This window comes from Protopterus annectens, chromosome 2.part0 (genome assembly GCF_019279795.1).
Source record: "Protopterus annectens isolate FY-2018-M chromosome 2.part0, PAN1.0, whole genome shotgun sequence".
NCBI lineage: Eukaryota > Metazoa > Chordata > Ceratodontiformes > Protopteridae > Protopterus > Protopterus annectens.
In genome coordinates, this window is record NC_056728.1 from 477650377 (window position 1) to 477722465 (window position 72089).

The window sequence follows — 72089 nt, forward strand, 5'->3', positions numbered from 1 at the left end:
TACTGGAAAAATGTTCAAAACAAATTTAAAATGCCCTCTAACAACTGTAATATATTGTACAAGGAATATAATTTAGTACAATGAGGAAGGTGTATCAAAGAGCACATGTATGTTTCATATGCAAGGGGCCTATGATATGAAAACAGCCCAAAATTAATCTTTATCTGCCACTGGCAAAATGTATTTTCTTTGAATGTGGGTTTCAATGCTGTTTCAATGAATGTGAGTTTCAAGGGCAGAGAAGTTTTAATGCTAAGTTTTCATTGTGAGACTGCATTGCTTTGTTTAGTAGATGACTTAGTGTTTGTGCTGTAAAATACAAAATAAAACTTTCAAATGAAGTCCAACTCATCATAGAAGTAAAGCAGTATGCACATTAGTGTTTATGGTAAATGGAGTGAAATAGCCAAGTAATGGTTCATTGGAATGGCTGCAGAGGCTCCATTCAACCATGATTTTGTTAGGGGGGGGAAGGGCAGCAAACTCAGACAGGCCCAGCTGAACTATACCTCCCAACTGTCCAGATTTTCAAAGAATGAATAGATTTTTGCTTCTTATTTTTGGTTTGTTCTTCATAAAATTTGTAGTTTTCTGGCAAATCATTTAGAAATTAAGTCACTAAATAATGATACACTGAGTTTCAGACTTCATAACCTTACGAAAATGCATGCTAAAGTAAGAACTGTTATTCTATCAACTGTCTCAATTTATACAAGAGCAAGTTTTAGTACTGTTTATATGTTCCTCCAATATATTTGGCCTTGTTCAGATTTACTGCATTAACAGGTTGAGAGGTACATGCAAATAAATTGCTTTATAGAATTAGGCATAGCCAACCTCTCAACTGTCCCCGATTTTGGCTCAAAATGTTGCTCTTCCCCCTAATAATCCCTCCACAAAATAGCAATTTTGGAAGAAAACATGGAGGGTTTACAATTAAGAAATAACTGTAATAATCAAAGTTATAGATTACTTGAAATGCATGTAGATTCTTTTATTTTGTCAGCTGCTCAAGTTAGCAGTACTAATATTAAAGTGTCCCTTCTTTGACAGGTTCCCAGCTGTATTGTGTTTCTATTTTATATTTTTACATCACATTTTTGGTCCATTTTTCATAAAATTGTGTTTTTTGGCAAATTAGTGACAAATCATTAAAGACAGAAGTTAGAAAATAATGACAGACATTTGAGTTTCAGATTTTATACCCTTCAGAAAAGTCATACTAATGCAAGACCTATTCTATTATCTTTCTAAGTTTATTAGAGCAATATTTAAAAATTGTCCTTATTTTTGGGCATTTGTCCCACTTCCGTGTATGGCTTTGTCCAGATTTCTTGCTCTGAGGTTGAGAGGTATGACAAATGTGTCAGGGCCATCACAGTCAGCCAGAGACATTTCAAATTGTGACATACTTGTTGCACCCCACTCCACCATGTAGTGACTCTGGATGTGTCCAAGCAAGGCAAGGAGTAGTTATGCAGTGTAAATGTGCAGTGTCCCCCATCCAAGGTAGACACAAGTACTACAGTGGCTTTTCATCTGTCCTTGATTTTGCAGAAAGGTCTGGTTTCTGTCATATTTTTGTACTGTTGATTTATGCTTATTACTCAAAGTGCCTGTTGCTCTGTGTTTAAGTAGCAATGCTTTAATGACCATAAGGTAAGCTTGTCTGAGATCATAAGATGCAAGTAAGCTTTAATAAGCATACTGTTAAAGAATTGCCAACATTGAAAGCCGTTCTGTTGTTGCCATGCAGAGAATACTTGACTAGATAATGTATAAGCCTTGGGTATTAAAGGACAGGATTCCATTATTTTAAAAAGCTCATTACAATTGTTGGAGACTTCCAGTCATCTCTACAGACTTTACCCGTAAAGTAACAGAATGCCAATCATGTGTGGTCCATAACCTGTACAGTAATCCTTTAAGCAATGTATCTTGAGCTTGTTTCTTGTTTTCTTTTCATTTTTTACTTACATGTTTTCCCCATGAAACAAGTAGATAGTTGTCAGGCAGCAGGTCTTTTTTGAATAAGAAACATTTTTACAAGTGGGAGCATCACAGAGATTTCTACTTTCAGCATGTTACTTGGTACTTTAATAAAGCTGAATATAAATTATAATTAGAACTGCAGTGCAAGCAGAAGTGGTTTGAAATGAGTGCTTCTGGTTTTTCTTGTACTTGATTTTGACTGGCATTCCAGTAATGTATTTAAAAAGTAATTTATTTTTTCATGCCTCACAACCTTTTGTTTCCATCTAGATATTAACTAAGCTGTCATGCAGTCAATGCATTGAAATATTTTTATTCTTCTACACTTATTTTTGTCCTGATTGGACTCTCATAATGATGGTTTGCCACCCAGGGCAGCGTATTTAATTAAAGTTAGTTTTTTTGGTTTTGAGCATAGCTCCTCCCCTTTCTAGCTGGCCACACCCCTTCCCCTTGACCCCACCCATTCAGCTGTCTCCTGCAGCCCCCCTTTGATTTGAAGTCACCAGCCGCCACTGAAGGTGTGACTTAAGTGAGTTTTTGAACTGTGTGGAATTCAATGCAGAAGTAACAGAGTTGGGGAGGTTATTCCAGTTTCTCACTATGGTGTTGGAGAATAATGCTTTCCCTGCAGTGTTGTTAGCCCTAGTGATAGAGAGGAGGGATTTGTGGGTAGAGTGGAGAGGACGATTTGCTATGTATTGATTCAGTAGTTGTCTAAGTGCTGGAGTTTTGTCACGATTTCTTGGAATGTATGCGATGACTAGTTGTTGGTAACTAAGTAATTGTGGAAGTTCTAGCCATTGTAGCTCTCTTAGAGCCAGACAGTGATGGGTTCTGGAGGTGGAGTTATTAGCAAACTTGGCAATTTTATTGTAGCGTGACTCAAGTTTGTCAAGGTCAAGTTTTCTGATCTGGGTTAGGATTGGTGCTGCATACAGTAGAGTGGACAATAGGTGAGTTTGGGCTAAGGTAACCTGTGCCTAATCTGATGGAAAGTTTTTGTGTCTATATAGGGTTCCCATTTTTTATGTACTTTTTTGATGGTTTGAGAAATATGGACATCAAAGTGAAGATTCTTGTCTATTTCTACACCGAGGAGTTTAGTATAGGCAGAAGGAGAAATGACAGTACCATTTCTGGAAGTGATAGAAAAGGAAAGAGGAGAGGTTTTAGGTATGTTGGGGGTGAAGAGGAGTAATTTAGTCTTATTGGGATTTATGATAAGTTGGATATCAGTAATCCATCTTTCCATGGAGCTAAAGGATTCTTGGGTGAGTTGTTCTAGAGTGGTAAGAGATGGGGCTGAGCAGATCAGGGTCGAATCTTCTACATACTGTATGTGTGGCATGCTGGGTGGAGGTGTACAAATTGTTGGTGAAGATAGAGAAAAGAACCGGGCCCAATATTGAGCCTTGTGGTATACTTATGGTAGTTGGAAGTAGAGGAGAAGGTACACCTTGCCACTGGACAGATTGCTGCCTGTCAGATAGTTTTTGAATCATGCAGTAGTCAAAGGGGCAAAGGATAGGAGGTTAGAGTATCTAATAATATGGAATGTGAGACCATGTCAAATGCTTTGGAGAGATCTAAGAATATAGCAGATACAAATTTATTGTTATTTCTGTGTTGATTAACCAGATTAGTGAAAGAGAGAAGAGCGGTGGTTGTACTGTGATGCGGTATACAAGTTAATAAGGTGTAGAGTAATTATGCTTCAAGATAAATATGGGTGAAAAAGAAAGTTTATATGGATCTTATTACATAAAATATTTAATACCAGTTATAAGACATGTTAAAGAATTGCCTAGTTATAATTAAATCATAAAGTTAGGATTATAGCAATAACCGATGATGATGGCGTGGTTTAATTATGAAGGTGAAATCCGAGTGATTAAACAAAGCCAACTGTGGGTAAATCTTCAATATACCACACTCAGGAGTCTGTTATTATTATATAATGACATTATTTAAGAAAAGAATTACTTTCCTTAAATAATGTCTTTGTATAACAATGCTGTGGTGTTCTTCTGTGCTGTTTCCTGATTTATGCAGTACATCAGTGGTTTGGAAAGCAATGGAGATAGGAATAGAACAGAAAGCTGTAACTTCCAGACAGTTTAGAGGTAAGAGAGATGGGGAAAATACAAGGAAAACTAGGTATGTTTCGTTAGTTTTGCAAAATTTACCTGATTTGTTTTGTGTTTTCTCTGCTCTCGTAAGTACCTCTCCACCTCTTATTTTTTGAGAAAGATTTTGCAGTGTAAACCTTGGCTCTAGATGATTGTCACTGTTGTAGTGACACCCTGACCCCATGTGCATAAAAGGGAAAAGGGGTTCAGGATGGATGGATTTGGATTGTTTGAACGAAAGAAAGTCTGAAACTGAAATGCATGTCATTATTTAGTGACTTCGTTCTTCAGTGATTTGTTAGAAAGCCAAAAATTTTATGAGGAGTGAAGTCACTAAATAATGATACTCATTTCAGTTTCAGACTTTCTTTCCTTCAGACTAATGCATGTCTACACATACCAAGAGATAAAAACGCCTTGCCACACAATGATATTTTAGTGGCCAGACAATTACTGCTGGTATATTCTCGATTTACAATGGGAACTCTGGTTGGGCTTACCAATTAGCATGCTTGTTTTTGAATGTTAATGGCCAGTCATTGTGTAATATAGCAATAACCGATGACATTGGTGTGGTATATTGAAATTTACCCACGGTTGGCATGGTTTAATCATGAGGGCGAAGCCTGAGTATTGCTATTATACAATGACATTATTTAAGAAAAAAAATACTTACTTTTCTTAAATAATGTCTTTGTACAATGGCGCATTACTGTTCTTCCGTGGGTGGTGGTATACTGCTTTCTTGTGTTGAGGTACTGCGCATGCATATGGGACTTGCGTTCCCATGCATACCCAGTATATCAGTGCTCAGGAAAGTAAGCAACGGAGAAAAGAAGATCTCTGTTGCTCCGCTTTTCCTTTCTTTTTTTAAAAAAAAAAAGGTTAGGGAAGTTTAGGGTAGGAGAGAGATAGAATGGAGAAAATACAAGGGAAATCAGGTACGTGTCTCTAGTTTTAAACAACGTACCTGATTTCCCTTGTGTTTTCTGCATGGTGTCTCTCTCGTATGTCTGGAGTCCGGACTACAAATTTTGTTTTTATTTTTGTTGAAAAAAAGTTAAAATTGAAGAATATACCAACGGAAAAAAGTCCGGGTGACTGGACCTATTTCCGTTGGTATATACAATGGGTATGCTGGTTGGGCTGGCCAATCACCATGCTTGTTTTAGAATGTTAATGGCCAGTCATTGCATAATTAAGCAATAACCCACGCCTATGTGTGAGTAATGCTGGCTTTACCCATGTTTGGTGTGGTTTGGTCACAAGGGCTAAGCCCGAGTGACCAAACAAAGACAACCGTGGGTAAATCCAGCATTACCCACACCCAGAAGTGGGTTATTGCTATTATACAATGACATTATTTAAGAAAAAAAAACCTTAATTTTTTAAATAATGTCCTTGTATAACGGCGCCGTGCTGTCCTTCCACCGCTGGCCAGCTTCGCTTTGCCATAGCTGATGTACTGCGTATGTGTTTGGAACTTGCGTTCCCATGCATACCCAGTACATCAGTGCTCTTGAAAGTAAGCAATGGAGAAAAAAAGAACTCCGTTGCTACGCTTTTTTTTTTTTTTACACCCTTAAAATTAAAGAATATATCAATGGAAAAGAGTCCGGGCGACCGGACCTTTTTCCGTTGTATATTCTCAATGTACACGCTAGTTCGGCTGGCCAATCAGCGTGCTCGTTTTACGATGTTACTGGCCAGTCATTGTATAATTTAAAATAATTAACAGACTGTGAATGTTTATGTGATACCTAGTGGTCAAAATTAAAATTGCAAGTTGATTTACCAGACAAAAAGAGAAATTATTTTGTAGCTGTTACATTAGTTGAAGTGATCATTCTGGTATCCTTTGCAGGCTATATTAACACATTTATAAAGTAATTGCAGAAGCAAATACCAGTTCAGTAATTTGAAAGACAATTGTTCCATAATAAATCCTATACAAATCTTCTTCTTTCGGCTGCTCCCGTCAGGGGTCGCCACAACAGATCAACTGTTTCCATTTCTTCCTGTCCTCTGCATCTTGCTCTGTCACACCAACCACCTGCATGTCCTCTCTCACCACATCCATAAACCTTATCTTAGGCCTTCCTCTTTTCCTGTTACCTGGCAGCTTCATCCTTAGCATCTTTTTCCCAATATATACTCTGCATCCCTCCTCAGCACATGTCCAAACCAACGTAATCTTGCCTCTCTGGCTTTGTCTCCAAACCTTCCAACCTGGGCTGACCCTCTAATATACTTACTCCTAATCCTGTCCATCCTCGTCACACCCAGTGCAAATCTTAACATCTTCAACTCTGCCACGTCAAGCTCTGACTCCTGCCTTTTTGTCAATGCCACTGTCTCCAACCCATATAACATAGCTGATCTCACTACCCTCTTGTAGACCTTCCCTTTCACTCTTACTGGTACTCGTCTGTCACAAATCACTCCTGACACTCTTCTCCACCCACTCCATCCTGCCTGTACTCTCTTCTTCACCTCTCTTCCACACTCACCATTACTCTTAACTGTTGATCCCAAGTATTTAAACTCATCCACCTTCGCCACCTCTACGCCCTGCATCCTCACCATTACTCTATCCTCCCTCTCATTCACACACATATATTCTGTCTTAGTCCTGCTGACCTTCATTCCTCTTCTCTCTAGAGCATATCTCCACCTCTCCAGGGTCTCCTCCACCTGTTCCCTACTCTCACTACAGATCACAATGTCATCTGCAAACATCATAGTCCACGGGGACTCCTGTCTGATCTTGTCTGTCAACCTATCTATCACCATTACAAATAAGAAAGGGCTCAGAGCTGAACCTTGATGTAATCCCACCTCCACCTTAAATGCATCCGTCACTCCCACCACAGACCTCACAGCTGTCACACTACCCTCGTACATATCCTGTACCACTCTTACATACTTCTCTGATACTCCCGACTTCCTCATACAATACCAAAACTCCTCTCTAGGCACCCTGTCATATGCTTTCTCTAAATCCACAAAGACACAATGCAACTCCTTCTGACATTCTCTGTACTTCTCCATCAACACTCTCAAAGCAAACATTGCATCTGTAGTGCTCTTTCCTGGCATGAAACCATACTGCTGATCACTAATCATCACCTCCCTTCTTAACCTAGCTTCCACTACTCTTTCCCATAACTTCATGCTGTGACTGATCAATTTAATCCCTCTGCAGTTACTACAGCTCTGCACATCACCCTTATTCTTAAAAATCAGTACCAAAACACTTTTTCTCCATTCCTCAGGCATCCTCTCACTTTCCAAGATTTCATTAAACAATCTAGTTAAAAACTCCACTGCCATTTCACCTAAACACCTCCATGCTTCCACAGGTATGTCATCTGGACCAACAGCCTTTCCGTTCTTCATCCTCTTCATAGCTATCCTTACTTCCTCCTTGCTAATCCACTGCACTTCATGATTCACTATCCGCACATCATCCAACCTTCTCTCCCTCTCATTCTCTTCATTCATCAGCCTCTCAAAGTACTCTTTCCATCTGCTCAACACACTCTCCTCGCTTGTGAGTACATTTCCCTCATTATCCTTTATCACCCTTACCTGCTGCACATCTTTACTAGCTCGGTCCCTCTGTCTAGCCAATCGGTACAGGTCCTTTTCTCCCTCCTTAGTGTCCAACCTTTTATACAACTCGTCATACGCCTTATCCTTAGCCTTCGCCACCTCTCTCTTTGCCATGCACTTCATCTCCTTATACTCTTGTCTACTTTCTTCATCTCTCTGACAATCCCACTTCTTCTTCGTCAACCTCTTTCCCTGTATACTCTCCTGTACTTCATCATTCCACCATCAGGTCTCCTTGTCCTCCTTCCTCTTTCCAGATGTCACACCAAGCACCTTTCTAGCCATCTCTCTTACGAGCTCTGCTGTAGTTACCCAGCTATTCGGTAACTCTTCACTGCCACCCAGTGCCTGTCTTAACTCTTCCCTGAACTTCACCACACAATTACCATTTTTCAATTTCCACCATTTGATCCTTGGTGCTGCCCTCACACTCATCTTCCACTTCTTGATCACCAATGTCATCCTACAAACCACCATCCTATGCTGCCTAACTACACTTTCCCCTGCCACCACTTTACAGTCTCCAATCTCCTTCAGACTGGCCCTTCTACATAAGATATAATCCATCTGTGTGCATCTTCCTCCACTCTTGTATGTCACCCTATGCTCCTCCCTCTTGTTAAAATATGTATTCAACACAGCCATGTCCATCCTTTTCGCAAAATCCACTACCATCTGACCTTCTGCATTCCTTTGCTTAACACCATACCTACCCATCACTTCCACTTCCCCTCTGTTCCCTTCACCAACATGCCCATTGAAATCTGCTCCAATCACCAGTCTCTCACCCTTGGGTACATTCATCACCACTTCATCTAACTCACTCCAAAATTTTTCTTTCTCATCCATCGCACACCCAACTTGTGGAGCATATGCACTAACAACATTCATCATTACACCATCAATTTCCAGCTTCATAAACATCACTCTATCCGACACTCTTTTCAGCTGCAAAACACTCTTAGCATACTGTTCCTTCAGGATAATGCCTACGCCATTTCTCCTCCCATCCACACCAGGATAAAACAATTTGAACCCGCCTCTGATACACCTAGCTTTGCTCCCCTTCCATCTAGTCTCTTGCACACACGATATACCAACCTTCCTTTGGTCCATCATATCAGCTAACTCTCTCCCTATACCAGTCATACTGCCAACATTCAAAGTTCCAACTCAAACTATCACAGTCGTAGCCTTTACCTGCCTTTGGCCATGCCTTCCACCTCTTCTCCTCCTTCGGCCAACTGTAGCCCAATTTCCACCAGCACCCTATTGGCCAACAGTACTGGTGGAGGTCGTTGTTAACCTGGGCCTCGACCGATCCAGTATGTATATGTGTACTTTTGTCTGCATGTATGATTTGGCAAAATTTTATGCCAGATGCCCTTCCTGATGCAACCCTCCCCATTTATCCGGGCTTGGGACCGGCACAAAGAAATGCACTGGCTTCTGCATCCCCAGTGGCTGGGTTCATAATAAATCCTATATAAATACAGTTAGTAAAATAAAGCTTGCATAGGCCTGAAACTGTAAGGTTGAGCCTGTGTCTTCATTTTATATTTTATATTTTATATTTTAAAGTAACTACAGAAACAGATCCCTATTCAGGGACCTCAGCGGAATTGTAAGATCAGGTTTCACTTAAATGTTGTTTGTCATCAGAGAAAAATGTTTGAAAAAATAATGCTTCAAGGACACTGCTGTTATCCCTGCACATCACATGCTTTTAAATCTGATCCTGTGTATCTTGTCACATCTGCTTCTCAGACAGATGTTACAATCACAGTGCTTTCCAGAGAAAGGAGAATGTTCTTTTCCTACTTATTACGTTTATTACTGAGTGACTAATTTAAACAAAAGTAATGTATGAAAATCACACTGTTTCTTGTGGTTGCTCAGCCATGAAACTCGTTCTGTAGATACCTGCTACCACCCAGAAGTGTCACATCTCCAATAACAGTCTCAAAAATCAAAACTCTACTGATTACCCAGTGTCATTTTTATCATGATTCTGTGTTTTTTTATGTTTTTTTCAGCTCAATGTTTTTTGGTGCATAACTTGCGATTAACAGTGAGCCGAAAGACAGTGCTTCATGTTCGGATGGGTAAACTTATTTAGTCTGGTTGAAGCTTTAGAGAATTTAGTCTTTGCAACAGCCAAAATCTTCTGAGTAACTAGCAATTTATGATGTACAGTGCACCTAAAGAGTCTTGAGAGTTCTGAAAGCTAATCTCCCCCCCAAAAAAAGGCAAATTTCAGCACATACTATCTTTCGTCATACATTTTGGTGGCCATTTCCCATCTCCAGCCCAAATCTACAGGTCAATGACCTCACAGAAACATTTATGAGTTATTGAAATGCAATACTGTTTTTTTTAACTTCAGGTCACATTTTCCATGACATCATCTCAATTAATTTAGATATAATGTCAAATGAGATTATCTGTTTCTATTTGCAATAAGGCATTAACAAAATATAATTTCTATCCAAGTCTTACATTCCAGACGAAAATGAATAACTTATTTCTTGCCTTTCGTCTAACAAAAATTGTTCCTCTCTGCTGTTTGTCATCTGATGTGTTAGAACTTCACTCGTCCCCACCTGTTGTGTTATAAATTCACTTGTTTTCTTGTCTTGGCTATCCTTGTTCCTGCAGTGTAAAATATTTTATAGCTAAAGAACTGAGAAAGGGCAGCTTTTAAAAATACAGAACATTTTATTTTCCCACTTGGTCATCATGGTCGACTCCATACTTTTTTATATCTTACTCCATTTACACCACTAGGTACTTGCTGCTCTGTCTCTGTTAAAATCCCTCCTTGAAAAAGAGGACAATGTATTCATAGTTAAGCCAGGTCAGGTGTTCAACATCAGTCACAGCTGTTTTACCTTAGAAGGTTACTGAAACAAATGTTATGGATACTTGCCATGACGTTTGGTCCATGAATAGGTCTTTGGCTGCAGCACATACCAGTTAGACCACCCCCTTCTATCATACAAAATTTAGCTTCCCCTTTTCTCTCCAGTTCTTGTATATCACAAACAGCACTGAAGGGTCGGAAGCAAAAGGAGGGCGATCGAGGGACAGACACCTCCTGTAGCTGGTGCTCCACTCAGATCTAATGTTATGCTATGGATTCATAAATTTGATGTATATACTGCTGTAGTAGTCATCCAGCTGCAGGACATGTACGATCAAATCTTCATCTTGGCCTTATTGGTGGTGACTCATAGGGACATACTACTGACCATCATGGCTCCAAGGGAAGACTTGCAGCTGGAAGCCATGTCACTCCTGTAATGTTCTGCAAACATACACAGGGAGGATTGTTGCTCAGCCATAAATGTATGTCACATTGAGGAAAAAGGCCATAGATGCAGGCACTGCCTTAATTGAGTAAGCTTTGGGAAGGGGCAGATAACCCCTAACCGTGATCCAGTACCACTGATACTAAGCGTTCTGGCAGTAATGAAGAGCAAGGGACCACCTGCAAGTTGTGTACAAGAATGAGGACGTGGTTATCACTTGCATCACTACAAATACCAATGTAACCCTTTTGTTCATTTTTTAATCCAATTAAAACATTAATAGATGAATGAGTATTGCATCAACATGAATTTTCTGAACAGTAATAAGTAAGAGCACTCTAATGCCTGTCATTACTGAATTACTGCAATTCTCAGTGATTTACCGGAAAATCAAATAGGATTACAGATGGGACAAAAACAGGCAGATATTAAGAGGTTTTACAACATCATACATTTTCTGAATGATAAGAAAGTGATTTATGAGAGAACTGGGAAAATATGAGATACAAATTAGGGACATTTAAGTTATAGAACAATAGGTTTTGCATCAACATGCATTTTCCTGAACAATATGTACGAAGCTCTAATGTCTGATATTATTCACAGCTGTCATTCATTAGTATCTGACAGTGCTTTTTTAACTCATTTGTTACGGTTTTAATTGATGTGATTTCCTTTATAAAATACAATTTGTAGAAAGGTTTAGAATGTTACCACAGCAGTGTGCAGCTGTCAAAATATGCTACTGCTGTAACATTGTAAGCAGTATGCAAAGATACTAACCCAGTCCAATGTTCTCCATTAGCAACGGCTTTTCATTCCTAAGAAAATTATACTTATTTATATTTTGTTGTGTGGGCTGTTCAGCCATGCCTTTTTCAGAGAATACCTGTGAAGAAAATTCCTAGCATACGAATTCCAGATACAAAGGATACACTCATGAAATTCAAAGTAAACGCTGAACATGCTCAATTCAATGACAGGGAAGCAAGGGTAAAAACAATAACAGCTTCTGATGTAAAAGGAAGTGACATATTATGCTGTAAGGTTTTTTACTTGAGTGATTCTGGTAATTCTTGTGAAATCTATAAAGGAAACTACCCCTCCACCTTTCTCTTCTTAATCATGGGAAACCTCTTAGTGGTCTATTACCTAAAGAAAAAACAGTAATAATAATTTACAATTTACTCTCATTACCCTAAAATTTTGTGCAATTTTAAAATGCTAGAGATGCTTATCATCTCATTTATACCTGGATACTGGGATGCATTTAAAAACATATTTTAGGGTAATGAGTTTAAATTGTAAATTATTACTACTGTTTTTTCTTTTAATGTTACGACATTGTTGTTATAAGAGTATGTAATTCATGTTTTTAAAGCTTTAAGCACTGACATGGTATGTGTTTCTTATGATAGTGTTCTTTTTTATTTAAATGCATGAATTGGTTTTTGGGAAATTGCTCAAATGGTTTTAATTGTTTAATTGGGGTGGGTATATAGCTGGCTGGGTGACGGTGGTGGTGGTGCTGCGGTAGCGTTGTCGCCTCACAGTTAGATGCTGCCCGTTCGATTCTCAGTTAGAGCATCTTCTGTGTGGCGACATGCGTGAACGGGCGTTCCTTTGTTGAAGGTTGTGCGTTAGGCCCAGCAAGCCAACATGTAAAACTCTACTGCCAATCATTAGCGGACTGGAGTTCCGCTGTGGCGACCCCTAACTGGGAAAAGCCGAAAGACACATACATATAGCTGGCTGGGTGTGTTTTTTGGTTTATTGTTCTGAAGAAGTCCCTTGAGTGGGGAAGAAAGCGCTAAACTTGGAATAAAGTGTGGATTTTGTGCCATTTTGTGGTGGTTTCACTGTTCCTTGCTGGTGATTGGATTACTTGTTTTTTGCAGTCACTTGTGCTTTTTATCTAAAAAGCAAGTCGGTTCCATTCTTCACCATCCATGCTCCTTGTCTTGAGGAGCAAAAAAACATAAAAAAAAATAATTTCTCGATCCGGTGCGCCTTACAGAGCCTCAGCTCTGACTTGAAAAGCAAAAAAAAAAAAGCTCTTCTGTACTTCTTAAAATGTACCAAACTGCTTTCTACATTTGTATCAAGCAGCTGCTACAGTCTGTGGCACACTGAGAGCACTAAAGCCTTTCAGTTTTGACAACAAATGCAATGCTTCCATTCATTTCTGAATGTTGGTATTGTACCTAAGACAGACTAGGATGTGCTGATTGCAACCCTAACACTTTGCACCTATGAAGCTGTCCCTTTCATCCCACCACAGCTATATCTTTGCACTGGTGCACCTGCCCAGCTGTCACCTCTTTCTTCACCCCTCCAGTTACACAGTTTGCCCCCACCCTAACCATATGGAGGTGCACTGGTCTCGCCGTCAGTATTTATGGCATGTTTTATTATCTATCTATATACATGTATGCATATAGAATTCTACATCTGTAATTATTTATCTATATCTAATCTATCTATCTATATATATATATATATATATATATATATATATATATATATATATATATATATATATATATATATATATATATATATATATATATATATATATATATATATATATATATATATATATATATATATATCATATCTATGTCTGAACAATGTCCAGCACCATAAAACTTTTCTACAAATATAATACTGACTGAAAGCGAGATTTCTTAATAGTATTTAACTGTGTTCTTGTATCTTTAGAAAACAGCATTGATAAAGCCAGGAAACAAAACTCAGTTCTGTTGGTTTATAGCAGTCTTCATCTATTAAAGTTGCATTTGGAGAAAAGCTTTATGGTACTGGACTTTGTTTCTTGTCTTATTTTAATATAATTTTGGTCCACAAACCAAGACTTAGTTATGTGTGTGTGTGTGTGTGTATGTATGTATGTATGTATGTGTATATATATATATATATATATATATGGGATCCGTCAGTATGTTCAAAGTTTCACTACTTCGAATCCCACCTCACCGAGTCGATTTGTTCGAAGTAGTGAAACTTCGAACATTGACTTTGGCAGCGCGGAATGGGAATATTCCCTTTTCCCCACTGTAGTGCAATCACGGAGTTGGTATATTTAAGTAGGGGGGTAAACATGTTTTAGTGTATTTTTTTTTTTGGGTAGCCTGGGGAACTAGATTTCAGCCTAAGTGCACTTTCGTTTAAGTGGACTTTCGCTGAAGTGTAGGGTCTACTGCTCTATTTCGAAGAAGTGTATTTTCGATGTAAAGCAGTAGAGCCATATATATATATATATATATATATATATATATATATATATATATATATATATATATATATAAAAATATATGTGTGTGTGTATGTGTGTGTGTGTGTATATATATATATATATATATATATATATATATATATATATATATATATATATATATATATATATAGTGATAACTTCATAGATAATTACTAGGCTATTGATCTGTGAGGATCTTAAGTAGCCTTGCCTTACATTTCCTATCCAAAAAGGACAGTGGTGCTAAGCTGGGAGTGAATTTCCGGTTACCCATTCTTTCATCCAAATTACATTTAAATGAAGTAAGAGAAGTAATTTGCTTTATGTGGAGTGGAAGACAGTTCCACAGAAGTGGCATTCTTCGTGACATAGGTTCACAGGTGTGTACTAGGCTAATGGCCCTGGAGCCTTTACAAGCCTTGATTTATCAGGAGAAGGGACATGAATCTGAAGGAGATGTTTGAGAGGGGAGACTGTATTGGTTTGAGTCTGAACAACAGGAAACCTGGTACATTTGGGTGTGGGTTTTGCAATCAATGCACTCTCATGACCGATCAGGAGAATATTTATTTGGCAGCAAGGGAATTTTTATTTAAGTCCTTGGGATATTTGATTACCTGTGAAGTATGTCCCTGTTTTTATATTGGGAAGATGGAGAGGTGCTTAAGGAAGCGGGCATATGACCACTCATATGATGTAGTAAGAGAAAAGGAGACTAGTGCACCGTTTGAACATGTTAAAAACTGCAGGAATGACAAATTCAGGTTCTTTGTTATAGAACAAGTTTTACACGACCCCAGGGGTGGTGCTTGGGAAGCCAGATTAGAATATAGAGACTTATTCTGTCAGATTAAACTGAATGCAGGCAAACCCCTGGGGTTGAATAATTATATTAGTATCAATAGTGTCCTTAGACTAAGGACTGCTAAATTGTGAATGACTTTTTAATACAGCATTGTTCAAGGATATATTTTAATTACTGTATTTTATACACTGTGTTAATTTTATTCTGCTTGCCCTGAGCATTAAAGGATTAACACTGTAGTGTTGGGTTGGGACGGGTTTTAGAATATGTGTTATTCAGTGACTGGCAGGTTTTGATTGCTGGTTACTTTTTAAAAAGTGCACTTTGTAATGTAGAATTGTTCTGAGGAAGCCTGGGAGTGTTCTAGGTGAAAGCACTTAACCTTTTATTCATTGTCCATACTACTGTTATTAAAACTGCTTTGTCTTTCCTTTTGGAGTCTCTCTTTTTTGGATTTTTGGTCCTGCTTCTTGGAGAGTTAATAATAGCTCCCAATTTGCAATCATCTGCAAACTTTGTCAGCCAGAGTCCCTTCGTGTTGGCCTGGACTTCAGAGAAGTAGATACCAAGCAGGAGAGGACCCAGGACTGAACCCTGTGGGACTCCACTCGTGAGAGGTCGGTAGTCTGACTTGGAGTCAGCTACTTTCACACTGTGGGTTCTATATGTGAGCCAGTTTGCAACCCACCTAGTGATATACGGGTTGATGCCTAGCATAGTGAGTTTTTCTATGATCCCTAAGTGGGGAATGGTATCAAATGCCTTGGCCAGATCAAGGTAGGCTGTATGAACCACCTTGCCTTCATCCACAGGTCTGGTGACTGACTCAAAGAAGTCAACCAGGTTGAGCAGGCATGATCTACCCTTCACAAAACCAAACTGTGTGGGATCCAGAGTTTGGAGATTCCCTATATCCTTGTTTATTAGGTCCATGATGATGTGTTTCATAGCTTTCCATATCAGACTTGTCAAGCTAATGGGGCGATAGTTCCCAGGGTCTGTAGTCGCTCCTCCTTTGTGGAGAGGAATGACTGTAGCAGTGTGCCATTTGGTAGGGACAAAGCCTGAAGTGAAGCTGTGATTGAACAGGGCACACAGGTGAGGTGCCAGTTCACTCTGTAGTTCATGTAGAACACAACCAGGGATATTGTTAGATCTCATAGAAGCTGTATTCTTGACCTTGGACAGTGCTGTTTTAACCTGTGCATCAGTAATACAGGGTGCCTGGCAACCTGCTGGTATTGTGATTGGTCCTTTGGAGGGAGAGAGAGGGGTAAAGTTGGCACTGAATCTGTCGGCCAGTATATTGGCAATATCTGTTGGCTCAGTATAGAAGGTACCATTGTGTAGTAGCTCAGAGCAAATCTGGGTATTGCCGTGGAGATTCTTTACATAAACCAAACACATAAAAGTAGAAGCCAAGAAGGATAAGGAACTTCTACTTTTATGTGTTTGGTTTTGGTAACGGAGAAGGAAGCTGACCGTGATTTTACTTTTTTGAGATTATTTACATAACTATAGAAGGACTTGTGGTTGTCTTTACTATCTGCCACAATTCTGTTTTCATAGCTAGCTTTAGAGGATTTGATGAGGGATATCAACTTTTTGTTGAGGTTGATAAGGGAAGTTTTTCCAGTCTTGGGACTACACCTTATTCCACATCAGTTTCCTCCTTCTGTTGTAGAGTTTGTTTATAGCAGGGGACCACCAGATTGGCTTCCTTTTTTTGGTGGAGAGCATCTTGGTTCTATTGGATATGGTGAGATCCATGCATTTGTGTACATGTTCATACAGTGCATTGGTGTATGATTCAGCAGTCATGCAACTATTCTCCATTTACATGGGGGCCGTCAAGTTAGCCACCTCTGTTTGTAGGAGCCCAAAGTTAGCTTTGGAGAAGTTTTTCATGGTGGTTACCTTTGCAGGGGGGTGGGGTGGGAGGGATGTGGATTTCCAAGGTGTGGTCGGCTCTAACCAGGGAGGAGTTGACTATTGGTGTAGAGCAACTGTTGCCCATGTTAGTAATGACCAGGTAAAGGATGTTGCTACCTCTAGTGTAGGTAAGAACGAGCTGGTCCAGGGCATTGGAATTAATGAATTCCAGGCAATGTTGGGCAAGTTTATTGGTACAAGTAGTTTTTGTAGTTAATGGAGGGGTAGTTGAAGTCACCCAGTATGAGAGTGTTAGGTTGGACCCTAATATCCTCCAGGGTGCTTAGGAATGTGGAGTGTTTATATATCTATTCCTCCAACATATTCTATTTAATTTGAAAATTAGATTGAGATCCTTTGACCAGGGGTTTATGATACCAATGGACTTACTAATGTATAATAGGTTTGTCAGAATAGGGTGTGCTGAAGCTCTATATGCAAGGTGGAAGTTGCTTCCCAATAGCCTGTATGATACTGAGAAGAGGGACAAGGCTTTGAGATGGTCTGTATAGTTTTTATGATTTATACCATTGAGTTTTTTTAGCAAGAAACCATTGTGATCATTCTTTTTGTGACAAGTGTCTGGGCAAATACATACCAAAAAGGGGCATTATACTCAATGATCAGCCTAATGAGCAGGGGCGGCTCGTGCTATTGGACTGCGGCCCTCCCAGCTGTGCAGACCCCAGATGTAAAACTATGAAATAAAAACGCGAGTCCCAGAACATCTCGCATGCAGCATTCAGACTGCTGGTGATCCAGTCTGGAGAATGCGCACAGAATCCAGACTGTCTTCACCAGCACTCTGGAGTATGAATACAACATTCAACTCCACATTCAGTCTATGCAGTTACAACTGCATAGACTGGAAGGGGATCGGACTGCAACATCCGCAGGCAAGAAGGACTAGGTGCTCTCGTGGGAAGGAAGGACAGGATCAGAACGGGAATTACTCGGCAGATGTAGTGCGGGCTTGCAGCTGGCTCAGAAAGGAAGAGATGTATTCAGCATGGAAAGCAGCTTTGGTGTTTGTGTGTGTGTGTGTGTGTGTGTGTGTGTGTGTGTGTGTGTGTGTAAAAGATGCCCCAGTTGCTACATGGTGGTGGGTAGAGAATAAGGCTTGAACCCTGTACCTGAATTCCCTACCTACCGCCATTTATAAAAAAATTGTAGATTTTTTGGTTCTGTTCCTCATAAAATCTGTGGTTTCTGTATTTTTGTTTCTTAGCACAGTTAGTAGTGCAGTGGTGCAGTGGTAGCATTGTTTCTTGACAGCTACAGGTTGTCTGGTTTGATTCTTGGCTGGGGTGCCTTCTGTGTGGAGTCTGCATGTCCTCCCTGTGTTTATGTGAGTTTGCTCGGGTGTCCTCCCATCTTACAAAGACATGTGTCTGGAGTGTTTCTGCTGAAAATTGGCTTTTGTTCCAAGTCAGACTTTCCTGGTTAACAAATGTTAAATAAAAATGACAAGCATTTGAATTCCAGACTTCATATTCTTCAGAAAGTACATGATAACGCAAAACCTATTATTATAGCAATTTTCTAAGTTTAGAAGATGGATATTTGAAATTTGTCCCTATTTTTGGGACTGTATTCCCACATTATTGATTTTGTCCAGGTTTTTTGTGCCAAGGTTGAGAGCTATGGTGAGAACTGAATTCACTGAATATGTTTGGGGGCTGTATTCCCCCATTATTGGCTTTGTTCAGGTGTTTTGTGCTAAGATGTTGACAGCTATGGTGAGAACTGCATTCACTAAATGGTACCCATTTAAGTTTCAGTGATCCTCGCTTTCATAAAACAGATGATTTGGTATAGTGGTATGTTGCTCTGACTCTTTTGCACAGGCTCCTGGGTTCAATATTTGGCAGTGAAATTTATGGTGGTAACACAGCATTTTATTCTAGCAACTTTCCAAACTTATATAATCAATGTTTAAAATGTGTCCCTGTTTTTTGGTCTTTTGCCCCCCCCCCCCTAAATTTTGGCTTTTTCCAAATTTCTTGTGTTGCAAAGTTCAGAGATACAGCTGAGTGTCAAGTAGATTTTACAAGAAGCTGAGAGCTGCAGGAGAAGAAACGTTTAGTGCTGCTTATGCTGAGTCTGCTTGCATTGTTAATAGCATGACAGGTAGTGTACTTGTTTTTGATGCAGAAGGCTATGGATTCTACTCCCACAGTAGGTAGATACATTGCTGATACTGTATTGTATGTAAAGGGGTGGATGCTGGGGTCCTTTTTGGTAAAGATACCTAGTAACTATATGAACATGTTATCAGTTTGCCATCCATTCCCTATTGCAATATTACTAGCTTATCATTTTTTAATGCAACAAAGGCAATTTATTCCTCAAGGGCAACCTGCACTTCATTTGTAGATGAAACAATGAAATATAAAGTTGTTTGCTAGCAGCAACCTCTTCATTAGTTACAGATTTCTTTAATGTGGAATTATTTAGATGACTTTTACTTCTTCAGAGATTGTGCATATTTACTGATACTGGTGGACTGTAAAAGTTTGAGTAGACTTTTATGATAGAAATGTTCTGAATTGGGCAGTTTTGTCATTATTGGTGCATGCATTTTGTTTCATTGTTTACTGGAAAAATGTTCAAAACAACAAATTTAAAACGCCCTCTAACAACTACTATATTGTACAAGAAATATAATTTAATACAATCAGGAAGGTGTATCAAAGAGCATGTGTATGTTTCGTGTGCAAGGGGCCTATGATTTGAAAACAGTCCAAAGTTAATCTTTATCTACCACTGGCAAAATGTATTTTCTTTGAATGTGGGTTTCAATGCTGTTTCAGTGAATGTGAGTTTCAAGGGCAGAGGAGTTTTAATCCTAATAAGTCTGTTTTCATTGTGAGATTGCATCGCTTTGTTTAGCAGATATTTTAGTGTTTGTGCTGTAAAATGCAAAATAAAACTTTCAAATGAAGTCCAAATCATTGTAGAAGTAAAGCAGTATGCACATTGTTTATGATAAATGGGGTGAAATAGCCAAGTAATGGTTCATTGGAATAGCTGCAGGGGGAAGGCTCCATTCGACCATGATTTTGTGAGGGGGAAGGGCGGCAAACTCAAAGACAGCCCCGGCTGAACTATACCTCTCAACTGTCCAGATTTTCACAGAATGAATAGATTTTTGCTTCTTATTTTTGGTTTGTTCCTCATAAAATGTATGGTTTTCTGGCAAATAATTTAGAAATTAAGTCACTAAATAATGACAGACACTGAGTTTCAGACTTCATAACCTTCCGAAAAATGCATGCTAAAGCAAGACCTGTTATTCTATCAACTGTCTCAGTTTATACAACAATTTTTAGTTCTGTTTATATGTTCCCCCAGTATATTTGGCCTTGTCCAGATTTCCTGCATTAACAGGTTGAGAGGTACATGCAAATAAATTGCTTTATAGAATTAGGCATATCCAAACCTCTCAACTGTCCCCAATTTTGACTCAAAATGTTGCTCTTCCCCTAATAATCCTGCCGCAAAATGGCAATTTTGGAAGAAAACGTGGAGGGTTTACAATTAAGAAATAACTGTAATAATCAGAGTTATAGATTACTTTTATTTCAGAAATGCATGTAGATTCTTTTATTTTGTCAGCTGCTCAAGTTAGCAGTACTAATATTAAAAAAGTGTCCCTTCTTTGTCAGGTTCCCAGCTGTGTTGTGTGGCTATTTTATATTTTTGCATCACATTTTCGGTCCATTAATCATAAAATTGTGTTTTTTTGGCAACTTAGTAGCAAATCATTAAAGACTGAAGTTAGAAAATAATGACAGACATTTGAGTTTCAGATTACATACCCTTCAGAAAAAATCATACTCATGCAAGACCTACTATTCTATTATCTTTCTACGTTTATAGGAGCAATATTTAAAAAGTGTCCTTATTTTTGGGTCTTTGTCCCACTTTTATGTATGGCTTTGTCCAGATTTCTTGCTCTGAGGTTGAGAGGTATGACAAATAAGTCAGGGCCATCACAGTCAGCCAGAGACATTTCAAATTGTGACATACTTGTTGCACCCCACTCCCCCATGTAGTGACTCTGTATGTGTCCAAGCAAGGCAAGGAGCAGTTATGCAGTGTAAATGTGCAGAGTATCCTCCCATCCAAGGTAGACACAAGTACTAACTTTTATTCTGTCCTTGATTTTGCAGAATGATCTGGTTTCTGTCATATTTTTATACTGTTGATTTATGCTTATTATTACTCAGAAAGTGCCTTTTGCTCTGTGTTTAAGTAGCAATGCTTTAATGACCATCAGGTAAGCTTGTCTGAGATTTGCTACTTTCAGCATGTTACTTGGTACTTTAATAAAACTGAATATAAATTATAATTAGAATTACAGTGCAAGGAGAAGTGGTTTGAGTTGAGTGCTTCTTGTTTTTCTTATACTTGATTTTTGACTGGCATTCCAGTAATGTATTTAAAAAGTAATTTATTTTTTCATGCCTCACAACCTTTTTGTTTCCATCTAGATATTAAGTAAGCTGTCATGCAGCCAATGCACTGACATATTTTTTTTCTTCTACACCTCATTTTGTCTTGATTGGACTCTCATAATGACGATTTGGCACCCAGGACAGCGTATTTAATTAAAGTTCCAGTTTTTGTGGTTTTGAGCATAGCTCCTCCCCTTTCTAGTTGGCACCACCCATTCCCATTGGCCCCACCCATTCAGCTGTCTTCTGCAGCCCCCCTTTGATTTGAAGTCACCAGCCGCCACTGCTAATGAGTGCCAAGTACAGTGGAACAATCACATCCTTAGATCTCGATGCAATACATTTAGATATAAGCTGTGCAATGAAAATAGACTGCCTCACAATAGTGGATATGTGATGATCAAAGGAAAGTTCATTGCCAACATAGGTTTCCAGGTTCCTAATTACAGCATCAGTTTTCAGGTGTGTGTTTGTCAATGTGATAGTTACAAGGGAACTCATGCTTGCTGAAGAAGACAATTACACACTTCTTGGCATTTAGCTTTAGTCCCTGTTTTGTCACCAGCTGTTTGCTTGGGTCAAGCTCTCTTGGAATATCCTGGCGTCCTTTAGGGGGTTTATGATGGCACTGCAAACTTAGTCAGCCACAAACACTTAACATTAGCTTTAAACTCCAGGAAGTAAATAACAAAGAGGAGTGGTCCAAGGACTGAACCCTGGGGTACATTACTAGCAACAGGCCTCTTGGAGGAGATATAGCCACCTAGCCTAACTTCCTGAATTCTTTCTGTGAGTCATTTTGTTATTCAGTGAGTTACACAGGGATTGATATTTGCTGGAAGAGTTTATCTATGATAACCAAGCCTGGGATGAAGTCAAAAACCTTTTGCCTTCATCAATTGCTTCAGTAACTTTTTTTGAATTAGTCAACCAGGTTTAGTAGGCATTGCCTTGCCAGATTGGAACTGGCTTGGGTTGAGAGTCTGTAGGTTACCTATATCCTTATATATTAATTGCATAATGATTCTTTCTATATCCTTACAGATGAGACTAGTTATGTTTATTGGTGTATAATTACCTGGGTTGGTTGAAGTCTCACCATTGTGTTAGGTATTGACTGTTGCTGTCCTCCATTCATCCAGCATGAAGACTGATTTGAAGCTGATATTGAATTGCTTCTGTAGGGTTCAGGCAAGTCATTTTTCAGGATGACCAGTAGGCAGCTTTTTGTGTTATCCAGCCCCATAGATGTCACATTTTTGTCCATAGATAGGTCCTTGAGAACTTGCTTTTTGTGATTTGAATGTGTGTGTGTGAGGGGTATAGGTGTGGCTATGTGACCTGTGAATATTATATGTGTGTGTGTGTGTGGGGGGGTGTATGTGTGGCTATGTGACCTGTGAATATTATGTGTATGTGTGTGTGTGTGTGTGTGTGGAGGGGGGGTGTATGTGTGGCTATGTGACCTGTGAATATTATGTGTGTGTGTGGGGGGGTGTATGTTTGGCTATATGACCTGTGAATATTATGTGTGTGTGTGGGGGGGGGGTGTATGTATGGCTATGTGACCTGTGAATATTATGTGTGTGTGTGTGGGGGGGGGGGGGGTGTATGTGTGGCTATGTGACCTGTGAATATTATGTGTGTGTGTGTGGGGTGTGTGTGTGTGTGTGTGTGTGTGTGTGTGTGTGTGTGTGTGTGTGTGTGTGTGTGTGTGTGTGTGTGGGGGGGTGTATGTGTGGCTATGTGACCTGTGAATATTATGTGTGTGTGTGTGGGAGTGTATGTGTGCCTATGTGACCTGTGAATATTGGAGTGAAGAGGTGTGATGAAGTTTGAGTTAAATTTGTCTGTCAGTGTGTTGCCTATGCCCTCTGGTTCTGACTGTGTGATATCACTTACTATTAGCTCTGCACAGTGCTGGGCATTGTTTAATTTTTTTTTTTTTTTTTTTTGGGTGGGAGCAAGTGTTCTTTTTTTTTTAACACTTTTATTAAATTATCACTTAAGGCACTGGCACACATACATTAACAGAAAAAATATAAACACTATTTTTTCCATACATTACATACATGTTTTTTCTTTATAACAACTGCCCTTCATTCCATAACTACATAATTTGTTCAACTCCTGCCTACCCTTAAATCTCACTCTTCCTCCTGAACATTATTCTGTGTCTGTCGTTTACACAAATTCCATTTATCTCTGTGTAATTTTCTCCTTCCCTTTTCTAAAGATCCCACTTCAATTTCTTTTATCTCTTTTACAGTTGGTTTAGACTTTGATTTCCACTTTCTACTAATTGCTTTTTTGACAGCCGATAGAATTAAACTTTATAAGGTCTTACTATGTCTAAGCAGTTCAGATCCCTGTATCTCAGCTCAAAAGAATCATTGTGTTAGTTGCAGCTATTTGCTTCCCCAATATTTTTGACAGAGTAGTTTGTAAGAAATTTTTAAAATTTGCCAAATCATTACACTCAGAAAAAAAACACTTTCCCAGTTAAGTCTTTTTGCCCATCACACCTACAACATTGCCTTACGAAAATTATTTGAAGTCTACTTGCTATACAAATACCTGTGCAAATACATCCAAGCAAAAACTCTAAACCTCTGGACTTTGTTGCATACTTGGGAACCATACATATGTCCCCATGTTGTTCTCCTGTAAATTGCTTTTCCAGTCTCTCTTCCAGTCTTTTTTAATTTCATTTAATTGATGCTTATAGTTATCATGAATATGTTATATGCCCTACTAATTATATCTTTTTAACAGCAGCTTCTGTCCTAGATCCAGCTAAAAATCCCACCAGACAAAGTATTTCACTTAAGATACCCCTATCCCATTCCCTTTGCCTATACTCTGATATCACTTCCTGGTAGGGAAGGCAGTCTCTAGCTTGCAGTCCAAACATCTTCTTGACCCTATCCCACTCTATTACGTTTCCCTGTCTAATTATTTGATCCCAGTACCTTGGTTCTTTTGCCTGTTTTCTCTAGAAAATTCCAGCCCCCTCTTGTCTATTTTCTGTTGGCTTAATTCTTAGAATACATTCTGCAGTTTTATAAATATTATACTCTGTACGGTTGTTATTATTCTCCTTAAGAATCTGCATCCAGAATCCCACTCTTGCCTTATTTCTTGAACTCCACTCCCCCATCACCATCCCTTTCCACAATGAATTATAATCTGCTTGTGTTATGTATATGAGCCTTAACTGAGTATCTATAAAATATCACTTCAAATAAGGTAGGGTCAACTTATCCCATTTAACTCTTACCTTTTTCATTTCCAGATTAATTCCATTAACTCTTAATTATTGTCCACAGCTTCTCCTCTGTGTGATAAAAATATGCCTGGCATATATATAAAACTTAAAAAAAAAACTAAAACATGTTCACCCTACCCATATCCATAAACAAGAGCTTCTCAACTTTTGTATTATCTTTTGTTTACTCTCTTTGCTAGGCAAGTGTTTCTAGCATTTTTTAACATAATTAAAGGCAGCTTTGGGGTTATGTTTCATTTGGGTGTCTGTTTTTATCTCATATCTGACTGTGGTTTATTAGATCAGGGTCCAGAGTTCCTTGTTTAGTTTAGCAAGATAATTTTGGCTTCTTAAATATTAGATTTATTTTTGTGTGCAATATTTTTTCTTTAATTATAGAGCCTGTTTATATTTGGATTACTTCATAGGGGGTTATTTTTTGAAACTGGTACTGTATTTATTTTTGAGGGGAACAGACATCCCTATGCAGCTATTCACATGTAAATAATATCTGGCAATGAAGGATTCCACATAAGCAGTGGAATCATCAAGATGGAATGGGCTTTTGAATTTACCCAGGTTATCACCAAGCTTTAGTAGATTAGCCTTCACATAACCTCTGAATACCAAGATATTGTAAGATGCCTCAGTCTTATGGTGAATGTGATAGACTTGTGGTCTGATTTGACCAGGAAGAAAGTTATAATTGGTGGTGAACAAAGCTGCCCCATATTGGTAAGGACCAAAAACATAATTTTATCACCCCTGGTTGGGGTGTGGTCTAACTTGTTCTTGAATCTGCACTGAGAAGTCCTGAAATCTTTGGGCATACATGTTTGAGTATGTATAAGTCTCCCAGTTTATGAAGTTTCCTAGGAGAAAGGTGAATTTGGGTTGATACAAAGGAAGTCCATATTAGTTAGGTAGGAGATATAGCCTGAGGGGGGCAAGAGGGGTCCATTAGTAAAGCTATGATATGATAAGGGGTTTTGTTAAATGTAGGTTAGACATGGAGGAGTTTCAAGTCATTATCTTGCCTAACTAGTCTGGAGATGAAGGGCTTCTTTAAGAATATGGAGACACCACTGCCTTTACTGCCTTTGTCTAATCAGGCGAGTGTGAGCATTGGATAAGCATTGAAACCATGCACTGATGGAGTGCTTTCAATGGTCTTCAGCCAGATCTCCGTGATGATACATATGTCAATGTTTTCAGGGTAAGGAGTACTTGTAGGGAGTGGAGTTTTATGTTAAGACTCATAGGATTGAGCAGCAATATTTTAATATTATCTGGATTCTGTTTACTAATGTTGGAAGCTTTAGAGGACTGACATTGCTTAAAAAGCTCTATGTGGGTGAACAAGGATTTAGCTAATACACAAAACCTTGGGAGAGAGGTGCAGGTCATCCTGGTCAAAACAGTTAGGGCTATCTACCATATCTTTCCAGACAGATATGTATATATGATGATGGTAGAATGCTTGTCAAGGCTAGGTTCATACCAGCCTCAGACACACATTCTGAGAGCTCCATCATGTCTCTCTTCATATAATTTTTGGGAGGTGCATCTCAAGTCGTTTGCTTTCATATATACTAGGACTGTGTCATATGTGTACTTATGGTGTAAGGACTTGAGTGCTTGGATGCTGTGGCAGATATTTGTGCCTGACCCTGTGTCAAAGGAAAATAAACTTCAAAATTATCAATACACAGCAGGTTCAGGTTAAGGCACTTTAATTTTGCAGCAAGGAGACAAAAACATGCTAATACAGAGTTTGTCTAACTGAAATCAGGAAGTAAGGTCATTTTTATACATTTTCTAACTAGACATTGCCTACCAAGCTGACGTAACAGATCACAAGTACATCATTACTTCATAGCAGCTGTTTGTCCATGCTTTTCTGCTTGCACTATCAATTTTATGAAAAACTTCCTAAGAAAAACAATGTGGCCTTGGTTACCACGGGTTAGATACAGCTTCCCACTATGTTATGTTACCATTCAAGGTACTATAGCTAATCTGAGCACAAAGCAAGTACAGATTCTTCAAGCAGTCTTTTGTTTCATGTATCTCTTCTTTTCCGCAGCTGTGCATGTTCTCATAACACGAACAGAGCTGATTGTTCATATTCAATCATATTATAGAAAACAGTATTGTTCTATTCATACCCTATTCATTCATTTTCCTGACCTAGCAGATAATCACCTGCTTCTCAGTACATTTCCAAAAGGGATAAACATGAATTTTGCTGTGCTAGCAAATACTAGGTCAGGGTGCATCTTGCAGTTTCAGAAAGCATACTGTAATTTGAAAAATCATCTTATAATTTCATACAGAATTAAGCTGTACATAAAATAGAATGAAATGTGTTAACTCGTTTAGCTTCCAATAAGCACTAAACATATATTAATACATATTTTTCTAACACCCTGTCTTTGCAGAGTATGGGGAGTGGTGCACTGGTGTGTCTCACTATGGAGTTATCTATAACTAAGATATTGGAAAGTGTGTGTGTGTATATGTATCTATAGATACATATAGATATAAATAAAGACACACACACACACAAACACACTAGAGAGAGAGAGAAGTTCATAGATTGGTAGGTACTTTTAGGCTGTTGATCCATCGCAATCTTTATAAGCCTAGCCATGTGTTCCCATGAACTTTGTAACCATTGTATTTAAATATGAATAACGAAAAGTCAGGCAGAATTTACATGATACTCCTATCTATTAGGGATACAGGTGTGAGACCAGGAGTGATTGTGCGGTTAACCATCCATCCAGATTATGTCTGAATAAAGAAAGAGAAGCACTAGTCTTTATGTGGAAAGAGAGAATTCCAAAGAACCCATATTCTCTGCGATGCATATCTATCCCTCCAACGTGTTCTATTTATTTTGCAGAAAAGATTAAGTTTTTTTTATGTGGGTGTTTATACTGCCATTGAACTTGTGGGTGTAGAGTAGGTCAGAAAGGATAGGGTCTGTTAAGCCTCTGTATACAAGGCAGAGATCACCCCCCTTGGTAAATTGTATGATACAGAGAAGATGTAGTTTTTATGATTTAGACCTTTGAGTTTAATGGTGAGAAAGTGTTGTGATCATCCAAGTTGGTGTTTTGATAGGGACATACCCAAATGGGCATAATAAGTGTCATATATAGTGGAATGATTATATCCTAGGACCTGAACTCCATTCCCTTATTAATAAGCTATCCAATGAAAAAGGACATTCTTACAATAGTGGACACATATCAGACATTTCATTGTCTATATAGTTTCCCATGTCCCTAACTATTGGATCAGTTTTCAGGGGTGTGTTGTCAATTTGACATCATGCTTACTAAAGGATGCTATTATAATTTTTTTGGTAGTCAGTTATAGGGCATGGTTTTGACACCAGCTTTTTGTTTGGTAAAGTCCTTCTTACAGGATCGAGGTGCCCTCTGGAGCATTTAGGATGGCACCAAGTTTACAGTACTCTACAGACCTAATCAGCCATAAACCCTTAACACTTGGTTTGCTCTCCAAGAAGTAAATACCAGATAGGAGTGGTGAAGTTCTGAACCACTGGGGGGGGGGGGGGGCTGGGAGGGCTTATGGGGGCTATCTTGCTAGTGACAGTTCTTTGGAGAATGTAGAGCCACCTACCTGTTTGTGAGCAATTTTACTATCCAATGAGTTACAAAGGGATTAACATTTAGCTGGGAGAGTTCATCAATGATACCTGCATGTGTAATGGTGTCATCCACCTTTGGGAGGTTTATCTATGCGGTATGTACCAACTTTCAATCATCCCTTGCTTCAGTAACCTTTGCAAAAAAGTCAAACAGGTTAAGTAGGCAGGGTCTTGATAAAATTGAAATGACTAAGACTGAGAGTTTCTACATTACCTATGACCTTATTTATTAATTTCAAAATGATTCTCTCCATAGCCTTACAGATGAGGCTGGGAGGATGACTGTTGCTTTTCTTCACTTATCTCAAATGAAGCATGTTTTTAAACTGTCACTGAATAGCCTCTATAGGTGGTTTGACAGGTCCTATTTCAGGCTGGATGGTAGGCAGCCTGGTATGTTATCTGTCCCCATAAAAGCAGTGCTTTGAGGACTTCCTCTTGGGAAAATGGCAGTTGTAGATGCGGATGTGATCTGTAAATGTAGGGGAGGAGGGGGGTGCAGATAGAACTAAATTCATCCACTAATAGATTTGTTGTGTCTTTTGGGTCAGAGTATTTGATATAACTTACTATTAGCTCTGCTAAGTGCTGGGAATTGCTTCTAAGGTTTCTAACATAGTTAATGGTTTTGTGTCTGTCTTTTTGCATGGGTGGCTATTTTTACCTCATATCTGGCACTGGTTGATTTGATCAGGGACCAGAGGTCCTTGTTTAGTTTAACAAGAGTGTTACTGGCAGCCTGAGAGTTACATTTGTCTTTAGAAGCAGGGAGGTTTTCTTGTATTATACAGCCTGTTTAAGTTTTGATTTTACACATGGGGTTTATTTTTATATACATTGCATTTGCTTGGGAGGGGAACAGATGTTTATCTATGCAACTATTCACATGTGCATAGAATTTAGTTATAAAGGATTCTGTGTTCACAGTGGAGTCATCTGGTTTGAAGATATTGAATTTAGCCAGGTCATCACTTAGTTTTAGTAGATTTACCTTGGCATAATCTCTGAATACAGAGGTATTGGAAGATGCTTTTGGCTTCAGTCTTATGGTGAATGTTACTGATTTATGGTCCAAACTGACTAGGGAGGAGGTGGTAGGGTTGAGGAAAAATCACTGAAAATCATTTCACCTAAAAACCATTTCAATAAATTCACATTAACTGAAACATGAAACAATCAAGAAAACCCAAGGGAAGAGTATTCAAAAATACCCTTTTGCAGGAGAGCAAGTCCATCTGCAGATCCATCCCCCACTCCTTTTAATTAAATATTGCTACTCCACAGTCACGCAACTATGTGGAAATACTGTGCACAAGGAATCACCACCAGTCAGCAGTAATTCACCATAATTCACCACAAGCACCAGCTAAAGCTTCTTCATACATATCTATATATTTCTGTTACTGTATTACAGAGCTACATTTATCTGTACCACATTCAGTAAAGTGGAATTTCAGAAAAATTGTCATTCAGTGAAACTGGCTTTCAACTACTTGCACTCTCAGATTTCTCATTCATTGGAGTTGGAGTCATATATGTGTGTGTGTGTGTGTGTGTGTGTGTGTGTGTGTGTGTGTATGTGTATATACTGACTATTGTAAAAGCACCCAATGTCGTTCAAAATATTGACTGCAATATGTCAGTGTTCAAAACGTCAACAGCATGCACCAAGCAATAACCATTGTACATACAAAGTTCAAATGTAAAAAAAAAAAGCCATCAATTTTTGCATGGGGCAAACCCCCTGCAGCCTCCACACCTCCTGCTAATTATATCTACTAACTCTGAGATTGTTCAATATTGGAGAAAGGGCATTTCCCATTGTATGATCTGACACATCTGTCGACCATCTGCTTAGTCAGCCAAATTGTGTCAGCTAAACAGATTTCAGCTAACTGTAGTGGTGATATAATTCAGTGTTCATTTATGTGTGTCTCCTTTTATATTTGTGCATTTTTCTAGACAGATGTTCATATAACCAGGAATGTGTGTGTGTGTGTGTGTGTGTGTGTGTGTGTGTGTGTGTGTATATATATATATATATATATATATATATATATATATTACCTATAACATAAATACCAACTAGTAGAAACACTTGTTGTGGTTAGAATACTGATCTGCCCCACTTGGAGCCCTGCTCATGGTGATCCAAGACTAACAGCCAAAATCTTCAGAGGCTGATCCATAGACAGAAAATCTATTGGTTTAGGTTTTTCAAATCTCCCTTTTATGTTGTAAAGAATCTGTGTGGTTGAATGTCTAGACAGACTGGAGAAACCCAAGGTTCACAGATCTCAGTCATACCAAAAAACTGGGGGAACCCAGGGTACAGGACCATCATGAATTCCAAGAGGCTGTTGCTGATAAGATCTTCTTCAGGTGGGTAAGTTCCATGTAGATTTCTTCACAGGATGTTTTAATTCTGCCCATGTTTATGAGGTTGTAGTATGCTACGTTGTTGAGCATGGTCAGGATCTTGTTTTCATAGTTGAGGATGTCGGTGATGACTATGCTGCCCTCCCCTTGTCTGCCTTTGAAATTCTTGATCTATCTTTGGAGAGTTGCACTATAACTTCAATATCTTGTTTGTCCATGTTGTGGTAGCATTTTTGGTCTATTTTTAAGAATGGTTCTAAGAATCAAAAACTGCCACTACAACATGGACAAACAACAAACTGCAGATGTAGTACAACTCAGCAAAGATCGAGCAAGAAAAATCATGATTCCTATGCCCTGCCACCAGCTAAAATTCATGATTCCTACGCCCTGCCACCTGCTAAAATTCTTCTTTAGATTTTCCTTCATCATATTTATACTTCTGCTAGGAAACATAAAACCAAGCCCAGTACCATCCACACCTACTACAACAAATACAGACAGTTACCCCAATACAACCAAATGTTGTGCCTTTAATGCAGGAAATATTAACAATAAATTAGAACAAACAGATACCTTCCTACCTACCCATCCCCCTGACATCGTAACCACAACACAATATTGGGTTAAAGGCAATATCACCAAAATTTCCACATTCAGCATACAACTACATATTAAACAGCAGACCAGGTTAACAGAACCAGTGATGGAACTATGATCCCATTTAAATCATGCATGAAATTGACCTTACTCTCTCAAGCAATATCTACTTTAGCCTATGATCACAAATGGTTAGTAGTGCAACTACCGCTACACAAAGGCCCACATCTTTTCATAGCCTCTGCCAGCCTTCCACCCCCTCCTCAATAAACAAAGTACAGCAATTAATCCACATAAAACAGACAACCCTACAGCCCAGTCAATGGATACTTATGGGAGACGTCAAACTAAACCTCCTAAGTAAAAACAAACTTGGCCTAAATGAATGTCTAGCAGATTATGGTTCCATCCATATCATATCAGAACAGGCAACACTAGATACTAAATCTGACAACTGCTCCCTGTTTGTGTTAACAAATATCATTAGCAAGATTTCCCCCATCTTCAGGCCTCACCTCTTTCCCTTGGTGACTGCTATACAGTAACATTCAAAATCTGTAGCACAAAGTTCAGACCAACTCCTCACATGATTTTCCAGGAAGTTAAGGCAAGTATAAGCACTTACAAATCACTAAAGAAAACACTGTTTGACCAGCCACAATGTAAATTAATAAAAATATTTAATAATGAACAAAATTATTAAAATATAAAATAGTAGTTTCCAATAAACAAACAGAACTCAATCAACATGAAAATGAAATCAATACTGAAGGATAGAAACCCATCGTTTAGAAAAACTCTGTTTAGTTATCATTTCCTAACTGGCTAAAGAACACTGTCCCTGATCTAATCTAAATTACTACAACAGAGCAAAGGCAGGTTTACAGTTCTTGGTGAGTCCTTTTGGGTATCCACTGCACAGTATAACTGTGAACAGCAACTGGCAACTATAACTGTCAACTGACTACTAACTGTCTTCAGCAGGCTCTTTTATAGACTAGCCTGTCCCAACTGTTCCAGTTCTAATTTTCATTTCATATTTTGAAAATCAACCAACAGCTGTTTACTAACGTTCCTTCGTATCTTTCAACTTCTGACAGTAACACATAGAAACTATCAACATTCTGATGACATCATTTGCAGATCAGCTGAATCTGAAACAGTTTGCCTTTAGAATCTTTCTTCACAAACATGCACAGTTAGAAATTTAAAAGGACACTGTTCACGTCTTTAAAACATTCTCTACAAACAGATTATAAATCAATATACAAGAACTTATTTACAGTATCATAGCTAGTCATGCTGGCATATAATACACAGGTTAATCTGAAATTATGTACAAAAACTCAGCCAGACATGCTAGCACAAATAACAGTGTCTAATTTCTTCACACAGGTCATTTGCATATAGACTGCAGAACACCTCAGATGAAAAAGTTAGGTCTGAAAGATAAAATCTAAACAAGTAAGGGCCTAGAGCAGAGCCCTGAGGGACACCATGGCTGTAACCAAGAATGTCACCTGTCCAATTGCTGTATACTTGTCATGTCCTATTTGTAAGCCATGCAGCTATCCATCTTATCAAGAGTACATCAATACCTTCTTCTTATTTTGGCTTTTCCCGGTTAGGGGTCACCACAGAGGATCACCTGTCCACTCATGATTGGCAGTGGAGTTTTATGGTGTTGAGTTGCCAGCCCGGTGCCCAACCTTCTAGAGAAGACACACACAGACACATACACACGCACTCACACCTAGGGCCAATTTAAGAGCATGTCAATACCTAGTTGTTCTAATTTATTGATCAGTGTTTTGTGTATGACCGTGACAAATGCTTAAATTTATAAAAATTACATCACAGCACGATTTTTCATTCATTGCTGTTATTATATTGTAAAGAATATCATGTTATAGGTGGCAATAGATATTTTCAACATATGCATACTGATATATGGTTTCAAGTCCCAGCCTATCCATTCCTGACAATAACTTTATCCATTATTATCATCTCCATTATTTTTCCACAACATGAAAGTAGACTTAAGGGTCTATATGATTCTAGGTTTGTCCTACTCCCCTTTCCCTTAAAGACAGGTTTAATAAACACGTCTCTAATCTTGAGTAATCCCCCCAGATTTATATGACCTCGTAAATAATAGAAATAATGGTACTGTAAGTTCTTGCTGAAGTGTTCTCAGGTCATTATTACTAATTCCGTCTCCTCTCTGTGATTTATTTGGATCCAGTTTGTGCAGTTCTTTTTCACTATAATCTAACTTGATTCTAGTATCTGATGTTACCTGGATGTCAGTAGGACAACGTATCAACCCCTTTGTGGAGCCAAACTGTTTTTCATATGATTTTGTTTGGGAATAAATTTTAGAATCTGCACACAGTTTATCAATTTCTGTCTTACTCCTTCCACATCTTATGTATTTATAAAAAGGTTTCCTATTATGCTCAATATATTTATATACATTTTCTTCACATTTTTCTTGCTCTCATTTCACACTATGCTTCATTTGTTTGCCCAGTTGTTTATTTCAGTTTTCAAAGTTGTAGTTTGACCTCTCTTTTAATTCTTACATTTTTTGTTAATCACCTTAATCAGGTATCCTGTTCTTATGGAAATATGTCTGAAGCAATTGTTGTTCCTGAACGTACGTTGTAAATAATTTCCGTACAAATGTTGTTGAATCAATATTATTCCAGTCTGTTTCTGGTAAATTTAAGTTCCCAGCTATATATTATTCTTCCCTCCAGTGTTTCTTGCAAGAAATGTATGAATTCCTCAAGGTCATCAGCACTTGACTGTGGTGGTCTATACACTCCAACAATTGTTGTATATTCAGGGGTTGCCTTTATCGTCACAGTTACACAATCTATAGTACTGGTGTTATCACTGAACATGTAATCATCACAGGTCTCATAACTATCTTTAATACCTGTCATAACACCTCCACCTGATTTTTTTGTTAGAATGTCTGTTACGGTAAAACATTTATGCCCTGACAGAACTGGTTTCCAGTCATTGTTCTTTAACCACATTTCACAAACAATAACAGTAGCAGTCTTGTGGGTAGCAAATTTTCCAATCAAAAAACTTTATTATTAATGGTCCTAGCATTAACAACTATCAAAGATGCATCAAATGTTGCTGTGACCTGCTAAATTTTGACCTAGCAAAAATCCTGTCTAGTGTTTGTCAAATATTGTAAAATATCTGCTGCAAAAATTCTGTTCCCTGATCTTGACGGATGCACACCATCCTGTTTGAACACATCTGCCAAAACTAGGATTGGATGCTCTACACAATTCCATTATTTTAAAAAGAGACATTTTTTCCATGTAAATATATACCCAAAAATATTTTCATTCACTGTAACCTGACTATTCAATCTATATGTGATTTGTGAAAAATATGTCCTACATCAGTACGAGCTATGCTAAGAGGACTGTACGTTCCCTACAAACAGAGTGCCCTTGCAGATGAGATAATTTGTACTATAAATAACAACAGATCAGTACTTCCTTACATTAGGGCATTCCAAGGCTTGTCTTACATCGTCTATTTTTGCTCCCAGCAAGCATAACACTATTTAATGTTCATTATCTTCTCTGCAAATGTAAGTATCAGTTATTCTAATAATTGAATCTCCAATTACAAGAATATCTTTTTTTAACCAAATCTGAAGACTCTTCAACTTTTAATAGAAGCATGTCTACTCTATCAATTATTAAAAACGAATGATCTTCACCACCATTAGTCTTATTAATCCTACTGTTTTCATTGTGTATTGAATTTGTAAGCATACAATTCACATCCAGCTAGTGTTGTACTTCCACAGCTTGAGTCATGTAGTCAACGTCTGTCTTTGCCATCTTTTTTCTTTTGTATGGCTCACAGTGCTAGTTGCTCATGCTCACACAATAGTCAGTTGTTGTGCTGAGTGCTCAACAGGGTTTTCAACCCCAAACTAGTCGGATTAACCATCTGCTTTTGTGTACCACTCCAGTTATTGTATGAAAAGGTAAGACCAGGCTTACTTCGAAGAATGATAGACAGGTACTGTTTTATTTTGCTTCTCTTGTTAATATGAGGTTTATGAATGGTTGTTAATGAATAAAGTTACAAGAAATAACCATGAAATAGGCTCAGAAAGCAGCAAACAAACACTAGTTAGTATAAAAAATGCAGACAGTGTGATGACAGGTAACTTCTGATCATTAAGACCTCTGACAAAATGGTACCAAGGTTACCTATTCAGCAATATGGCAGAGAAATGCTTATTGCAGTCACAGATAGGAGAAATATATACAAAGAGAAGTGAAACATGAGGTGTATGTGCTTAGTGGTGGGAAGCAGACCTGGATAGAAAAAATATTAATTTTGCTGAAAGTATTAAAATTGCAACACAGTGGAAAACAATCATAGAAATAGTAACATTAATCAATATCAATGCAACAGTGGTAATGTCAGTTCAACCATGCAGAGAAGTATAATTCAGGATAGTAAACTTCACAACACCCACGCAGAAGGGATCTGGAAGTTCGACTGCAGAATCCTACACTAAGGCACTGTATGAGCACATCCACTCATGCATGAATCGTGCCATCCCAAATAGAACCAAGATGCTCTTCTCCAAAAAAAGGAAGCCAATCTGGTGGTCCCCTGCTATAAACAAACTATACAACAGAAGGAAGAAACTGTTGCAGAAAAGAGGAAAATCCCAGGATGCAAAAAAATCCCTCACCAGCCTCAGTAAGAAGCTGAGATAAGCTAGTTATGAAAATAAAATTTCCAAAGATTCCAAAGACAACCACAAGGCATTCTATAGTTATGTCAAGAATCTAAATGGCAATGCTCAGATCTGCTCTGAGCTACAACAGAATGGCATTAAATATACTGATCCCAATGATATTGCCAACATCCTGGCAGATCAATTTAGTGCCAACTTCACCCCCCTCTCACCCCCTAAAGGGCCCATCTCAATACCAAAAGATTGCCAAATTCCGATAATCACAGCCACACAGGTAGAGACAGCACTCTCCAAAGCTAAGAATACAGCATCCATGGGACCAGATGACATCCCAGGCTGTGTACTACATGAACTACAAAATGAACCGGCACCTCACCTAAGTGTCATGTTTAATCATAGCCTCACCTCAGGCTTCGTGCCCACTGAGTGGTGTACAGCTACAGTTATCCCGCTCCACAAGGGAGGATCCGCCTTGGATCCCGGGAACTACTGTCCCATCAGTCTGACAAGCCTGATCTGCAAGGGCATGGAACGCATTATCATGGAACTTATAAACAAAGACATTGGCAACCTTCAAACACTGGACCCCACCCAGTTTGGGTTTGTGAAGGGCCGATCTTGTCTCCTGAATCTGATTGACTTCTTCAAATCGGTCTCCAGAGCTGTGGATGAGGGTAAGGTGGTCCCACACAGCCTATCTGGACCTCGCCAAGGCCTTCGACACCATCCCCCACTCTGGAATCATAGATAAACTTACTAAGCTGGGTATAAATCCCTACATCACTCGATGGGTTGCCAACTGGCTTACTGACAGAACCCAGACTGTAAAAGTAGCCGACTCCAAATACAGCTCCAGACAAGTGACAAGTGGAGTACCTCAGGGTTCAGTCCTGGGACCACTCTTATTTGGCATCTACTTCTCTGAAGTACAGGCCAACACTAAGGGACTCTGGCTAACAAAGTTTGCAGATGATTGCAAACTGAGATCCATTATTGAATCCCCAAATTATATGGATATTCTACAAAAGGGTCTTACAGAAACAGATGCCTGGTGCCAGAGCCATGGGCTCAAGCTTAATGCCAAGAAATGTATAGTTATCCCTTTGGAAAAAACATGTACCCATGAACTACCACATAGGTGGCAGGACACTAAACATCGAAAGTGTGATGAGAGACTTAGGGACACAAGTGGACAGTGGTCTCACTTTCGATAACCACATCACCACAACAGTCAGGAAATCCTTCTATGTGGCACACCTCATCACTAAGGGCTTTTCATCCAGAAAAAAAGGAGGTCCTTGTCCCACTGTACTCATCCCTCATTAGACCCATTATAGAGTATAATGCCCCATTTGGTATGTGCCTCACAAGACATCTGCAACAGCTTGAAAGGCCACAGAAATACCTCACTAAAAGAATTACAGACCTAAAGCAGATGCCATATGCTGACCATCTAAAAAAACTCCAGCTATACTCTGTGGCATATCGTCTACTCAGAGGCGATCTCTGCTTAACATACAAGGCCATGTCAAACCCTGAGCTGTTGGACATGCTCCACTTAAAGAAATCCAAATCCCTCAGAGCCACACGCTCCAGGGATCTAAACCTTATCATCACAATGAACAAAACATGCTGGAGGGATAGGTTCCTGACCCAGAGACTCCCCATACTCTGGAATAGACTGCCCATACATGTCAAGCAGAGTGCCTCATTGGCCTCTTCAAAAGGAACCTTGATGATTGGATGGGAGACAGGAAATTCACCCCAGGGATCATTTCAGTCACCCTGCTAGACAGGGGCCCAGAGAAGAAAATATTGTGTGAAAAATTTTCCAGGGAATTTTTATGGCTAGGCTTGCATAGGCCTTAGGGCCGATAGCCTAGTACCAACCTATGAACCTATGTAAGTAGTGTTAATAAATACAACCACGAGTAGATGTGATACAAGAATTTAGTCAGTAAAATAAGTAATACAATGGGTAAGAAAAGTACTTGTGCACTGTCATAACATCATATAGTATAATGTTTCTTTGGAAAATAATATACAGTATCCAGTATGCATGGGATGTGAAGGACAGTAAGGCATGCGTCAAATGAGTGGAAGAGAGGAAAGCAGACAGAGATAGAAAAGACAGAAAAAATAAAATATAATAAAATTAAAACAAAGTTTGAGTGAAGGAAAACAGAGAAAGTGCAGCTATTTCCTACCCAGATTTAAGAGATCCAGACAGTACCACAGAGTTTGGGAACATGTTTACTGGTAAGCCAGGGTGCACCCATCTCTCGAAACATTATGTTGACACAGGACCTCAGTGGTCCATCAAACAGGCCCCTTGCAGTGTGTCTGAGTGGGTTAAGCAGACCCTGAGATAGAAATTACAGGAGATGCTGGGTCAGGAGTAATATAGTAGTTTACTTCTGTATTAAAATGTCTTATGACAAAATATAAGCTAATAAATGTATTGTTTTATTTTAATATACAGTAACATCATACATTCCTGATACTTAATCTGAAACAGTGTTAAGGTCAAAAAGCCAGCAAGTGGAGGGAGAGATGGAGTGGTAGATGGAGAACAAGATGAGGGGCCCCTTTAAAATGCTGGGCCCCACAATTGTAAGGCTGGCCCGGCAGTCCCATTGTTATCACATCTCCAGAAGCTAATCTAAATCAGATGACTGACTAACCATATAGTTAAAATCCCTATTACAACTTAGAAATAAAGCATGAAAGACACTGGAGGAAAGCAGCACAACTGAATGTAAGCAAAAATTCATCATCCCACATAGTTCAGCTAAAAAGAGCACTAGAAGACATAAATCAGTATAACTCCAAAACCATAAAACTTCTCTCTGTTAGTAGGCCTTAAAAGATTCTAGGCCTAAGTCAACTAACTCATTGGCAGGGACAATAATTATAAAGTCACAACCATCAAAGGGCTATTTACCACAAAAGAGTTCTTCAAAAAATCCATTCACTTTCCCTGACCTACTCCCACTATATCAAACATTGCAATACCAGGCATGATAACCCCAGGCTTATTTCCACCTATTTTAAAACAACACCGACTTACCACTCCAAGTAAGTAAATGCTTGGCCATCCTTAAAAATAAAAAACGAGCAAAAGCAAACTCAGCAATGTGGGGGCGCTGTGCCCCCCCAACTAAATATACCAACTCCGAGATCGCACTACCTCAGGGTAAGTGGCAAAGTTCAACAGGATGGCCAATCGTTTACTTACCTGGAGTGGTGAGTCGGTGTTCCGGGACATCAGTGTTCTTGTGCTGTCGGTCGGCCTTTTCGTCTTGGTTATCTGAATTTTGGGTAAGTGGTATTTCAGTCTACTGAAGTAGACCCATATTTTATATATATATATATATATATATATATATATATATATATATATATATATATATATATATATATATATATATATATATATATATATAAAACTTGTTTCCAAGCCACAGGGAAAAGGATTCACATGGAGAAACTTCAGTATGCAGTCCCTGTCCTATCAGCAACCTCAAAGAAAAACTTAACATCTTTACAAATAACATTTAACAAGATACACCATTTTATCACTTTAGTCCTTAGAAGGGAACATCATTAATGTGTTCCAAAAAGCCATTAAGGCACTTGACAATGACTGCAAGTACAAGACATAGCAAAGGGGTGATAGTGAATATGTAAAGCATTAAACAACATTTACAGGAACACATACATTATTAATGCTTAAATATGCAATGTAGACAATTTAAACTTAATAAAAAAATACAGAATTGTATGCAAGTATATTGCACAGTTCACAGCACTATAAGATGTTACAGCAGTATAATGGCCTAGGGCGCAGACTGTGAATACTCCATGGCTGTACAAAAAAGAAGAGGGAAAATAATTATATCTGCATCACTCTTGTTGTCCTAAGGTAGTAAACATGCAAATTCTGAATGGAAGCACCAGTACAGTGGAACCTAACAACTACTGCACTTATTGTATTATCCCATGTCTCCACAGCATTTGTATTTACGTTCTCTGAACAGATGGTCTCTGAGTGGTTTCTTGAAAGTTAGTAACTGGTCTGCATTCCTAATGTTCTCTGGGAAATTGTTCCACATAGCTGAAAATATTTTGGAGAAAGCTTTAAATTGTCACACATACCATGTGTGAATGCTGATCCATATAACTGAATAGCACTAATATTTTAGAGTCTAGCACTTGTTTCCAAACTTCAGCCTCCTGAGTGAACAATAGCCACCATTTAATATTTTGTTGATGAATGCATTGATCATTAAAGTCATTCTAGCTGTAACAGTTAGCTGTTTGTAGTAAGCTGAGATGAGTGTAGTGATACTTGCACGTTTTACAAAGGTGTATGAATTTAAGTGACCAGTTCTTGGTTGATTGAATGAGTGTAGTATTGTGTGCTGAGATAAGTGCATTTAAAGGCAGCAGAGGCACTATTCAAATCAGGGAAGGAGTACATTTATGGCAATGACTTGGCTAGCCCCACTGGTTAACAAATTAGATATTTTGTATGATACTTTAAACTGAGTTGATACCTTGTTTACCTGAGCTTCTGTATGTTGATGGAATGATACCTTTAGGTCTAAGATCAGTCCTAGGTACCTCTATTGAATAGTGATAGCAAGAGGGATGCCCAGAAGGTCTGTAATTGTTATTATATAATAATAATATAATTAGTGATGTTACTTTGTATTCTAGAGGTGCCAAATAGCATCACGTTTTTGGAGGGGGCTACTATTGGACAGGTTATTTTTACAAAGCTCCATAGAACTTTAAAATTCTCCTTAAGTACACTGTACAGAATTGATAGCCTTTTGCGGGACCTAGTCAGGACAATGTCATCTGCGTACATTCTACAGTTAATATGAGGCATATCCCAAGCACAGACCATTGATATATAGACAGAATAATAGAGGGGGCCAGGACTGAACTGTGTGGTGCCCCTTGTGCTGCGCTCCCAGTCTAAATAGTGTAAGATTCAATCACTTGGAATGTTTTATTTTGAAGATAGTTGTCAAACCACTGTACCACTTCCAAAGAGAGACTTATTTCTGACAGTTTATGCAGGAACATAACATGCTCAGCAACTTTGAATGTCCTCTTAAGATTTAAAAAGATAGTCCCTGTAATTTTATCTTGCTCAGTATTTGTAAAGCTGTGGTCTGTCTGTGAATACATAGCTGTTAAAGTGCTAAAGTTAGGCCAGAAGTCATGTTATCCATCTGTGAGGATTCCATATTTTAGTAGATACTCAAGAATTTGAACATATTCTATTTTTTTCAAGTATTTTAGCTATCAGGCAGAGGCTGGCAATATGTTGAAAGACATTTGCAAAGACTATGGAAGGTAATTTAATAAGGGGAATAATCAAGACATGTTTGTGTAATGGAGGATTTTTTAAGTGACAAATTGCAAATGTGCATCAGTGGCATACTGAGAGTATGACTAGAATTGGGGGGATATAAAGTGTGAAAGGGTAGTAGGCTGTGTCCATGTTGTCATCTCCATCTTTAGCTTCAAACTCTGGCAAGCCATATCACCTTCAGTAAGAGACTCACCCTCCCTACCGATCTTCAAAAAAGACAAGAAATTTAAACAGCACCTCATAATAAACTAGAGAAAGGAAATATCAATACTTTCACAATAATAACATAATTTACAGCTTTCCAGAAACATAAATCCTACAGTTTATTCCACTGTCTCAAATAAGTAATTCTTTTAACTGATGTAACTCTCTCTACCTTCCCCACAACCCACTCCCTACCTTGCATTTCCCTCCTACTCCATCACTTTTTTTTTTTACTTTGTTTTATACAGTCTATCCTAATTGCATTTATTTTTACTATATTATCTCTTCTGTTCACGTGTTTCCATACAAAATATATAATATACGCTTATGCAATACAACTTCTTTTATGTACTGCTTACAAGGCTGAATACCAGTGTTATATATATATATATATATATATATATATATATAGATATTGAATGTTTTGGTTCCTACTGTGTATTCTGCTTTTGTATATAAGCTTGCAAATATTGCAGTTTTTGATTTCTTTTTGCATTCTACACCAAGTGTGAGCTTAAAATACATCTAGTCCAAATCAGTACATTACCCCAGTAAACACATAAAACAATACATGTGTGTGTATAAGTATATAGATAGATAGACATAACAGATTGTGTATGTGTATAAATTCACCCACACACACCTGTGAACTAGGTGATGAATTCACAGGTGTAAGCTACATTCCTGCACTAGTAATGTCATTCAGTCCCATGGGGAGTGCTTGAGGTGTGCCTTTTACATAGCATATCCATAGCTCACCCTCACCTGGCTGTTGATGACATTTTAACAGTCTAATCAGTATCAAAGGCAAATGTCATGTCTTTCTGTATCACATAAAGACTTATATTAGCCAGCTTCATCAATGGCTCCATGGCACAGAGGGCTGTGGCTTTGGGCTCATGGTTCAAATATTAGGCCCTGGCACTGCAGGTACTTTGAGAGTGGGAAAGAAAAGCTAAATGCTAGTCTGTCCATCTCAAGGCAAGGCTTGGCTATGGCAACAACTGAGAGCTGGGGCTTCCAACTCACACTAACAAAAATTAAGCGGACGTGTGGGCAGAATAAATAAAAAACAACAAAAGGCTACAGATCCACAGGTATCCAAAGTTTAATAAAATCTTTAGCGCCTCAGCCAACAAGCCTTCCGAGAGTGAAATTATTGCACTCACAACCAGTTGTAAATAATCAAAAAACATAATTAACAGGCATTTAAACAATCATTCAATAAAAATGAAATCACATACTTCCAATTGCACTCTTTACTGAGCCCAAAAGGTTCCCAAGTGCTAAATTCTAAAAATGAAGTGTTACTTTCTTTAAAAGTTTTTCTTTTAAGCTGGTACACTCACACATATACCTCAACCTTTTCCAATACAGAACCCCAAAGAAATTCAATGTTAGAGTGGTGAAAAGACATTAAATGGCCCCCAAGGGGGCTATCCAATTTTTTGTTTCTTATATCCCTAATATGTTCTTGGAGATGCACCCTAAAACTCCTAGAAGTCTCCCCAATATAATACAAATTACATGCACATTTTAAAGCATAAACAATACCTTCGGTCTTACACGTGTAATCACCACTAGCCATAAACCTAGAACCATTAATGTATGGAAAGAAATCAACCAATTGTTTACAAACAGAACATTTACCACAAGATTTAGTTCCTCTACCAACTACAACATTCCTCCTAATACTGACATCTGGGTGTAACAGCCCTGTGTTTCTTATGCTTAGAAAAACACTCTGGTTGTGCTGTGCTGATGAGGTCATAACAAGACCGAAATATGCATATCCACAGCTAGTGGGGTTTGGCTTTATTGGCCTGAAATTGTCCATTAAAATGACTTAAAAAGAAAAAAGTCATGGGCATTCAGAATCGCCATATAGCTGAAACAGCTGATGTTCATAAGGGTCATTTGCATATATCCCATGTGCTTCTGATACAAGAGGTTTGAGAGGTAACTCAGTGGAAGTTCTAGCTTGGCTGGAGTTTTCATTTAATTTTTACTGATTGTTTTTTCTGTGTGACATTCTCGCTCTTTGTTTTAGAACTAGATCAGGTTGATAGTGACTGAAATGGTGGCAGACATGCAAAAGAAAATAAGGAAGGATGTTAGGCATTTCATGAGCAGATGCTGTTTATCTGAAGTGTTGTTTCAGCTGTAAAGGGTAATGATGCTCCAATCCATACAAAGTAGTAGAACAAAATTAAGGTTACCTGAGATGATATAAAAAAATTTGCAGTACCCTTCTTACTGAGCATAAACTGTGTATGGTTTATAAGTCTTACATTGCAGCTGTGATGATCAGTTTGGGGTTCCATGTTCTCCACCCAGAAGTACTGCTGATGAGCCCAGTAGTAACAAAAACATGCGGTCTGACAGCTTCTTTAATAATTAATGCAAACAACAGCAATACAGTCACATTATATACTGAAAGATTGTAGGTTGCTTGTGTGTAACTTTTGATGTCTGTCTTATTAATTGTGTAGTTTTAAGAGTTTTTTTAAGTTGATTGCTTTAATGCACTAATTGATTAATAAGCCATGTGATCCTTTTGGTATGATATAAATTAGTGATGGCTGTTTGTACTTTATCTGATGAAGTCCGGACTCACTGACACAAAAGCTGTTATTTTATTTACTTTATGTGAATAAATGGAGGTTTGTTATGCCATTGCGTTTCTGCTTTGTTTTTAGAGTTTGTCCTTGTGTTTTTGGATTTTATCAGTTTGTTGTTTGTGTGAAACGCAGTGGCAATGGGCATCTTGGGTGGTTCACAGCCACTTTTTATTGATATGGACATTGCTGACCTACACTGGTCTGTGAGCAATCTTACTCTTGGTGCAGCAAAGACTGGAAAGGATGTCACCAGGTTCATGCCCAGATGATTTGGGTATGACAGTAATGGCCGTTTTGTTGAATTTAAATGCTGAGGATGCTCTGGGAGTGAGCAGTCCTATGGATAACTGTAGGGCACCATTTAAATGCAATAATGGTATAGCAGCAAATTCCCAGAGTGTTCTGAAGGTCAGAGACGGGTTACAAAAGTGTTTTGTGTTTATCCAAGAAGAGAGAAGGGACTATCCACCTCTAAATAAACATCCGAATGAGTATGACTCTAAACTTTTTAAAATCCATAAATTGCAAATTGGAAATACATATTGTTTTGAGTCCATTAAAGTCAATTGAGTCCTAATGGGCATGCAAATGTGGAAATATCCCAAAGGTCTGGAGGAGGACTCAGTTTTGCGTGTCGAACTTTTAAAAATGTTTGATAGATGTGGGTGCAAACTCATGGAATTACTTGTCAACCATAATTTAAAGTTGATTGATCAACTATCCAATTATAGTAACATTTTAGATAAAACATTACTGAGGACTTATTGTATGAACAGCATAAACTAGAATATCTTTGGATTTTTCAAAAATATTGGCGAACATGTAGAAAAAATTAGATTACGTAAACTCAAGATGTTTGAGAGGGACAGAGACACTTATTTAAACAATAAAGCTTATCCTAGTCCTCTGACATTCCAAGTGTGGGGAAAAAGATTTGGGCAGGAATATCATGAGTCTGGGGAACAAGACACTACTAATACTAGGATGGGCAAGTGGAACATAATGGGAACCATGAATTCCCTTTAGACTTTCCACCCTTGAGACACTCAGAGCACCTAAAAGAAAAAAGCAGCAGTCAGAAGGAGCCATGCGCAGGTCACAACTATCAGCCTCAAATTCAGACAGGAATACTGGAACACCACCTGGAAGTGGAAGGGTTGGAAGTGATGAGTGATAGTCCAGATAGTTTCAATCGCATTTTGGAAAATAATGATTTATATGAGCTTGTTTATAATTCATTAGGTGATTGTAAAGTGTTCAATTATAGTTCGTGCCAAGTTTGCAAAAAAACAAGCTAATGCTCTTTCTAAGGGTTTAACATTTGTGGCAGCCACCAGAGCAAAATTTGTAACTGAAACTTTTTGTAAGAAAACTGAATTTGTGTTTATTTCAGGGTAATGTACATGATAAAGATGATTTGAAATATCCCTGTGTTTTAACCACCTACTCCATCTAGTTCTGCAGACATTTGAATGAGTGTGCGAGCTTGACATTAGCCACACTTTGGCTAGCAAACCATAATTAGACTCTAGTAATTGCTTTTTTGGCAGCCACCATAATTAGACTCAGCAAGGCTTTACTATGTCCAGGCAATTCCGATTCTATAGCATAACTCAAAAAATCATCTCCCCAGTCAGTCCAATCCACCCACCCATCTCCGACAGAGTGGCCCACATGGAATCCTAAAACTCTGCCAGCTCATCACACCCCCAAAACATATGTTACATATATGATAAATATGCTACCTCCTTCTTGTCCATCATACCTCCAGCATTTGCTGTTCACCTGAGGAAAATTCTTTGGAGTCTACTTGGGGTATAGAAATACCCATGTAAACATTTCCAGGCAAAGATCCTAAATCTTCTAGACTTTGTCGCAAAATTGGGAGATATACATATACCCCCCCTCACTGTCTCTTTGTGAATTGCTTATCCAATCTCTCTTCCCAATCCTTTCTAAGCTCCTCTGATTGATTCCAGTAATTATCATGCAGTATTTTATATGCTTTACTAATTAAGCCCTTTTGCTTATTGTCATTATTGGTGAAACTTGTGTGGTTTAAAGTTAAAGGGAAATATAACTGCAACACTGGGGGGTGGTGTATATTGTGCTGTGTCAACAGTACTCAGGATTTTATATAGGAAAGACAGAGAGGAAACTTAAAGGGAGAAATTACAAACATCTGTATGAAATTAGAAAAAAAGAAATTGACCAATGCATTGTGTAAGCATATTGAACTTTTCCCTTAAAGGCAGACAGAGATCCTTGAGGGGGACCATGGACAATACTACCTGAGAAAAAATAATTGGTTTGTCAGGTCCTTTTAAATGCAGGTTGTGCATTGGGTCTGAATGAAGTTTCCTCAATTGCTTGTATCTTAAAATTGACAGTATACTTGAGATAATGGGGAAATGTTAATATGTATCTTGGCAAATTATTTTATAGTATATATTTTTATAGTATTTATTTGTGTAGTTTTAAGATGTTTTAAGTTGATTGCTTTAAGGGACTGATTGAATAATAAGTCATGTGATCCTTTTGGTATGATATAAATTAGTGATGGCTGTTTGTACTTTATCTGATGAAATCTTGGATTACTGAGATGAAAGCACTTATTTTATTTACTTTATGTGAATAAACAGAGGTTTGTTATACCGTTGAGTTTCTGCTACATTTTTAAGTAAGTTATAAGAGGATGGTAAGGTTTCCAAGACTGGAAGTGGACTGATGAAATTCCCCTTTGTAGGAGCAAGAAAGAGGCTGGAAACTATTGACCTGTAAATTTCTCCTTCTATGTTGTTGTTTGTCTTTTTGGCTTTTCCCGGTTAGGGGTCACCACAGCGGAACTCCGGTCTGCTAATGATTGGCAGCAGATTTTCATAGTGCAGAGTTGCCAGCCCAACCTTCAGCGAAGGCACGCCCATTCACGCATGTCTTTCGGAGGCCACTCGACTGTGGGGAGGACATGCAGACTCCACACAAAAGGCACTCCAGCCGAGAATCGAACAGGAGAACCTTGGGTAAATGAGCTACTGCTAATATTATGGAGTAAGAAAGTACCAGTTGTGAGATACTTGTCATAATGGTAGATAACCAGATCTCTCCAAATTGTTAGTAGAAGTTTCTGCCACCAGTAGGTCTCAGTGTGTATCTCCTTTTTTCTTTTCATTTCTTTCAATGGCCATGAACTCCCTTCAGGCCATGTAGCTGTGATACAAGTCACTGTTGGCAAATGAAGGCTGAGGGGAGGGGGCTATCTTTTTTGTATTTTCAGATATGGAGATCAAAGGCCCAAAGGACCTTGACCTATACTTGCTAAACAGGACTGTAATTTTGCAGAGTGAAATTCAGGCCAGTTTCTGACACCACACCTCTTCCTGTTGGCCATGAAGGATTTATCTTTGTATATATGTTCACTTACCTATGCCATTTGGATGCCAAGAATCATTTATTCCCATTCTTATGAGCATCATAAGACATTCTAAGAGTGAAAGCAGTCAATAGTAACTCAGCCCAATTCACAGTAAAAGAAAAATAAACTGAAACTTCATACATTACACACACAAAGTACACAATCATACTAGAAACTTCCCCTGCAGGCTAGAGACTATCTTCCCTATCAGGGACTGATATCAGACTATAAATAAAGAGAAAGGGATAGGGGAATCTTAAGTGAAAGACCTACTCGGGCAGAGTTTTTAGATGAATCTAGAACAGAAGCTGCTCTTAAAAATTGATAATTAGTAGGGCATATAAAATACTGCATGATAACTGTAGGAATCAATCAGAGGATGTAAGAAAAGATTGGGAAGAGAGATTGGCAAATGAATTCACAAGAAAACAATAGCAGCGCATATGTCTGGCTCCCAAACATGCCACAAAGTGCAGAAGATTTAGGATTTTTGCTTACGTGTCTACATAGCTATTTTTACAGCACAGGCAGACTTCAAAGAATTTTTCCTCAGACACATGGCAAATGCTGGAGGTGTGATGGTAAAGAAAGGGTAACTAGGAACATATGTTTTGGGAGTGTAATGAGTTGGCAGACTATAAATGTTCTACAGACTGCTCTGTCAGAAATATTGGGTAAGCAAATAGGTGTAACTAAGGAGAGGATTCTTTTGAGCTGAGATACAGGATCCGAATTGCCTAGGGTTGCCACTTTTCACTGTGGCCAAAACCAGACCAAAGCCACACCCCTCACACAGTCCATAACCCTACCCAGTTCTGCCCTTCTCCCGCCCACTTTCCTCTCATTTTGTGACATCATCATGATGCCAGTAAAAGGTGACATTAAACTTCTTACTGAATTAGCTGAATGTAAATGGATAGATTATTTTAGAGCAACTAATAGCTCAGGACTTAATAGTCATAATAGCTTAAAACCTATGCTTAAATTTAAACATGATTGCATTTAACCAGGCTGTGTGTATATGTGCGTGTGTGTATGTATATACATATTTTTTAATGCGACCTTGGTACTGTTTGTATGGCTAGAATTAAAAAAAATATATATATATTTGTTTATATAACTTTAATGTTACTGCCATATGACTCTTTAATTACTTTTATCATGTGCCTAGTGGGATCTTGATTGGATGGTCAATTATTTAAATATGATTGTATTCAGTATGTTGAATATGCATTGAAAAAGAGTTTTGCTCGAAAGCTTTGCATTTTATTGGTTGTTGCACTATTAAAAGATTCTGCGGTGTACTCCTTGCTTGGTTTTTTTGAATTTTTGTTTTGTGTAGCTGTGGGTTACTTTAGTTTCAAGGCATGGTTTTTGCTGTTTAAATGGTGAATGCCCTCTTTTTCTGCTGATTTACTATGCTTTTCTGTAAAAAAAGGCATAGTAAATCCACCGATTTAACAAACTCTGATAGTCTGCTTCTTTTTTGAAACAGAATACTGGAGTTTGAACAGTGTTTTCCAGACTACTGGATAATCAGTTTGATTTCCGGATAGTCCAGGATAAAACGGAGAGGTGGCAACCCTAAAATTGGTAAGATATAGAAAGGCCTTGTTAAGTTTAATTCTGGTAGCTGCTAAAAAAGCAATTATTAGAAAATAGAAATCAGAATATAAACCAAATGTATATAAAGTAGTGAATTTTAACAGATGAAAGAACTGAAGTAGGATCTTTAGAAAAGGGTAGTAGCAAACTACATAGAAGAAAGTAGAAATTATGGGAACAATATACGTAGAATTATGTCAGGAGGAGAGATGTTTAAGGGAAAGCAGGAAATGAACAATTTATGTAATGTTGCATTGACTATAATTGTATAAAGCCAAATATTTTATGTACAATGTTTTTTTTATATATATGTTTGTCTGTGTCTTAAGTGATAATTCAATAAAGGTGTTAAAAATAACTTCCCCACTCCAGTCAAAATATTTGATTTTTTTTTTTATTAAAATGAAAAGTTCAAATAAAAAATATCCCATCTGCAACAAATGGCATTACTGGCAAAGCAGATCCAACTCTAAATAATCTAAGATTACACTAGCTAAAAACTAGCATGTCTAACGCGAACCCTCACTACACTAATGGAATAATACCACAAACTTATTAAAGATCATAAAAATTAAAAAGAACATCAAAACTAATATAGAAACCCACCCAACAGATGGTCCATTCATAAAAACATATGAAAATATGTAAAGTACTCCTCTGTACACATCATACATAAAGACTGTATCCTATTGAAAGAAATGAAAAAGAGTAACTTAAACTTAAAAAAAAAAAAAAAACGTGAAAGTATACAACTTTTCTTGTAATGTTCTGATTAGGGATTCCAAGAGTTATACTGTATTGCTCAGTGTTACAGTAGCAATAACTCCAACTACTATACTCCCCACTAGGTCTCTCCCTAGTTCTGAACAAGATGTTATCACTATCTACAAACCTAAAAGCAAAATAGGATGAAACTTGTACAGCTACTCTCCAGCCCAATCCTGGAACAAACTGCCTCTACACATCAGAAATATTACTCACCCACAGCGTTTCAAGACTACTCTCAAAATCCATCTATATAGTACCTGGCTCTGTCACCGTACCCACCCTCCATAACAGGCTATTTCCCCTCATTTCCACCAATCACCCTGAATTTTCCACCCATTACCCCTACTACACTAACTTCATCCTCCACTCTCTGGTCTCTTCTCAGCTAGTTACTTATTCCTCCCAGCTCCATCTGACATTTTCTTTCTGGAGCTCCAGCTACAACTACTAATACTGTTATATGCAAATATTTTGATATTGTGCCACTCAAATCATCATGATATATACTGAAGTACAAATGTCTACACCCTGATTACCTACTTATTGTCAGATTCTTGTGTCTGTTACTATATCAAAGTGCCATGGTAGATGACTGCAAATAACTTCTGATGCACAAATGTTTTCCATTTAGAACTTGTTTATACTATTTTATGTCCTGTAAATAACTTCTGATGCACAAATGCTTTCCATATTAGGATTTTGTTTATACTACGTATGTCCTCACTTTTATTACTGTACTACTTAAATGATTAGTGTAAATTTTTTTGATTGTACTAAATGTGGAGCTTTTCTCCCCAAGCCTCTGCTGAAAAAGTGCTGTTGCTCAGTCAAACTAACCTGGTCATCAAATGTAAAATAAAATAAACACTTGGGACTCCTGCTGCAGAAGGACTGACATGCAGCACATCTTCCAGAGCTTTTTTGCCCGTCCCCCTCCTGGCTGGGTGGGTGGCCTCCCATCTGGATATCAGCATGTCTGTATTATAAGAGGGACATCTCTCCAAGTCATCTTCAGTTCTTTCTTTCCACAGAATGAGGCATTTTGGGGGTCAATGTGAGTAGTCAGCAGCATCACTCCACTAGTTTAGCCTGGTTCCAGAGGAATGATAACATTCCACTACGGGAAACAAAATCTTACTTTAACTTGTATGTTGCTTTCTTGTAGGTAAGGAGTTTTTTTCAAGCATCAGGGACAATTTTTAAGGTTTATACTGCATTACTTGTAGGAAGCAAAAGCCACACAAAGACTTTCACTGTCAGTTTATACTATGTTCAATTAGAAGACCATTAAGCAGAGAAACAAATCTCCCCAGGACTACATTAATGAGAAAAGTCTGCATAATTTGTCTAGGGCAGACACCATGTAAAAATGCAAAGAGAAGTTCCCAAGAGAAGGAATCGTGGGAAGCTGACAATAATCAACTGAATTTGAAGAACACACAAAGCATGAGGGCATTAAGTCTAGTGAAGCAGTTTTGCAACTGCCAACTTATGGCAACCTTACTGAGGCTTCTGCTGATGCCCCTCAGCAGACAACCATGTTTCTGGATGAAGGCATCTTCTTGAGCTGAAACCCTGCAGAGGTCAGTTTAGACACACCTCCAAGGGCATCCAGTTCCAGCACCCATATTTTGATACCAAAATTGCGGATGGCAGTCCTTCACTTCTGGTGTGTGAGGATCTTCACAACTCAAAAACTGAAGTCATCAGTATCTGCCAATGACCAGAGGCATCTAAAGCTGCCACCACTTAGGCATCCAAACCTTTGCTGTTCACCACCTCACCCTGAGCTGTGTGGGCCCTCCTGTCTCCCCCACCCAAAATCTAATGAATTTCACTCAGGAATTGTGCCCTTCCTCAAGAACCTACAGCTGTCATCAGAACAATCATCATTGTCTGGATCCCGACCTTGAAAAGGAAAAGAGCGACATCCCCTCACAGGAATCAAACTACTCTGAATAAGAGAGATAATAATTTGCCTATGTGGATCAGATGTCTTTCCCTCTTTCTTGTGTGTAAGCTATTCAGGACAGCCTAACCCTGCCTCCTCACCTAGTGATTTCTCAGTTGGAGGCACCCAAAAGAAGATATATTTCTTCTAATGGGAACATAAGGAATACTGTAATGCCCAAAAATGGTATAGGGAATGTCTGGCCTTACCACAGCCAAACCCTTAGCTATCCATCAGTGACCAAAGTCTTGGAGGATGCATTCATCACTCCTTCTTTAGAGCCAGACCCTTAACCTCCTGCTTCCAAGGAAGCTTGACCATTTTTACAGAGTTGTGGATTACTGTATTTGTACAAGAACCTAACTGCTGACATGAAAGCAAGGTACAGGAGACTTTTGGGAAGAAGATTTACACCTCTGCAGTCCTGGCCTTCAGGGTCCTAAATTGCAAAACTGGCATATTATGGTTTAAGGAAATCCTTCTATCTCAACTAAAGGATAAGGTTTAGAAGACAGAAGACCATGCCCTGAGAGATAAAGTTGCAGATTAATGCAATCTTATCTCTCAGGTTAGCAAACACTCACATTGAATGTGGCTATGTGGTAGTGGGTGTATCATGCAAAGCGACATAAATGGAGTCAGACATTATGAGAAATGCTTAGGTGAGGGCACAGCCCCTGCCAGATCATGTGAAAGTATACCTTTGGAATGCCCCATTAGGAAGGGAGGTGCTGATTGGACCCAAAGCTGAACAGATGTTTAAAAACCCATAAAAAAGGGGCAGACAATGCAGTTTAAGAAACAGCTGTTTCACTTCTCTGAAATACAGCAGAAACTACCTTGCTAATAGGTGGTCCTTCCAGCAGCCAAAGGGAAAGAAAGGCCAGTTCACAAGAAAATGGCAAGCTGACCAAAGGGGAAGGATGGTGGCTTCAGGGCCAGGATACGACAAATGAACAGCTATGACTCAGCACAGCTTTTCTCCCCCCACCCCTTAAATCCTACCCTAACCCAGTTCTTCCCCAGTCACATCTCCTCCCATCTCCAACTCAAGATAGGTGGAGACATCTAGGAGTATTTGTAACAGAGTGAGAGAAAATCATGACTTTTAAGCTCCAAGTATCTTGGGACAAGGGAAAAGGCTCCAGCTCCTATTAAAAGGTCTCAGGCATTCCACAAATAAACCAAGAAAAAGGACATCTAATCAGTTCTGTACTACTTGACCTAATCAGACCTAATCAGAGGGCTACAGAGACAGTGCCAGAGAAGTAAGAGGGTACAGGGTTTTACTCAAAACAGTTTTAGTTCCAAGAAAAGATGGCCTTTGGAGGCCAGTGTTAGAATTTTCAAGGCTAAACAAGTTTTAAGTACAAAAGTTCACAATATTAACCCTGTAGTCCCTTCTGACTCTCTTCCTCCTTCAAGCCTTCATGGTTACCCTAATCTGGAAACATGCATATGTCCTCATCTACCCCAGAACCTGAGATTCACAGAAAGAAAAGCCCCCACCACCATCTTACCTTTTGGTTTGTCTAACGCACCAAGGATGTTTATGAAGTGCCTGGCTCCAGTTATTGCATACTGCAGAACCAACAACATCCACATCCACCCCTCTCTGTATGATTGTCTGAGTCAGGCTCCAACCCAAGAAAAAATGCATCAGCTCTGTAGTTTAACCTGATCTGCATAAAGAGTCTGAGTCTCTCTGAACCTGTCCAAGTCACAGCTAATACCCCTGAGGAAGTCCAGTTTCTAGGAGTCCTTCTGGACATTTCTAAACAGAGGGTATTACTTCTGGCTAGTGGGCTATGCATCTGTCTCACAGATTTCTTAACATCATCCCATTTCTTGAAGTACTATCTTTGACCTTCAGTCACTGCCATAGCACATCAAAATCAGATTACTTACAGAATTCCACAGAACACTAGGGTATGTCCTATCCTCAGTCCTGATGGCCAACATGGCAAGACTTCACTTGAGAAAACTGCGGTAGCACCACAGAAACAGATGGTGCCAGCATGCTCACCCCTTGCAGAGACTCACCCTCCTGTAACCTTGCATCAAGAAAAACTCTCATGGTTGATACAATAGGTGAACCTCAATCAGGGGATCCCATTCAAGTTAGGTCCAGACACTCAAACATTTGTTAGAGACTCCTCAGACTTGGCCTATGGGTAAGGATTCAAGGAACCTGAATAAAACTAAGACAGAAAAAAACACATTCATATTAAAACAATTATGGCTTTAATTTTAACCATAAAAGCATTCAAACAGACCTGGCAGCCATGGACCCTATGTATCCTCACAGGCAACTCAGCAATGATGTGGTACATCAAGGAGGGAGGGGCCTCTCATGCCTCCTATTCAGGCTGGCCATTGAGGCACTGCACTTGGCTCAGGAGTCAGGCATATCCCTCAGGGTGCATTTCATTCCTTTTCAGGAGAACATCTTGGCAGACTTATCGAGCAGAAAAAAATGCAGACACTTACCAACAGATGTTGAACACTAATACATCTCTGGATTTGGCCTACAGGTGGGGTGTTCCAGAGACAGACCTTTATACATCTCTGAAAAAAATGCACAAGAACACCAACCACAATGGTGTGGGGAGCAAATGTCTGTCTGTGCCTTCCCTCTCATCCCTCCTCCTCATGGTAATATAGATGATATTTTTGGCCAAGATAGTACTGGTTATCCCTCTTAATTTGTTTTGTTAAGGACAGTGCCTCTTTTGCTGTCTCAGCATATGGATCTCTTGACTGATAACAAGGGATCAGTCATATGTCCCAATCTGAAGACCCAAATGTTGACAGATTGGATGATCTAACTCATCACCTTTAGGCACACATTTTCTGAAGCTGTGCTTTCTATACTAAGGGAGGTCAAGAAACCAAATTCAAGGAACTCATACCTAGCAGAATGGAAAAGATTCTCCCAGTGATGCAAGAGAGACGGACAGAAAACTACTCAGCTGATGGATTCCTCGACTCCACAAACATATATCTGCCCTTTTCAAATCCAGAATGTCTTAAGCCTCAGTGAAGGTAACGTGTTTATAGTCTCAGCCTACTTATCCTGAGATTATTCTTTACTCTCTATTACCAGTAAGGAAATTCCTTAGGGGGGTCTTGCATCTAAAACCTCCAAAAGGTAATTTAACCACCACATGACCTCAATTATATGTAAGAAAAGTCTTTGAGCAAGTCACCAGTACACACTCAAACACTTGATCTGAAAAGATAACTTTTTAGTGGCCATTATCTCTATCAGAAGGATAGCAAAACTGCGAGCCTCATGTACAAACAACTGTTTCTCATATTTCAGTGAGACAGGGTCTCTCTCTCTCCACTAATCCTACTTCTAAGACCAAAGTGGTGAAAAAAAAGTCTCTCAATCAGGCCACTGAATGTTATCCCATATCATAGAAAATTAAAAAAATGTTTTTTTGCACATTAGTGATGTGCAAAGACAACTGGGATTTTACCTTGATAGGACTAAAACAGAAAACAAATTAAACCAGATATTCCTAGCCCTTGCTCAGGATAACAGGGTGGCTTGTTTCTAAATAGACCATTTATAAATGTCTCTCACTGCAACAACTTATATTACAACACCATACCAGGCATGTGAGAGCCAACTCCACAGCAGTAACTGCTGTCTTCCTTAGTGGGGACAGCACCCAGGTCATCTTTGAGGCAGCTACCGGGTTATCTGTCCACACTTTCCCCAAATATTATAAACTTTATATTATTTCAATAGTCAGTGCAAGATTTGCCACAGTCATCCTACAGGGACCACTGCAACAGGTCATATTGAAGGCAGCTACCTAGTTGTCTGTCTACACCTTCAACAAACATTATAACCTGGCCATTACCTCTAGAGTCAGTGCAGGATTTGTCAAGGTCATCGAACAGGGACTACTTTAACAACCTTCTCATGACTTGCCACCCAATGGTTCATTTCTTTACTTTTGTCTCTTTTACCCCTTCTACAAGACACACCTTCAGGTTTGCCAAACATTTTGAGTGGGAACTTTGGGTAACATTTTGTTGGGACTACCATTTTTTGGTGCATACATCACATGGGCAGTTCATAATTTAATTTCAGTCCAGACCCCTCGATACTGGCCCTGCTTAACAGGTTATATTTTTGGCAGAATGTGAATCTTTCTTCTACCCTACAATTAACCAAAGATATTTCACACTGCAGTTAAAAACAACACACAACTCCAGTGATTATTTATCTGCCATACCAGGGATTACCTCAGTGTCACTGCTCAACAGAGGCACAGCAAAATAATGGGTATAGTTCCCCATACTAAAGGGGTGGCGTAAGCCACAAAACTATGGGCTAGGCTTGTAAATGCCCTCGGGCAGATAGCCTAGTATGAACCTATGAACCTATGAACCTATGCCTAAGAATCCAGAAGAGGCAAGGTGGGATGATCCTTGAAGTTGGAAGGATGGTGTCTCATATCTACTGTTTTGGTGAATACCTTGCACAACTGTACAACTTCACTTCATCTACTCCTCTACTATCTGATTTTGTGAGTATTGCATATAAATGAGCTAGGAATGTGTCTGACATTCTGGTACATAACCAGTTTTGTTTACCAGATGTTAATTTCAATCAGAGCTTAAGCATAAATAAAGGCACTGTTCCATGTGATGGTTGCTCCATCTGTTAATATGTAGTAAGCTCTTTTCCCTATATTAATGGCATCAAGTTTACAGCTAGCATGAATACAGTTATAATACGGAGGGGTTAGTGTATGTGTTGAGATGTGGATGTAACAAGTTTTACATAGTGGAAATATACAGGAGTTTTAGGGTCCAGTTGCAGGAACATATTAGGGACATAAAAAATAAAACATTAGAGAGTCCCCTTGGGAGTCATTTTTTGACAGCACACAACTCTAACCCTGATTCTCTTAGGGGTTGTGTCTTGGAAAAATTGCAAGTTGGCATAGGTGAATGTGTGTCTTTAAAAAACAAACTCTTTAAAAAAGAAACCCTGTTGATTTTAAAGTATGGTACTTTGGAACCTCAGGGACTCAACAAAGAAGGTAATTGAAAGTATGTGATTTGAATTGTATGCTTAATTGATTAATTGTTTTGTGCAATATGCTGTATATAAGCAAACAGTATTTTGTAGTGTTTTTACTCTTGGGTTCATCGGTAGGTGCTAGGCTATTGGCCCTGGGGCCTATACAAGCCCAGCCAAAAAGGTACCCTGGCTTTTGCCACCCAAGAAAATTATTTTCCTGTGCCACTGTCGAGCAGAGCCAAAGAGGTGATTCCCTGGGTGAATTTCCTATTTCCCACCCAATCATCAAGACTTTTCTTGAAGAGTGCTAATGAGGAGCTTTGTTTGATATAGTTAGGTAGTTTATTCCAGAGTATGGGAAGTCTCTGGGACAGGAATCTATCCCTGTGGCATGTTCTGTTTATTGTGGTGAGAAGGTTTAGGTCCCTAGAGCATGTAGCCCGGAGGGATTGGGATTTCTTTAAGTGGAGCATGTCCAACAGCTCTGGGTTTGACATAGTTTTGTATGTTAGGCAGAGATCACCTATGAGTAGGCAATATGCGACGGAGTAAAGCTGGAATTTTTTGAGACGGTCTGCGTAGGGCATCTGTTTGAGGCCGGTAATCCTCTTTGTGAGGTATTTCTGCAGCCTTTCCAGTTGTTGTAGATGTCTTGTGAGGTACTACCAAAAGGGGCATTGTACTCTATAATGGGCCTAATGAGTGATGAGTAGAGGGGAACAATGACCTCTTTTTTTTTCTGGATGAGAACTCTTTTGTGATGAGGTGTGCCATGCAGAATGATTTCCTGACTACTGTGGCGATGTAAGGTAAAAAGTAAAAAATGCACCAAGATAACACACAGCAAAATGTTTAATCACAGCAAAGTACAAAGTGGTAAGCGCTTTCACAACCAAAGTTGGTTCATCAGACACCACAGTAAAAAATGCACAGGTTTAAATAGAGATTCTAAAATGCCAATCAATCAATAAAAATCACACAATGATTAAGTAGCAGTGAAAAACAATTAAGCCTCATGCTCAAACTAAAAAAAGCATTGCTTAAAAACATTGTACAAAAAGGAATCAAATACTATACATGAGAAAGCACTTAAAAAACTTATAAAATCATTATAAAACATGGAAAAATACTAGGCAGGAAAAAGTTAAATAGAATACTTGGAAACTAAAAGCTAGTTAATTACATAGACTAATTTTGAAAGAACTTAGCTAATCTTAATGCTTGAGATGTCTAGCCTTTAAAAAGGGACCAAGGAAGTAGTAGCATTCAAACCAGGATACTTTTCAGCATTAAGTTTCAAAATCCACTTCTGTTCATGTCCCTCTGTGATATTCTCAATGTCACCACCTCTGGGGTTTCTATGAATATGTTGTAGAACAAAGAACTTAAAGGAATGAGAACGGCCATTGGACATAACATGATTGGCTAGAGCATTTGATGGTTTATTATTACTAATATCTCTTAGGTGGTCTAAAATACGATCTTTAAGCATTCTATTTGTTTTTCCTACATAAAAAGCAGGACATTGTACACAAAAACAATAATAGACCACATCTGTAGATCTGCAATTAGTGCATTGATTAGTGTACAAAGAAAATTTCCTAGTAAGATGTACATATTTATTTTTACTATATATAAATTGACAAGCACTGCAATTCCTGCATGGAAAAGTACCATGCCGATTGGATCTAATAATAGTTCTAGATAATTCACCATGACATAGATGTTGTTTAAGGGATTTATTATTTCTAAAACTAAAAATAGGAGAATATCCGACCTTGTCTACCAATCCAGGCACTTCTTGTAGCAAATACCAATGCTTTTTGACTACATCTAAGTATTGATTGATGTTACTGGAAAACTGAAACACCACTCTAAAATCATTACTAGTTCTGTTAGTATATCTTGTATTGTCAACAGCATCACCAGCATTAAAATAAGGTTTACATCTAGTGCTTCTCAGCTTCCAGGCATTAGAGATAGTCTGTTCAATGTCTGCAAGTGAGTATCCCCTATGTAAAAATTCTGTTTTTAAATTAGATAGGGCAACTACTGCATCTTCATCTCTGCTATGCAGTCGCAGTGTTCTAAAAACCTGACCCTTGAGCACGTTCCTAGGAACGTGTCTAAGGTGCATACTAGATTTGTACAAAAGAGTATTTTTTTCTAGTGGGTTTAAAATAAATATTACTGCAAAGACTATTTAAAACAGAAAGTTGGTGTGGCCATGGGCACTGCATGTGCAAATAGCTATGCCAACTTGGCTTTGGTCAGCTGGGAAGAGCAAAATGTGTTGTCAAATAATAATCCATTTTTTGGACAAATACTTTGGTACGTCCGCTTTGTGGATGATGTGTTTATGCTGTGGAGAGGCTCTGGTACTGATTTGGCACAGTTTTTGGAATATTTGCATTCAACTACTGATTTTTTAAGGTTCACTTACCATAGTTCCAATACTGACATCAGTTTCCTTGATGTGCAGGTTAGTAAATCTGTTTTAAGCAACATCTATGTCATGGTGAATTATCTAGAACTATTATTAGATCCAATCGGCATGGTACTTTTCCATGCAGGAATTGCAGTGCTTGTCAATTTATATATAGTAAAAATAAATATGTACATCCTACTAGGAAATTTTCTTTGTACACTAATCAATACACTGATTGCAGATCTACAGATGTGGTCTATTATTGTTTTTGTGTACAATGTCCTGCTTTTTATGTAGGAAAAACAAATAGAATGCTTAAAGATCGTATTTTAGACCACCTAAGAGATATTAGTAATAATAAACCATCAAATGCTCTAGCCAATCATGTTATGTCCAATAGCCTTTCTCATTCCTTTAAGTTCTTTGTTCTACAGCATATTCATAGAAACCCCCGAGGTGGTGACATTGAGAATATCACAGAGGGACATGAACAAAAGTGGATTTTGAAACTTAATGCTGAAAAGTATCCTGGTTTGAATGCTACTACTTCCTTGGTCCCTTTTTTTAAAGGCTAGACATCTCAAACATTAAGATTAGCTAAGTTCTTTCAAAATTAGTCTATGTATTTAACTAGCTTTTAGTTTCCAAGTATTCTATTTAACTTTTTCCTGCCTAGTATTTTTCCATGTTTTATAATGATTTTATAAGTTTTTTAAGTGCTTTCTCATGTATAGTATTTGATTCCTCTTGTACAATGTTTTAAGCAATGCTTTTTTTAGTTTGAGCATGAGGCTTAATTGCTTTTCACTGGTACTTAATCATTGTGTGATTTTTATTGATTAATTGGCATTTTAGAATCTCTATTTAAACCTGTGCATTTTTACTGTGGTGTCTGATGAAGCAACTTCGGTTGTGAAAGCGCTTACCACTTTGTACTTTGCTGTGATTAAACGTTTTGCTGTGTGTTATCTTGGTGCATTTTTTACTTTTTACCTTTCATTTGGATTTATTTCTGCACCAAGGTTTTACCCAACACGGTTTCTTTGGTTTTCTACTGTGGCAATGTGGTTATCAAAGGAGAGACTACTGTCCACCTGTGCCCCAAGGTCTCTTATCACACTTTCGGTGTTAAGTATACTCCCCGTATTCTGGTCTTTTTACAAAGGTCATATTTGCTAGCTGACATGCTTTCACCGACTCTTCTGTAGCAATTTATATGTACAATGTTTTTTATATATATATGTTTGTCTGTGTCTTAAGTGATAATTCAATAAAGGTGTTAAAAATAACTTCCCCACTCCAGTCAAAACATTAGATTTTTTTTTTTTTATTAAAATGAAAAGTTCAAATAAAAAATATCCCATCTGCAACAAATGGCATTACTGGCAAAGCAGATCCAACTCTAAATAATCTCAGATTACACTAGCTAAAAACTAGCATGTCTAACGAGAATCCTCACTACACTAATGGAATAATACCACAAACTTATTAAAGATCATAAAAATTAAAAAGAATATCAAAACTAATATAGAAACCCACCCAACAGATGGTCCATTCATAAAAACATATGAAAATATGTAAAGTACTCCTCTGTACACATCATACATAAAGACTGTATCCTATTGAAAGAAATGAAAAAGAGTAACTTAAACTTAAAAAAAAAAAAAAAAAAAAAAACGTGAAAGTATACAACTTTTCTTGTAATGTTCTGATTAGGGATTCCAAGAGTTATACTGTATTGCTCAGTGTTACAGTAGCGATAACTCCTCCTACTATACTCCCCACTAGGTCTCTCCCTAGTTCTGAACAAGATGTTATCACTATCTACAAACCTAAAAGCAAAATAGGACGAAACTTGTACAGCTACTCTCCAGCCCAATCCTGGAACAAACTGCCTCTACACATCAAAAATATTACTCACCCACAGCGTTTCAAGACTACTCTCAAAATCCATCTATATAGTACCTGGCTCTGTCACTGTACCCACCCTCCATGACAGGCTATTTCCCCTCATTTCCACCAATCACCCTGAATTTTCCACCCATTACCCCTACTACACTAACTTCATCCTCCACTCTCTGGTCTCTTCTCAGCTTAGTCACTTATTCCTCCCCTCCCAGCTCCGTCTGACATTTTCTTTCTGGAGCTCCAGCTACAACTACTAATACTGTTACATGCAAATATTTTGATATTGTGCCACTCAAATCATCATGATATATACTGAAGTACAAATGTCTACACCCTGATTACCTACTTATTGTCAGATTCTTGTGTCTGTTACTATATCAAAGTGCCATGGTAGATGACTGCAAATAACTTCTGATGCACAAATGTTTTCCATTTAGAACTTGTTTATACTATTTTATGTTCTGTAAATGACTTCTGATGCACAAATGTTTTCTATGTTAGGATTTTGTTTATACTACATATGTCCTCACTTTTATTACTGTACTACTTAAATGATTAGTGTAAATTTTTTTGATAGTACTAAATGTGGAGCTTTTCTCCCCAAGCCTCTGCTGAAAAAGTGCTGTTGCTCAGTCAAACTAACCTGGTCATCAAATGTAAAATAAAATAAAATAAACACTTGGGACTCCTGCTGCAGAAGGACTGACATGCAGCACATCTTCCAGGGTTTTTTTGCCTGTCCCCCTCCTGGCTGGGTGGGTGGCCTCCCATCTGGATATCAGCATGTCTGTATTAAAAGAGGGACATCTCTCCAAGTCATCTTCAGTTCTTTCTTTCCACAGAATGAGGCATTTTGGGGGTCAATGTAAGTATTCAGCAGCATCACTCCACTAGTTTAGCCTGGTTCCAGAGGAATGATAAGCATCCCACTACGGGAAAAAAAATCTTACTTTAACTTGTATGTTGCTTTCTTGTAGGTAAGGAGTTTTTTTCAAGCATCAGGGACAATTTTTAAGGTTTATACTGCATTACTTGTAGGAAGCAAAAGCCACACAAAGACTTTCACTGTCAGTTTATACTATGTTCAATTAGAAGACCATTAAGCAGAGAAACAAATCTCCCCAGGACTACATTAATGATAAAAGTCTGCATAATGTGTCTAGGGCAGACACCATGTAAAAATGCAAAGAGAAGTTCCCAAGAGAAGGAATTGTGGGAAGCTGACAATAATCAACTGAACTTGAAGAACACACAAAGCATGAGGGCATCAAATCTAGTGAAGCAGTTTTGCAACTGCCAACTTATGGCAACCTTACTGAGGCTTCTGCTGATGCCCCTCAGCAGACAACCATGTTTCTGGATGAAGGCATCTTCTTGAGCTGAAACCCTGCAGAGGTCAGTTTAGACACACCTCCAAGGGCATCCAGTTCCAGCACCCATATTTTGATACCAAAATTGAGGATGGCAGTCCTTCACTTCTCTTGTGTGAGGATCTTCACAACTCAAAAACTGAAGTCATCAGTATCTGCCAATGACCAGAGGCATCTAAAGCTGCCACCACTTAGGCATCCAAACCTTTGCTGTTCACCACCTCACCCTGAGCTGTGTGGGCCCTCCTGTCTCCCCCACCCAAAATCTAATGAATTTCACTCAGGAATTGTGCCCTTCCTCAAGAACCTACAGCTGTCATCAGAACAATCATCATTGTCTGGATCCCGACCTTGAAAAGGAAAAGAGCAACATCCCCTCACAGGAATCAAACTACTCTGAATAAGAGAGATAATAATTTGCCTATGTGGATCAGATGTCTTTCCCTCTTTCTTGTGTGTAAGCTATTCAGGACAGCCTAACCCTGCCTCCTCACCTAGTGATTTCTCAGTTGGAGGCTCCCAAAAGAAGATATATTTCTTCTAATGGGAACATAAGGAATACTGTAATGCCCAAAAATGGTATAGGGAATGTCCGGCCTTACCACAGCCAAACCCTTAGCTATCCATCAGTGACCAAAGTCTTGGAGGATGCATTCATCACTCCTTCTTTAGAGACAGACCCTTAACCTCCTGCTTCCAAGGAAGCTTGACCATTTTTACAGAGTTGTGGATTACTGTATTTGTACAAGAACCTAACTGCTGATATGAAAGCAAGGTACAGGAGACTTTTGGGAAGAAGATTTTACACCTCTGCAGTCCTGGCCTTCAGGGTCCTAAATTGCAAAACTGGCATATTATGGTTTAAGGAAATCCTTCTATCTCAACTAAAGGATAAGGCTTAGAAGACAGAAGACCATGCCCTGAGAGATAAAGTTGCAGATTAATGCAATCTTATCTCTCAGGTTAGCAAACACTCTCACTGAATGTGGCTATGTGGTAGTGGGTGTATCATGCAAAGCGACACAAATGGAGTCAGACATTATGAGAAATGCTTAGGTGAGGGCACAGCCCCGGCCAGATCATGTGAAAGTATACCTTTGGAATGCCCCATTAGGAAGGGAGGTGCTGATTGGACCCGAAGCTGAACAGATGTTTAAAAACCCATAAAAAAGGGGCAGACAATGCAGTTTAAGAAACAGCTGTTTCACTTCTCAGAAATACAGCAGAAAAGAGGAGTGGGAATCCTGGGGCATAATGGGTGATCTGTAGCAAGCTACAATTTGGATTGCAGTTTTGCCCAGTGTTAGTTTCACTTGGATAACCTTGGCTGCATTATGCTGAGCAACTAGCCTGGAGGTGTGGATATCCTTAATGAATATGGACACACCTCCGCCTTTGGTGTTCCGGTCCAGGTTACATGGCCGAAAAGTGTGGTATGAGTTATAGCCTGGTAGTGCAGGGGTGCTCTCTGGAGCCTTGAACCAGGTCTCAGTCACTGCACAGATATCGATGTTCTCCATTTTAAGGAGTGCCTCGAGTGAGTGCATTTTGAGATTTAGACTTCTAGCATTGAGTAGTATCACCCTCAGTTTTTGCTTGCCTGTTCCTGTTACGGTGGTGAATTTGTCATTTGAACCTTGCCTAAAAAAGGCACTATAGGGGTAGCAAGAACCTTAGCCAGCATCCGATATCCCAGGGGTGACAGGTGCAGGCCATCTCTGGCAAAGCATCATGGTCTGTCAACCATGTCATCCCAGGCAGACAGATACTGGATCCCTTTAGAATGGCACCAGAAACTTAGCCAATTTATGAAGTCAATCATTTTTTCCTTGTACTGCGGCATCATTCTGGGTGATGGCAGAATGCTACTCAGGGCTAGGGTCATACCTGCCTGGGCTACAAGATCGGAGAGCTCTTCCATGTCTCTTTTCATGTAGTCCAGGGAGGTACTTCTCAGGTCATTCACACCAACATGGACAATGACAGAGTCATATTTGTACTTGTGGAGTGACCTGAGTGCGTGGGTTATGTGGCAGATCCTGGCACCCAATAGGCAGCTGACAGTAACTTTCCCCTTGTTTAGCCTGGTGAGTGGGACATCAGTGAGCCTGACTATAGAGTCACCTATGACTAGTGTGTTGGGTACGTTGTTTTGCCTTATTGGCTGTGGTTGTGGCACACTGAGTCTGCGGGCTATGTGTCATTTGGGTTGTGTTAGGGGTGGAGGTTGCTTGCATTTCTGCTTTGGAGGTCTCTGTTGCTTGAGCAGATTACTATTGAGAGCCTCCGCAAATGTTTTTGTGTTTCTATGTGTGGATTTTGGTAGTGTTGATTTTGTGAGACTATGTGATGAGTGTGGTGTGGTGCAAGTGTTTACCTTCTCCTCTTGACTGTCAAGTTCAGTCTTGATTGGAGAGAGCTTTACCTCCAGTTTGGCTAGATAAGTGCATCTCTCACAGGTTGTAGTGTTGGGTGGTAGAAGAGGGTTGTCTGTGTACATGACGCAATTTCTACATTGCCCCAAGATGCCCAGATTCATCAGTTAGACAGGAGAGAACATTGGGAGCTGACCCCTGAACATGCCTGAATAAAAAAATATTTTCCTCTTGATAAGTGAGGGAAGTGAGTACAAGAGCTGTTTTTCCTCTAAGCATGTGAGGAAAGTAAGCACCAAAACTGTTTTCCTCTACGTAATGAGGAAGGTTGAGTGCTGTAGTAATTAGTAGGTTATTTAGTGCTTACAAGTTCTGAACAAGTGCTGATCAAGAATAAGCAAATTCAAGTGCTAAAACTAAGAATCTGTATCTGGACTAAACTAGTTACAGGAAGGCTGTGTAAGCCAAGGTGCTAAGTGTTTCATTAAATTTGCTTACTTCTTGGATCGGTGGTCTTGGTGGCATTTTATTACACTGATAAATAAGTTTGTCAAACAAAACAAGTAACACTGCACGGAAGGAACTCGGCAACAACCAACAAATGTCCAAAGCCAGGAAATACCAAGGAATACCAAACGTTTAAATCTATTGAAATTTACATTAAGCACTGTCATCCAGAACAAGCACATACTTCATCAGAACTTTCCAAATCATTAAACACTTCTATTTAAATAATGAACATCATCAACTCCATCACAATTTTAAAGTCACATCCCACAAAAAATTAATTTGTTAAAAAATGATAATTCATTCACTTGTGCTACTTCACTATCAAATTACTTCACTATAAAATCTAATCAAATAATGTCTACCCTGCATACTATCAAAAATAATACAATCAAATTACAATTTAGCTGCCCTCATTTTTAATATAGAATAAAAAGAAATGCATTCATTAAGACCTGGTTTATGTGCAGCATAGAGTTTGAGTTGCCACAGTAACTCTCTAAACTTTGAATGTGCTTTCCAGGGTCTACCCATTCCGTTGTACAATGTGAAGTATATCGAAGTTGATTTTTTTTTTAATTATCACAAACAATAGAATTCTCATATAAAGCACTCTTCATTTTTTTCTATTTATCATAATTGTACTCATACGTTCTCTTTCTTAGGTGATGCTCAGTTACTATCACTAGGCAATTCTTTTCCTGCATCCCAGCCCACAAAAACATTTCCTTAGTTATCCTGATTTTCTTACCCAATATTTCTGACATAGTACTCTGTTAGGAATGTTTAAAGCCTGCCAACACATTACATTTCCAAAACAGATATTATCAGTTACCTCTTTCCTCCCCATCATATCTCCAACATTTGGCATCTACCTGAGGAAAAATTCTTTGGAGTCTGCTTGGAGTATAAAATATCTAGGGAAACAGTTCTGAGCAAAAATCCTAAATCTTGTTGACTTTGTTCCATATTTCGAAGCCATACATATGTCCTCCTATTGTTTTGTAACCTCCTCTGATTGATTCATATTGTTACTGTGCAATATTTTATATGCCATACTAATTATCATTAACAGTAGCAAAACACAGAAACCTGATCTCTACCACGATGCAACCAGACAATAAGTTGAAATGCAGTCAATAATCCATAAAGTAAGCCAATAAACGTAGTAAATGTATAGTAAAAAGTTCTTTAATCCAAATAACAGTGGGTAAAGGTAAGCGCTTTCGCGTGGATACAACCACGCTTCCTCAGACAATGAATAGCCCCACAAGCAAAGTTTAAATAGTGTGATAATTGAAGACAAACCTAATTTAGTTAATTACAACAATTAGCAGTTAAAAAGAAACTGTCAAGCAACAATCAGAGTGTTCATGTTCTAAGGAGTTTTTTTGGCGAACATATGCAAGATCAGCAGATACTTTGTTGCATAGTATCTAACTATAGTGTACTTACAAGGCAAATCTAATCTAACATAGTTACACAAACAAGAGATATACAAAAAGTGCATTCACGTACAAATAGATGTAAAAATTCTGGCAGTAGAAAAATCTCCGACTGCAAATCTACAAAATGTGAATATTTAAGTAAAAGCACTGAACACTATGCTGCTGATTCTGAAGCATAAGATGTCATAAATTCAGACTCTTAATTAAGTAACTATAAAAGTAATAGTGTTACAATAAAGAATGGGAAGTATTTTTTCACAAACTAAGAATATTTAAAAAGCTGATCGCTCTAGTTTCAGTTGCGGTAAGCAACATGTCTAAAGGACAGCAGCATTCTTTACTCATTACAGATCTAGCAGTAATGCTATTTGATGTTTGTATTGGTTGCTATTAGTTACTATACACATTTAGAATGCAAGTAGCTTCAGTTACAGTTGGTATCATTGCAGAACGGAAGTTACAATTTATGTAACTTTAATTCAGACATCAAGGTTAACAAACTAACCGCTGCAGTAGTTGCTGAATGCTGTCTGATAATTATAGAGAAGTACTCTTCGCTGCTATATGTTCTATAAGATGTTTAAAATATAACTAGCTTCAGTTGCAGTTCGCATCATTACAAAACCAAAGTAAGATTTTATACTAGCTTTAATTCACACAACAAAGCTATCTAGCTGCTATAACAATTAGCTTTCATAAAAATTGCTGAGGACTTGTGAGATATGTATACGAGTATAAAAAGTTATCTGTATAGAATGCTAATAACTATAAAAAACAACAAGTATTATAAAATTATACTAGAATTACTAAGTCAATTAATACAAAACACGTAGAATATATATATATAAAGCAAGTAAACAAATACGTTGACTGAATGACTTGACTTAATACATTCTTCCTATTAGGACTAACAAAATTTATAAAATAATATTCAATACGGGAATAATAGACAGTTAATTATTAGGCTTAAGTATAACTTAACCTACAGGACATAACATTAGAAGAAAAATTATATCAATCACTATATTAATCACTATATTAACTTCATAATTGCATAGCTATTATTATATATAAAAGTTTAGATGAAGTTAGATAAGGTATATTGTCGATTAAAACCTGGATAATAATTATTCCATAAGAATACCTGTATAAAAATTAGTTTAGAGAATCATAAAGACTTGGGTCTGATTAAGATAATTATATAAAAAATTTTTATTTAATGATATCTCTAAAAATCATTTTTACTTGAAAAGAATTTTTAAAATAGTCTATATAAAAAAATGTATATAGTGTATAAAAAATATATATGTATATAAAAAATATATATATATATGTAGAGTATTTTTATATACTATTCACCATGTATATTGACTATGCTTACCTAATTAATTTTTTTTTTTTTTTTTAATTATCATTAACAGCAGCTTTTGTTCTAGAGTCAACTAAAAACTCATCACAGCAAGTCTTTCACTTGGGATTCCGCATCCGTTTCTCTTTGCCTATACTCTAACAATCCCTGACAGAGAAGCCAGTCTCTAGCCTGCAGTCCAAATCTCTTCTTGGCCTCTTCCAATTCTATTACCTTTCCCTCTGTAGTTATTTGCTCCCAATACATTGGTTCCTTTACCAGTTTTCTCCAGTAAATTCCAGCTCCTCTTGCCTATTCTCTGTACAGCTATTTGCATCATCGATATTGGCAAAATCTTCTTTCTCCATTTATGTTGGCTTAGACCTTAGGATACTTTCTGCTACTTTATGAACATAATATTCTGTAAGGCAGTTGTCATTATCCTTAAAGATCTGTATGCAAAATCCCACTCTTCGCAATTTCTGAAATCCTCCCTCCCCACTTCATCATCATCCCCTTCCACTTTGAATTATAGCTTTCTGCTTGTTTTTCATATATGAGCCTTAACTTTGTAACACTAAAATATCCCTTCAAATCAAGTAATCTTAATCCATCTTGTTTCACTGGAAGGATCAAGTTATCCAATTTGACATTTGCCCTCTTCCATGCACAGGTAAATTCCTTGAATTCTTATTATTCTCTACAACTTCTCCTCTAGTTGATAAAAAATATGCTTTACCTGTGTATAAATCTAAAGGGACTAAAACATTTTCACTGCTTGATATCCATAAACAGGAGCTTCTAGTTTCTCAGTTTATATATTAGCTTTTGTTTAGTCTCTTCCCACATATTCTTAGCTGCCATAACAAAATCCTTTTTAATCTATACTCCTAAATACTTCCTTTTATTATGTTTCCATACATATGGGTATTGCTGAACTAATTCATGTGTGGGTACATAGTTTACAGACATATCCTTTGTTTTATCTTCATTGATTTTATTTCCTGAAAAGACTTGAAATGGTCTCAAAATGTTAAGCAATACTGAGATGTAATTTTCTGTTTTTATCATGTACAAAATAATATCCTCTGCAAATAAAAGCAACTTTACTTGATTATCATACCAATTATATGCTTGAACTTCTGAGCCCCTTGTTTTCTTTGCCAATTGCTCTAAATTTAAAGGGAATAAAAGGAAAAGCGGACACCCCTAACTGATTCCTCTGTTCAGATGCACCTTGTCAGAGCGGTACTATCCCATTTTAATTTTTGCCTCTGATGCCTCATAATCCTCCTAATTAACCTTATGATTGTACCAGGGAAAGCAAAAGCTTCCATTGCCTTTTTGATAAAACCCCAGCTTACTTTGCTGACTGCTTTCTCTGCATCAAGACCCACTAACAACAGCGATATTTTCTTACATTGTTTCCCTCTGGATCATCATTGTTCTATTAATGTGGTCAAATATTTGCCTCTTCTCCACAAAACCACAGTGATCAATATCTATCAATTTTGGCAACACCTTTGCCATTTCTTTAGCTATTACAGACATAAACACTTTATAATTATGGTTTAAAATTGAAATGGGCCTAAATAAAGCTAGATCTGATGGGTCTTTGTCATCTTTAGGTATTACAGCTTTCTTACAGGATTTTGGTGCTTCTCTCCTTTTAAAATACTGTTAAACAAAACCTACCATACCTTTATCACTTTCTTCCCTCCTAGCTGCCAAAGTTCCAGAGGAATACCGTCTATTTCTAGAGACTTTCCTGCATCTTGATTATATGTCACGTTTTTTTTTATCATATCTCCTCCCATTTCAACTGTTAATTGTTGAACTTCATCTACCTCTAACCTAGTCATACTCAAGTCTTCCATAAACATTTCCATTTGTGCTCTTTCTTGATTTCCATGTCTCTGCTTTATATAAAATTTCATAAAATTTCTGAAATATATTTAATATCTCTACATCATCTCCAGTTATTTTTCTTGCTATAGGCTCACTAAGCTTGGCAACAACCCTTTCTACACTCTGTTGCCTAAGTCATTGTGCTAAACATTTTTGTGCTCTGGAGTTAAAAAAACAAAAACAGGTGCTTAACTGCAATCTTTCTAAATGTATGCATGTTATCCAATACTCCCTTATTTTTAGCACTCTGAAGTTGCACCTCTTCTTGTTCTGTGAAATTCCCTTTATTCTGCAATACTGTAACTCTTGTCAGCCCCTCTAAACAATTTCTGCTACTTCTTAATCATATCTCTTTTTTCAATTTCTACCTTATTTACTCCACTTTCATTTTATTCCATTCATTAGCTATAACTTTTGAAGAAATTTCTATCTTCCCTAATAATACTTGAATAATTTCCACTATCCGTGCCTTAATTTCCTTTCTTTTTAAAAGGTAGGTTGGGAAGTGCCAGTGTCTCATTTTTACTTCCTTACCCTGCATTGTTATCTTAGTTATTATTGAAGCATGATCTGAAATAGTTATTGGATATGTACTAAAACTTTCAATCAAATGCACATGCTACTGTGAAATATAACTTCTGTCTAGTGTAGTCTAGTTATTGTACCTTAGGGAACATTCTCTCAAGAGTTGCTACTACTAAATTCATGTCTTTCATACCAAATATTTTCAGACATTCCTTTGGAAATTTACACTCTATTGTTACATTTTCCCTTCTAGATCCCCCAAATAAATCCTAACTGTTGTAAATCAAGTTCCAGTCCCCACCTATATGTAATATTCCCTACTGAAAACTGATTTCTCCCAAAATTTTATCAAGGATCACAACAGCAGTTCTCGGTGGAATATAAATATATGCCAAATGGAATCCTCCTCCCTTGCCAGCAGTTCCTTACAAACCTATCATCTTGTTTTTCCCCTTTTCTATCATTATTGGTGCTCGTCTAGCAAATAGTGTAAGTACTGTTTCCTTTGTCCCCAACACTCTGCTGAATACTCATCCTGAAATCCTTTCTTTATCAAATTCACATGTTCACTTCTTTCCAAGGTGCCTCTATTTGCACTCTGCATTTCTTAATATAATTCAGTACTCTTACCTTTTTGTCTATACCTGTGAGGCCATTCAAGTTCCAAAATAATATGGATAGTGTAGCCATTATTTTAGATTATTCCTACCTATCATATATGACAGAATTTTAAATGTCTATTTCCATTTTCTGTTTTACAAGCACCCACTAATGTTTGGCAGTTTTATCTTTTATAGAGTTATTTATCTCCATTTGAATGTACGTGACATTTTGCAAGACTTTTTGTTTTACTGAAAATACTCAAAAACATGCACACCCCAGAACTTATTAACTGTAAACAAACACACAAAACTATGTACATCTTCAAATAATGAAGTTTAACTCTCCTGACAAGAACAGCTGTCCCAAATCCACAGCTACACCCACAGGTATTACCTAACTATGTTAAGGTTATCCATCGTAAGAGGCATGTTCCAGCCTGTGCTGCTACTTACACTAATTGCTG